The sequence below is a fragment of the Hypomesus transpacificus genome, chromosome 3 (genome assembly GCF_021917145.1).
Source record: "Hypomesus transpacificus isolate Combined female chromosome 3, fHypTra1, whole genome shotgun sequence".
In the NCBI taxonomy this organism is placed as follows: Eukaryota; Metazoa; Chordata; class Actinopteri; order Osmeriformes; family Osmeridae; genus Hypomesus; species Hypomesus transpacificus.
Window position 1 is genome coordinate 15462373 of NC_061062.1, and position 53477 is coordinate 15515849.

A 53477-nucleotide genomic window follows, 5' to 3' on the forward strand; every position below is an offset into this window, starting at 1 on the left:
TATAATAGTGTCTGGCCTTCTTCCACACCCTTTACTTTTTCAAAAATGTTTTTAAAAAAATGATAGAAAATCGCTAATCTCTGAAAATAGCATGAAATCCTTGCTAATCTCAATATCTTTTCCAGACTTGGGTCAAAAAATCTCAAATATACACCAGATTATTCTAATAGTATCTTGCCTACTTCCACACCCTTTACTTTTACGATAATGTTTTTAAAAAATTATAGTAAATCGCTAATCTCTGAAAATAGCATGAAATCCTTGCTAATCTCAATATCTTTTCCAGACTTGGGTCAAAAAATCTCGAATATACACCCAATTATTCTAATAGTTTCTGTCCTACTTCCACACCCTTTAGTTTTTTAATAAAACCTTTTAAAAAATGATAGAAAATCGCTAATCTCTGAAAATAGCATGAAATCCTTGCTAATCTCAATAACTTTTTCAAACTTGTTTCAAAAAATCTCAAATATACACCTGATTATTCTAATAGTGTCTGGCCTACTTCCACACCCTTTACTTTTTCAAAAATGTTTTAAAAAAATGATAGTAAATCGCAAATCTCTGAAAATAGCATGAAATCCTTGCTAATCTCAATATCTTTTCCAGACTTATTGAGAAAAATCTCAAATACACACCATATTATTCTAATAGTGTCTGGCCTACTTCCACACCCTTTACTTTTTCAATAATGTTTTTAAAAAAATGATAGTAAATCGCTTATCTCTAAAAATAGCATGAAATCCTTGCTAATCTCAATATCTTTTCCAGACTTATTGAGAAAAATCTCAAATACACACCATATTATTCTAATAGTGTCTGGCCTACTTCCACACCCTTTACTTTTTCAAAAATGTTTTAAGAAAAATGATAGTAAATCGCAAATCTCTGAAAATAGCATGAAATCCTTGCTAATCTCAATATCTTTTCCAGACTTATTGAGAAAAATCTCAAATACACACCATATTATTCTAATAGTGTCTGGCCTACTTCCACACCCTTTACTTTTTCAATAATGTTTTTAAAAAAATGATAGAAAATCGCTTATCTCTAAAAATAGCATGAAATCCTTGCTAATCTCAATATATTGTCCAGACTTGGGTCAAAAAATCTCAAATATACACCAGATTATTCTAATAGTGTCTGGCCTACTTCCACACCCTTTACTTTAAATAGCATGAAATCCTTGCTAATCTCAATATATTTTCCAGACTTGGGTCAAAAAATCTCAAATATACACCAGATTATTCTAATAGTGTCTGACCTACTTCCACACCCTTTACTTTTTCAATAATGTTTTAAAAAAAATGATAGTAAATCGCTAATCTCTGAAAATAGCATGAAATCATTGATAATCTCAATAACTTTTTCAAACTTGTTTCAAAAAATCTCAAATATACACCTGATTATTATAATAGTGTCTTGCCTACTTCCACACCCTTTACTTTTTCAATAATGTTTTAAAAAAAATGATAGTAAATCGCAAATCTCTGAAAATAGCATGAAATCCTTGCTAATCTCAATATCTTTTCCAAACTTGGGTCCAAAAATGTCTAATATACACCTGATTATTCTAATAGTGTCTGGCCTACTTCTACACCCTTTACTTTTTCAATAATGTTTTTAAAAAAATGATAGAAAATCGCTAATCTCTGAAAATAGCATGAAATCATTGATAATCTCAATAACTTTTTCAAACTTGTTTCAAGAAATCTCAAATATACACCTGATTATTATAATAGTGTCTTTCCTACTTCCACACCCTTTACTTTTTCAATAATGTTTTTAAAAAAATTATAGTAAATCGCAAATCTCTGAAAATAGCATGAAATCATTGCTAATCTCAATATCTTTTCCAGACTTGGGTCAAAAAATCTCTAATATACACATGATTATTATAATAGTGTCTGGCCTACTTCCACACTCTTTACTTTTTCAATCATATTTAAAAAAAAATGATAGAAAATCGCTTATCTCTGAAAATAGCATGAAATCCTTGCTAATCTCAATATCTTTTCCAGACTTGGGTCAAAAAATCTCAAATATACACCAGATTATTCTAATAGTGTCTGGCCTACTTCCACACCCTTTACTTTTTCAATGATGTTTTTAAAAAAATGATAGAAAATCGCTAATCTCTGAAAATAGCATGAAATCATTGATAATCTCATTAACGTTTTCAAACTTGTTTCAAAAAATCTCAAATATACACCTGATTATTATAATAGTGTCTGGCCTTCTTCCACACCCTTTACTTTTTCAAAAATGTTTTTAAAAAAATGATAGAAAATCGCTAATCTCTGAAAATAGCATGAAATCCTTGCTAATCTCAATATCTTTTCCAGACTTGGGTCAAAAAATCTCAAATATACACCAGATTATTCTAATAGTATCTTGCCTACTTCCACACCCTTTACTTTTACGATAATGTTTTTAAAAAATTATAGTAAATCGCTAATCTCTGAAAATAGCATGAAATCCTTGCTAATCTCAATATCTTTTCCAGACTTGGGTCAAAAAATCTCGAATATACACCCAATTATTCTAATAGTTTCTGTCCTACTTCCACACCCTTTAGTTTTTTAATAAAACCTTTTAAAAAATGATAGAAAATCGCTAATCTCTGAAAATAGCATGAAATCCTTGCTAATCTCAATAACTTTTTCAAACTTGTTTCAAAAAATCTCAAATATACACCTGATTATTCTAATAGTGTCTGGCCTACTTCCACACCCTTTACTTTTTCAAAAATGTTTAAAAAAAATGATAGTAAATCGCAAATCTCTGAAAATAGCATGAAATCCTTGCTAATCTCAATATCTTTTCCAGACTTATTGAGAAAAATCTCAAATACACACCATATTATTCTAATAGTGTCTGGCCTACTTCCACACCCTTTACTTTTTCAATAATGTTTTTAAAAAAATGATAGTAAATCGCTTATCTCTAAAAATAGCATGAAATCCTTGCTAATCTCAATATCTTTTCCAGACTTATTGAGAAAAATCTCAAATACACACCATATTATTCTAATAGTGTCTGGCCTACTTCCACACCCTTTACTTTTTCAAAAATGTTTTAAGAAAAATGATAGTAAATCGCAAATCTCTGAAAATAGCATGAAATCCTTGCTAATCTCAATATCTTTTCCAGACTTATTGAGAAAAATCTCAAATACACACCATATTATTCTAATAGTGTCTGGCCTACTTCCACACCCTTTACTTTTTCAATAATGTTTTTAAAAAAATGATAGAAAATCGCTTATCTCTAAAAATAGCATGAAATCCTTGCTAATCTCAATATATTGTCCAGACTTGGGTCAAAAAATCTCAAATATACACCAGATTATTCTAATAGTGTCTGGCCTACTTCCACACCCTTTACTTTAAATAGCATGAAATCCTTGCTAATCTCAATATATTTTCCAGACTTGGGTCAAAAAATCTCAAATATACACCAGATTATTCTAATAGTGTCTGACCTACTTCCACACCCTTTACTTTTTCAATAATGTTTTAAAAAAAATGATAGTAAATCGCTAATCTCTGAAAATAGCATGAAATCATTGATAATCTCAATAACTTTTTCAAACTTGTTTCAAAAAATCTCAAATATACACCTGATTATTATAATAGTGTCTTGCCTACTTCCACACCCTTTACTTTTTCAATAATGTTTTAAAAAAAATGATAGTAAATCGCAAATCTCTGAAAATAGCATGAAATCCTTGCTAATCTCAATATCTTTTCCAAACTTGGGTCCAAAAATGTCTAATATACACCTGATTATTCTAATAGTGTCTGGCCTACTTCTACACCCTTTACTTTTTCAATAATGTTTTTAAAAAAATGATAGAAAATCGCTAATCTCTGAAAATAGCATGAAATCATTGATAATCTCAATAACTTTTTCAAACTTGTTTCAAGAAATCTCAAATATACACCTGATTATTATAATAGTGTCTTTCCTACTTCCACACCCTTTACTTTTTCAATAATGTTTTTAAAAAAATTATAGTAAATCACAAATCTCTGAAAATAGCATGAAATCATTGCTAATCTCAATATCTTTTCCAGACTTGGGTCAAAAAATCTCTAATATACACATGATTATTATAATAGTGTCTGGCCTACTTCCACACTCTTTACTTTTTCAATCATATGTAAAAAAAAATGATAGAAAATCGCTTATCTCTGAAAATAGCATGAAATCCTTGCTAATCTCAATATCTTTTCCAGACTTGGGTCAAAAAATCTCAAATATACACCAGATTATTCTAATAGTGTCTGGCCTACTTCCACACCCTTTACCTTTTCAATGATGTTTTTAAAAAAATGATAGAAAATCGCTAATCTCTGAAAATAGCATGAAATCATTGATAATCTCATTAACGTTTTCAAACTTGTTTCAAAAAATCTCAAATATACACCTGATTATTATAATAGTGTCTGGCCTTCTTCCACACCCTTTACTTTTTCAAAAATGTTTTTAAAAAAATGATAGAAAATCGCTAATCTCTGAAAATAGCATGAAATCCTTGCTAATCTCAATATCTTTTCCAGACTTGGGTCAAAAAATCTCAAATATACACCAGATTATTCTAATAGTATCTTGCCTACTTCCACACCCTTTACTTTTACGATAATGTTTTTAAAAAATTATAGTAAATCGCTAATCTCTGAAAATAGCATGAAATCCTTGCTAATCTCAATATCTTTTCCAGACTTGGGTCAAAAAATCTCGAATATACACCCAATTATTCTAATAGTTTCTGTCCTACTTCCACACCCTTTAGTTTTTTAATAAAACCTTTTAAAAAATGATAGAAAATCGCTAATCTCTGAAAATAGCATGAAATCCTTGCTAATCTCAATAACTTTTTCAAACTTGTTTCAAAAAATCTCAAATATACACCTGATTTTTCTAATAGTGTCTGGCCTACTTCCACACCCTTTACTTTTTCAAAAATGTTTAAAAAAAAATGATAGTAAATCGCAAATCTCTGAAAATAGCATGAAATCCTTGCTAATCTCAATATCTTTTCCAGACTTATTGAGAAAAATCTCAAATACACACCATATTATTCTAATAGTGTCTGGCCTACTTCCACACCCTTTACTTTTTCAATAATGTTTTTAAAAAAATGATAGAAAATCGCTTATCTCTAAAAATAGCATGAAATCCTTGCTAATCTCAATATATTTTCCAGATTTGGGTCAAAAAATCTCAAATATACACCAGATTATTCTAATAGTGTCTGGCCTACTTCCACACCCTTTACTTTAAATAGCATGAAATCCTTGCTAATCTCAATATATTTTCCAGACTTGGGTCAAAAAATCTCAAATATACACCAGGTTATTCTAATAGTGTCTGACCTACTTCCACACCCTTTACTTTTTCAATAATGTTTTAAAAAAAATGATAGTAAATCGCTAATCTCTGAAAATAGCATGAAATCATTGATAATCTCAATAACTTTTTCAAACTTGTTTCAAAAAATCTCAAATATACACCTGATTATTATAATAGTGTCTTGCCTACTTCCACACTCTTTATTTTTTCAAAAATGTTTTTAAAAAAATGATAGAAAATCGCTAATCTCTGAAAATAGCATGAAATCATTAATAATCTCAATAACTTTTTCAAACTTGTTTCAAAAAATCTCAAATATACACCTGATTGTTCTAATAGTGTCTTGCCTACTTCCACACCCTTTACTTTTTCAATAATGTTTTTAAAAAAATGATAGAAAATCGCTAATCTCTGAAAATAGCATGAAATCGTTGATAATCTCAATATCTTTTCAAACTTGTTTAAAAAAATCTCAAATATACACCTGATTATTATAATAGTGTCTTGCCTACTTCCACACCCTTTACTTTTTCAATAATGTTTTAAAAAAAAATATAGTAAATCGCAAATCTCTGAAAATAGCATGAAATCCTTGCTAATCTCAATATCTTTTCCAAACTTGGGTCCAAAAATGTCTAATATACACCTGATTATTCTAATAGTGTCTGGCCTACTTCCACACCCTTTACTTTTTCAATAATGTTTTTAAAAAAATGATAGAAAATCGCTAATCTCTGAAAATAGCATGAAATCATTGATAATCTCAATAACTTTTTCAAACTTGTTTCAAGAAATCTCAAATATACACCTGATTATTATAATAGTGTCTTGCCTACTTCCACACCCTTTACTTTTTCAATAATGTTTTTAAAAAAATGATAGTAAATCGCAAATCTCTGAAAATAGCATGAAATCCTTGCTAATCTCAATATATTTTCCAGACTTGGGTCAAAAAATCTCAAATATACACCAGATTATTCTAATAGTGTCTGACCTACTTCCACACCCTTTACTTTTTCAATAATGTTTTTAAAAAAATGATAGTAAATCGCTAATCTCTGAAAATAGCATGAAATCATTGATAATCTCAATAACTTTTTCAAACTTGTTTCAAAAAATCTCAAATATACACCTGATTATTATATTAGTGTCTTGCCTACTTCCACACCCTTTATTTTTTCAAAAATGTTTTAAAAAAAATGATAGAAAATCGCTAATCTCTGAAAATAGCATGAAATCATTAATAATCTCAATAACGTTTTCAAACTTGTTTCAAAAAATCTCAAATATACACCTGATTGTTCTAATAGTGTCTTGCCTACTTCCACACCCTTTACTTTTTCAATAATGTTTTTAAAAAAATGATAGAAAATCGCTAATCTCTGAAAATAGCATGAAATCGTTGATAATCTCAATATCTTTTCAAACTTGTTTAAAAAAATCTCAAATATACACCTGATTATTATAATAGTGTCTTGCCTACTTCCACACCCTTTACTTTTTCAATAATGTTTTAAAAAAAATGATAGTAAATCGCAAATCTCTGAAAATACCATGAAATCCTTGCTAATCTCAATATCTTTTCCAAACTTGGGTCCAAAAATGTCTAATATACACCTGATTATTCTAATAGTGTCTGGCCTACTTCCACACCCTTTACTTTTTCAATAATGTTTTAAAAAAAATGATAGAAAATCGCTAATCTCTGAAAATAGCATGAAATCATTGCTAATCTCAATATATTTTCCAGACTTGGGTCAAAAAATCTCAAATATACACCAGATTATTCTAATAGTGTCTGACCTACTTCCACACCCTTTACTTTTTCAATAATGTTTTTAAAAAAATGATAGTAAATCGCTAATCTCTGAAAATAGCATGAAATCATTGATAATCTCAATAACTTTTTCAAACTTGTTTCAAAAAATCTCAAATATACACCTGATTATTATATTAGTGTCTTGCCTACTTCCACACCCTTTATTTTTTCAAAAATGTTTAAAAAAAAATGATAGAAAATCGCTAATCTCTGAAAATAGCATGAAATCATTAATAATCTCAATAACGTTTTCAAACTTGTTTCAAAAAATCTCAAATATACACCTGATTGTTCTAATAGTGTCTTGCCTACTTCCACACCCTTTACTTTTTCAATAATGTTTTTAAAAAAATGATAGAAAATCGCTAATCTCTGAAAATAGCATGAAATCGTTGATAATCTCAATATCTTTTCAAACTTGTTTAAAAAAATCTCAAATATACACCTGATTATTATAATAGTGTCTTGCCTACTTCCACACCCTTTACTTTTTCAATAATGTTTTAAAAAAAATGATAGTAAATCGCAAATCTCTGAAAATACCATGAAATCCTTGCTAATCTCAATATCTTTTCCAGACTTGGGTCAAAAAATCTCAAATATACACCAGATTATTCTAATAGTATCTTGCCTACTTCCACACCCTTTACTTTTACGATAATGTTTTTAAAAAATTATAGTAAATCGCTAATCTCTGAAAATAGCATGAAATCCTTGCTAATCTCAATATCTTTTCCAGACTTGGGTCAAAAAATCTCAAATATACACCCAATTATTCTAATAGTTTCTGTCCTACTTCCACACCCTTTAGTTTTTTAATAAAACCTTTTAAAAAATGATAGAAAATCGCTAATCTCTGAAAATAGCATGAAATCCTTGCTAATCTCAATAACTTTTTCAAACTTGTTTCAAAAAATCTCAAATATACACCTGATTATTCTAATAGTGTCTGGCCTACTTCCACACCCTTTACTTTTTCAAAAATGTTTTAAAAAAAATGATAGTAAATCGCAAATCTCTGAAAATAGCATGAAATCCTTGCTAATCTCAATATCTTTTCCAGACTTATTGAGAAAAATCTCAAATACACACCATATTATTCTAATAGTTTCTGGCCTACTTCCACACCCTTTACTTTTTCAATAATGTTTTTAAAAAAATGATAGAAAATCGCTTATCTCTAAAAATAGCATGAAATCCTTGCTAATCTCAATATATTTTCCAGACTTGGGTCAAAAAATCTCAAATATACACCAGATTATTCTAATAGTGTCTGGCCTACTTCCACACCCTTTACTTTAAATAGCATGAAATCCTTGCTAATCTCAATATATTTTCCAGACTTGGGTCAAAAAATCTCAAATATACACCAGATTATTCTAATAGTGTCTGACCTACTTCCACACCCTTTACTTTTTCAATAATGTTTTAAAAAAAATGATAGTAAATCGCTAATCTCTGAAAATAGCATGAAATCATTGATAATCTCAATAACTTTTTCAAACTTGTTTCAAAAAATCTCAAATATACACCTGATTATTATAATAGTGTCTTGCCTACTTCCACACCCTTTATTTTTTCAAAAATGTTTTTAAAAAAATTATAGAAAATCGCTAATCTCTGAAAATAGCATGAAATCATTAATAATCTCAATAACTTTTTCAAACTTGTTTCAAAAAATCTCAAATATACACCTGATTGTTCTAATAGTGTCTTTCCTACTTCCACACCCTTTACTTTTTCAATAATGTTTTTAAAAAAATGATAGAAAATCGCTAATCTCTGAAAATAGCATGAAATCGTTGATAATCTCAATATCTTTTCAAACTTGTTTAAAAAAATCTCAAATATACACCTGATTATTATAATAGTGTCTTGCCTACTTCCACACCCTTTACTTTTTCAATAATGTTTTAAAAAAAATGATAGTAAATCGCAAATCTCTGAAAATAGCATGAAATCCTTGCTAATCTCAATATCTTTTCCAAACTTGGGTCCAAAAATGTCTAATATACACCTGATTATTCTAATAGTGTCTGGCCTACTTCCACACCCTTTACTTTTTCAATAATGTTTTTAAAAAAATGATAGAAAATCGCTAATCTCTGAAAATAGCATGAAATCATTGATAATCTCAATAACTTTTTCAAACTTGTTTCAAGAAATCTCAAATATACACCTGATTATTATAATAGTGTCTTGCCTACTTCCACACCCTTTACTTTTTCAATAATGTTTTTAAAAAAATGATAGTAAATCGCAAATCTCTGAAAATAGCATGAAATCATTGCTAATCTCAATATCTTTTCCAGACTTGGGTCAAAAAATCTCTAATATACACCTGATTATTATAATAGTGTCTGGCCTACTTCCACACTCTTTACTTTTTCAATCATATTTTTAAAAAAATGATAGAAAATCGCTTATCTCTGAAAATAGCATGAAATCCTTGCTAATCTCAATATCTTTTCCAGACTTGGGTCAAAAAATCTCAAATATACACCAGATTATTCTAATAGTGTCTGGCCTACTTCCACACCCTTTACTTTTTCAATGATGTTTTTAAAAAAATGATAGAAAATCGCTAATCTCTGAAAATAGCATGAAATCATTGATAATCTCAATAACGTTTTCAAACTTGTTTCAAAAAATCTCAAATATACACCTGATTATTATAATAGTGTCTGGCCTTCTTCCACACCCTTTACTTTTTCAAAAATGTTTTTAAAAAAATGATAGAAAATCGCAAATCTCTGAAAATAGAATGAAATCCTTGCTAATCTCAATATCTTTTCCAGACTTGGGTCAAAAAATCTTAAATATACACCAGATTATTCTAATAGTATCTTGCCTACTTCCACACCCTTCACTTTTACGATAATGTTTTTAAAAAATTATAGTAAATCGCTAATCTCTGAAAATAGCATGAAATCCTTGCTAATCTCAATAACCTTTTCAAACTTGTTTCAAAAAATCTCAAATATACACCTGATTATTATAATAGTGTCTGGCCTACTTCCACACCTTTTATTTTTTCAATAATGTTTTTAAAACATTTTAAAACAACTTTCCCCCGCAACCTCCGCTCGCTATCCCCCTCCCACTTCTCCTCTATTGTAACATCCTCCCTCCCTCCCATTGACGAGTTCTCGTCCCACCCCACTAACACTGCCACTGACACCTTGCTAACCACTTTAACTGCATCACTTGACTCTCTCTGTCCCCTGTCTACCAGGCCTGCACGATCTTCTCCCCCCTGCCCGTGGCTTACGGATGTTATTCGTGAAGAACGGTCCACCCTTCGAGCAGCTGAGAGGAGATGGCGCAAGTCCAAAGACAGTCTGGACCTTGATAAGTATCACTCCCTCCTCAAATCCTTCTCTTCTCACATAACTGGTGCCAAAACCCTCTACTTCCTTAACAAAATTAACTCCGCTTCAAACCCCCACAAACTTTTCTCTACCTTCTCCACCCTTCTTAACCCACCTCCCCCACCCCCTCCCTCCACCCTGACAGCAGACGACTTCTCCTCCTTCTTTGAGAAAAAAGTCGCCGACATTAGCAGTCGGTTCCCTAAACCCACCCTTCCTACCCCCTCACCCTCCATTACTGACCTAACTAAATGTCTAAACTCCTTCTCTCCCCTGTCCGAGGCAGAGCTCTCTGACCTCATTCTCTCTCATCGCCCCACCTCCTGTCCCCTTGATCCTGTCCCCTCCCCTCTCTTTCAAACCATCTCCCCCTCTATCATAACTTTTCTGCTCCATGTTCTAAACTCCTCTCTTACCTCTGGCACCTTCCCCTCTGCCTTCAAACAGGCCAGAGTTACCCCTTTACTCAAAAAACCCTCCCTTAACCCTGCCGTCCTCCAGAACTACAGACCGGTATCATTGTTGCCTTTCTTTTCTAAAACAATTGAACGTGCTGTATCTAACCAACTGTCTAACTTCCTTTCTCAGAACAACCTGCTCGACCCCAACCAATCGGGCTTCAAGACCGGCCACTCCACAGAGACTGCCCTCCTTTCAGTCACCACTGCCCTCCAGTCTGCCAGAGCGGCTTCCAGGTCATCCGTCATCATTCTGCTGGACCTTTCTGCGGCGTTTGATACGGTTAACCACCAGATCCTGCTCTCCAGACTTTCTGAGATGGGCATTACTGGCACTGCACTCCAGTGGATCTCATCCTACCTGTCGGGAAGATCCTACCAGGTCTCCTGGGGAGGCAAACTGTCAGGCCCACGCCAGCTCTCCACTGGTGTCCCACAGGGCTCCGTCCTTGGTCCCCTCCTCTTCTCTCTGTACACCACCTCACTTGGACCAATCATCACCTCCCATGGCTTCTCCTACCACTGCTACGCTGACGACACGCAGCTGTACCTGTCATTCCCTCCGACCGATCCGGGGATCTCAGCTAGGATTGAGGCCTGCCTCGCAGACATCTCCGCCTGGATGACTGAGCACCACCTCCAGCTGAACCTTGCCAAAACGGAACTTCTCATCATCCCGGCCAAACCCTCCATCTCCCATGACTTCTCAATCACCCTGGGATCTGCGACGGTGACCCCCTCATCCTCTGCCAGGAACCTTGGGGTTACCATGGATGACGAGCTCTCCCTCACGGCCCACATTGCTGCGGTCTCCCGGTTGTGTAGATTCACCCTCTACAACATCCGGAAGATCAGGAGATACCTGTCTGAGCACTCCACCCAGCTGCTTGTCCAAGCACTTGTCCTCTCCAAGTTGGACTACTGCAACTCGCTGCTCGCCGGTCTCCCATCATGCGCAACCCGCCCTCTTCAGAGGATTCAGAACGCAGCGGCCCGTCTGGTCTACAATCTACCCAGACGCTCCCACGTTACCCCGCTCCTCATCTCCCTCCACTGGCTACCCATAACGGCCCGCATCAGATTCAAGACCCTGGTACTGACCTTCCGAGCAGTGAACGGGACTGCGCCCGACTACATCAAGTCTATCCTGCAGCCTTACACCCCCACCCGCCACCTACGGTCTTCTTCAGACAACCGCCTGGTGGTCCCACCTCTCAAGACCGCCCGGTCCCAGCACAAGCTCTTCTCCTGCCTGGCACCCCAGTGGTGGAATCAACTCCCCACCTCCATCAGAGACACGGACTGTCTCTCCACCTTCAAGAGAAGGCTCAAGACACACTTGTTCCGGGAGTACAATGGTACTTAGGAATGGTTTGCTGAACCCAACGCTAGTTTCCTCAAGGTTCACAATGACTCTTGCTTAGACTGTTGCTCTTGTTGGTTAGTGGTAGCTGATTTAAACTGTTGTATTCTTTTTCTAGTTAATCCTATTTTTATTGCTTTCCTACAGGTACACCTGCACTTAGAGATTAATGTTGTGTAATTTTTAACTTGTTTAACTACATGCTCTTATGGTTTCTTCCCTTTAGCACTATTTTTTGGTTGTTCACAATATGTACTTCTTGTTTTTGACTACCCGCAATGCTGTGGGGCTATCTTGTTGTTATTATCAGTGACCTATGCACTTTGTGAAGCTCTCTCTTGGAAGTCGCTTTGGATAAAAGCGTCTGCTAAATGAATAAATGTAAATGTAAATGTAACAAAATGATAGAAAATCGCTTATCTCTGAAAATAGCATGAAATCATTGATAATCTCAATAACTTTTTCAAACTTGTTTCAAAAAATCTCAAATATACACCTGATTATTCTAATAGTGTCTTGCCTACTTCCACACCCTTTACTTTTTCAATAATGTTTAAAAAAAAATGATAGTAAATCGCAAATCTCTGAAAATAGCATGAAATCCTTGCTAATCTCAATATCTTTTCCAGACTTGGGTCAAAAAATCTCTAATATACACCTGATTATTATAATAGTGTCTGGCCTACTTCCACACTCTTTACTTTTTCAATAATATTTTTTAAAAAATGATAGAAAATCGCTTATCTCTGAAAATAGCATGAAATCCTTGCTAATCTCAATATCTTTTCCAGACTTGGGTAAAAAAATCTCAAATATACACCCGATTATTCTAATAGTGTCTGTCCTACTTCCACACCCTTTACTTTTTTAATAAAACCTTTTAAAAAATGATAGAAAATCGCTAATCTCTGAAAATAGCATGAAATCATTGATAATCTCAATAACTTTTTCAAACTTGTTTAAAAAAATCTCGAATATACACCTGATTATTCTAATAGTGTCTGGCCTACTTCCACACCCTTTACTTTTTCAATAAAACATTTAAAAAAATTATAGAAAATAAATCGCTAATCTCTGAAAATAGCATGAAATCTTCACTAATCTCAATCAATAACTTTTATGGAACCCCATATATATTATGATTACAGCCTTCGCTTATTTTCATTGCCTGTTTCTTTTTTATCTTAATGCATTTAAACACAGTGGCACAAGTTGTGGCAATGAGTTTTGCCAAACAAAGAACCAGATCTCTGACAATAAATGACAACACAACACCAGGCTTAGGTCTCAATCATGTCTCTCTCAGCTCTGAAAGCCGGAGGACCATCTTTTATAGGGCACAAGAATGTAAACATAGATTGTGACAGTCAGACAGTATTGACGTTACGACAGTCTCAGAGAAAGAGATTCACTGCTCCCAACACCATGACAACTCTCAGACTAGAGAGTTCATATGGAGCTCTAATTGTAGTCATGACAAGGAACGTTTAGCCAGTACTTTCTCCTGACCCCGAACATCTATTAATCCTGACACATAGACACAATCTACTCTTATTAATAGCAAGTTTACATGAGAACTTACTAACTAGTATCCAATGACTAGTTCTATTGATAAGTGAATAATGTAAGCACATAGGAAATCCCAATTTCTTCATAACTCTTCTTTCATTGGCTCCCTTGCATAGACCTTGCGCGCGTGTGTGTGAGTGTTTGCGTCATCAACCCTAGTTGACCATATAGGTGTCAAGCAAATGGTCACCAGAGTTTGCGTCTCCATCTATTCCAGGTTTGGGAGTAGGCCTCTCTTTCCACACAAGGAATGCTGAACACAGTATCATTTTATACAGAATAAAAAAAGATACATCTTCAATTTTTCTGACAGGCAGACACTCAAAGTGATGGGGTGTGTCAAGGGGTTACATCAGAGTAATCTTACACATACCTCTCTCTCTAATTCGCGCTCTCTGTCTGTCTGTCTCTCTCTCTCTCTCTCTCTCTCTCTCTCTCTCAGTCAGGTCAGTATCGACTGGATTCAAAATATTCCTTATATACAGTGCCCTCCAAAAGTATTGGAACAGTGAGGCGAATTCCTTTATTTTTGCTGTAGACTGAAAACATTTGGGCTTGACATCAAATAATGAACGTGAGACCAGAGATCAACGTTTCAGCTTTTATTTCCAGGTATTTACATCAGGATCTGATGCACAACTAAGAAAATATCACATTTTGTTTGAATCCACCCATTTGTCATGTGATCAAAAGTATTGGAACAGATATTCTTAAAACATATTTAAGTGAATAAGACTTAATATTTAGTTGCAAATCCTTTGCTTTCAATAACTGCAGCAAGTCTGTGACCCATTGACGTCACCAAACTTTTGCATTCTTCCTTTTTGATGCTTTCCCAGGCTTTCACTGCAGCCTCTTTCAGTTGTTGTTTGTTTTGTGGGGTTCCTCCCTTCAGTCTCCTCTTAAGCAGGTAAAATGCATGCTCTATAGGGTTTAAGTCTGGAGATTGACTTGGCCAGTCTAATACCTTCCATTTCTTGCCCCTGATGAACTCCTTTGTTGTTTTGGCAGTGTGTTTTGGGTCGTTATCTTGCTGCATGATGAAGGCTCTGCCAATCAGTTTGGTTGCATCTTTCCTTAAATTGGCAGACAAAATGTTTCTGTAGACTTCCGAGTTCATTTTGCTGCTGCCATCATGTGTTACATCCTCAATGAAGATTAATGAGCCCGTCCCAGAAGAAGCCATGCAAGCCCAAGCCATGACATTACCTCCACCGTGTTTCACAGATGAGCTTGTGTGTTTGGGATCATGAGCAGTTCCTTTCTTTCTCCAAACTTTAGCCTTTCCATCACTTTGGTAAAAGTTAATCTTTGTCTCATCAGTCCATAAAACTTTGTCCCAGAATTTTTGAGGTTCATCTCTGTACTTTTTGGCAAATTCCAGCCTGGCCTTCCTATTCTTCTTGCTAATGAGTGGTTTGCATCTTCTGGTGTAGCCCTTGTACTTTTGTTCATGAAGTCTTCTGCGAACAGTAGATAGTGATACCTTCACTCCTGCCATCTGGAGGTTGTTGCTGATCTCACTAACAGTTGTTTTAGGGTCTTTCTTTACAGCTCTCACAATGTTTCTGTCATCAACTGCTGATGTTTTCCTTGGTCTACCTGTTCGACGTCTGTTACTTTATGCACCAGTAGTTTTCTTCTTCTTCAGGACATTCCAAATGGTTGTACTGGCTATGGCCAATGTTTCTGCAATGGCTCTGATTGATTTTCCATCTTCTCTAAGACTCACAATTGCTTGTTTTTCACCCAAAGACAGCGCTCTGGTTTTCATGTTGTTCTCACCTCTGAATACAGTCTGCATAGACAAAACCTATCTTACCCAATCTGAACCTGAGTGTAGACATTCAGTGGTATTTATTGATTGAATAATGTATGTAATAGGACACACCTGGGCAACAAAACACACCTGTCAGTCACATGTTCCAATACTTTTGCTCACGTGACAAATGGGTGGGTTCGAACAAAAAGGTGATATTTTCTAATTTGTGCATCAGATCCTGATGTAAATACCTGGAAATAAAAGATGAAACGTTGATCTCTGGTTTCACATTCATCGTTTGATGTCAAGCCCAAATGTTTTCAGTCTACAGCAAAAATAAAGGAATTGGCCTCACTGTTCCAATACTTTTGGAGGGCACTGTATAAAGTGTTTTACCTAAGACTTGACAGCTGAGTCAATTGATCCGTTGTGGTGGATTGTGATCCTGTCTTCCTGTATGACATGATTACTCGTCTTCTATAAAATTTCAGAGGGATTTCATGCTATTTTCAGAGTTAAGCGATTTTCTATCATTTTTAAAACACATTAATGAAAAAGTAAAGGGTGTGGAAGTTTGCCAGACACTATTAGAATAATCTGGTGTGTATTTGAGATTTTTCTCAACAAGTCTGGAAAATGTATTGAGATTTGCAAGGATATCATGCTATTTTCAGAGATTAGCGATTTTATATCATTTAAAAAATATATATTATTGAAAAAGTAAAGGGTGTGGAAGTAGGCCAGACACTATTATAATAATCAGGTGTATATTAGAGATTTTTTGAAACAGGTTTGAAAAAGTTATTGAGATTATCAATGATTTCATGCTATTTTCAGAGATTAGCGATTTTCTATCATTTTTTTAAAAACATTATTGAAAAAGTAAAGGGTTTAGAAGTAGGCCAGACACTATTAGAATAATCTGGTGTATATTTGAGATTTTTTGACCCAAGTCTGGAAATATTATTGAGATTAGCAAGGATTTCATGCTATTTTCAGAGATTAGCGATTTTCTATCATTTTTTAAAAGGTTTTATTAAAAAAGTAAAGGGTGTGGAAGTAGGACAGACACTATTAGAATAATCGGGTGTATATTCGAGATTTTTTGACCCTTGTCTGGAAATATTATTGAGATTAGCAAGGATTTCATGCTATTTTCAGAGATTTGCGATTTACAATCATTTTTTAAAAAACATTTTTGAAAAAGTAAAGGGTGTGGAAGTAGGCCAGACACTATTAGAATAATATGGTGTATATTTGAGATTTTTTGACCCAAGTCTGGAAATATTATTGAGATTAGCAAGGATTTCATGCTGTTTTCAGAGATTAGCAATTTTCTATCATTTTTTTAATGTTTCATTGAAAAAGTAAAGGGTGTGGAAGTAGGCCAGACACTATTAGAATAATCAGGTGTATATTCGAGATTTTTTGACCCAAGTCTGGAAAAGATATTGAGATTAGCAAGGATTTCATGCTATTTTCAGAGATTAGCAATTTTCTATCATTTTTTTAATGTTTCATTGAAAAAGTAAAGGGTGTGGAAGTAGGCCAGACACTATTAGAATAATCAGGTGTATATTTGAGATTTTTTGACCCAAGTCTGGAAAAGATATTGAGATTAGCAAGGATTTCATGCTATTTTCAGAGATTAGCAATTTTCTATCATTTTTTTAATGTTTCATTGAAAAAGTAAAGGGTGTGGAAGTAGGCCAGACACTATTAGAATAATCAGGTGTATATTCGAGATTTTTTGACCCAAGTCTGGAAAAGATATTGAGATTAGCAAGGATTTCATGCTATTTTCAGAGATTAGCGATTTTCTATCATTTTTTTAAAAACATTATTGAAAAAGTAAAGGGTGTGGAAGTAGGCCAGACACTATTAGAATAATATGGTGTGTATTTGAGATTTTTCTCAATAAGTCTGGAAAAGATATTGAGATTAGCAAGGATTTCATGCTATTTTCAGAGATTTGCGATTTACTATCATTTTTTAAAAAACATTTTTGAAAAAGTAAAGGGTGTGGAAGTAGGCCAGACACTATTAGAATAATATGGTGTATATTTGAGATTTTTTGACCCAAGTCTGGAAATATTATTGAGATTAGCAAGGATTTCATGCTATTTTCAGAGATTAGCAATTTTATATCATTTTTTTAATGTTTCATTGAAAAAGTAAAGGGTGTGGAAGTAGGCCAGACACTATTAGAATAATCAGGTGTATATTCGAGATTTTTTGACCCAAGTCTGGAAAAGATATTGAGATTAGCAAGGATTTCATGCTATTTTCAGAGATTAGCAATTTTCTATCATTTTTTTAATGTTTCATTGAAAAAGTAAAGGGTGTGGAAGTAGGCCAGACACTATTAGAATAATCAGGTGTATATTCGAGATTTTTTGACCCAAGTCTGGAAAAGATATTGAGATTAGCAAGGATTTCATGCTATTTTCAGAGATTAGCGATTTTCTATCATTTTTTTAAAAACATTATTGAAAAAGTAAAGGGTGTGGAAGTAGGCCAGACACTATTAGAATAATATGGTGTGTATTTGAGATTTTTCTCAATAAGTCTGGAAAAGATATTGAGATTGGCAAGGATTTCATGCTATTTTCAGAGATTTGCGATTTACTATCATTTTTTTAAAAACATTTTTGAAAAAGTAAAGGGTGTGGAAGTAGGCCAGACACTATTAAAATAATCTGGTGTATATTTGAGATTTCATTACCCAAATCTGGAAAAGATATTGAGATTAGCAAGGATTTCATGCTATTTTCAGATATTAGCGATTTTCTATCTTTTTTTTTAAAACATTTTTGAAAACGTAAAGGGTGTGAAAGTAGGCCAGACACTATTATAATAATCAGGTGTATATTTGAGATTTTTTTAAACAAGTTTGAAAAAGTTATTGAGATTATCAATGATTTCATGCTATTTTCAGAGATTAGCGATATTCTATCATTTATTTAAAAACATTATTGAAAAAGTAAAGGGTGTGGAAGTAGGCCAGACACTATTAGAATAATATGGTGTGTATTTGAGATTTTTTTCAATAAGTCTGGAAAAGATATTGAGATTAGCAAGGATTTCATGCTATTTTCAGAGATTAGCGATTTACTATCATTTAAAAAAAATTTTTTTTTGAAAAAGTAAAGGGTGTGGAAGTAGGCCAGACACTATTAAAATAATCTGGTGTATATTTGAGATTTCATTACCCAAATCTGGAAAAGATATTGAGATTAGCAAGGATTTCATGCTATTTTCAGATATTAGCGATTTTCTATCTTTTTTTTTAAAACATTTTTGAAAACGTAAAGGGTGTGAAAGTAGGCCAGACACTATTATAATAATCAGGTGTATATTTGAGATTTTTTTAAACAAGTTTGAAAAAGTTATTGAGATTATCAATGATTTCATGCTATTTTCAGAGATTAGCGATATTCTATCATTTTTTTAAAAACATTATAGAAAATGTAAAGGGTGTGGAAGTAGGCCAGACACTATTAGAATAATCTGGTGTATATTTGAGATTTTTGGACCCAAGTCTAGAAAAGATATTGAGATTAGCAAGGATTTCATGCTATTTTCAGAGATTTGCGATTTACTATCATTTTTTTTAAAACATTATTGAAAAAGTAAAGGGTGTGGAAGTAGGACAGACACTATTAGAATAATCAGGTGTATATTCGAGATTTTTTGACCCAAGTCTGGAAAAGGTATTGAGATTAGCAAGGATTTCATGCTATTTTTAGAGATTTGCGATTTACTATCATTTTTTAAAATGTTTTATTGAAAAAGTAAAGGGTGTGGAAGTAGGCCAGAAACTATTAGAATAATCAGGTGTATATTCAAGATTTCTTGACCCAGGTCTGGAAAAGATATTGAGATTAGCAAGGATTTCATGCTATTTTCAGAGATTAGCGATTTACTATCATTTAAAAAAAAAACATTATTGAAAAAGTAAAGGGTGTGGAAGTAGGCCAGACACTATTAGAATAATCTGGTGTATATTCGAGATTTTTTGAAAAAAGTCTGGAAATATTATTGAGATTAGCAAGGATTTCATGCTATTTTCAGAGATTAGCGATTTTCTATCATTTTTTAAAAGGTTTTATTAAAAAAGTAAAGGGTGTGGAAGTAGGACAGACACTATTAGAATAATCGGGTGTATATTTGAGATTTTTTGACCCAAGTCTGGAAAAGATATTGAGATTAGCAAGGATTTCATGCTATTTTCAGAGATTTGCGATTTACTATCATTTTTTTTTAAACATTTTTGAAAAAGTAAAGGGTGTGGAAGTAGGCCAGACACTATTAGAATAATCAGGTGTATATTCGAGATTTTTTGACCCAAGTCTGGAAAAGATATTGAGATTAGCAAGGATTTCATGCTATTTTCAGAGATTAGCAATTTTCTATCATTTTTTTAAAAACATTATTGAAAAAGTAAAGGGTGTGGAAGTAGGCCAGACACTATTAGAATAATATGGTGTGTATTTGAGATTTTTCTCAATAAGTCTGGAAAAGATATTGAGATTAGCAAGGATTTCATGCTATTTTCAGAGATTAGCGATTTACTATCATTTAAAAAAAAAAAATATTGAAAAAGTAAAGGGTGTGGAAGTAGGCCAGACACTATTAAAATAATCTGGTGTATATTTGAGATTTCATTACCCAAATCTGGAAAAGATATTGAGATTAGCAAGGATTTCATGCTATTTTCAGATATTAGCGATTTTCTATCATTTTTTTTTTTACATTTTTGAAAACGTAAAGGGTGTGAAAGTAGGCCAGACACTATTATAATAATCAGGTGTATATTTGAGATTTTTTGAAACAAGTTTGAAAAAGTTATTGAGATTATCAATGATTTCATGCTATTTTCAGAGATTAGCGATTTTCTATCATTTTTTTAAAAACATTATTGAAAATGTAAAGGGTGTGGAAGTAGGCCAGACACTATTAGAATAATCTGGTGTATATTTGAGATTTTTTGACCCAAGTCTAGAAAAGATATTGAGATTAGCAAGGATTTCATGCTATTTTCAGAGATTTGCGATTTACTATCATTTTTTTAAAAACATTATTGAAAAAGTAAAGGGTGTGGAAGTAGGACAGACACTATTAGAATAATAAGGTGTATATTCGAGATTTTTTGACCCAAGTCTGGAAACGATATTGAGATTAGCAAGGATTTCATGCTATTTTTAGAGATTTGCGATTTACTATCATTTTTTAAAATGTTTTATTGAAAAAGTAAAGGGTGTGGAAGTAGGCCAGAAAATATTAGAATAATCAGGTGTATATTCAAGATTTCTTGACCCAGGTCTGGAAAAGATATTGAGATTAGCAAGGATTTCATGCTATTTTCAGAGATTAGCGATTTACTATCATTTAAAAAAAAAACATTATTGAAAAAGTAAAGGGTGTGGAAGTAGGCCAGACACTATTAGAATAATCTGGTGTATATTCAAGATTTTTTGAAAAAAGTCTGGAAATATTATTGAGATTAGCAAGGATTTCATGCTATTTTCAGAGATTAGCGATTTTCTATCATTTTTTAAAAGGTTTTATTAAAAAAGTAAAGGGTGTGGAAGTAGGACAGACACTATTAGAATAATCGGGTGTATATTCGAGATTTTTTGACCCAAGTCTGGAAAAGATATTGAGATTAGCAAGGATTTCATGCTATTTTCAGTGATTTGCGATTTACTATCATTTTTTTTTAAACATTTTTGAAAAAGTAAAGGGTGTGGAAGTAGGCCAGACACTATTAGAATAATCAGGTGTATATTCGAGATTTTTTGACCCAAGTCTGGAAAAGATATTGAGATTAGCAAGGATTTCATGCTATTTTTAGAGATTAGCAATTTTCTATCATTTTTTTAATGTTTCATTGAAAAAGTAAAGTGTGTGGAAGTAGGCCAGACACTATTAGAATAATCAGGTGTATATTCGAGATTTTTTGACCCAAGTCTGGAAAAGATATTGAGATTAGCAAGGATTTCATATTATTTTCAGAGATTAGCGATTTTCTATCATTTTTTTAAAAACATTATTGAAAAAGTAAAGGGTGTGGAAGTAGGCCAGACACTATTAGAATAATATGGTGTATATTTGAGATTTTTTGACCCAAGTCTAGAAAAGAGATTTTCTAGAAAGTCTAGAAAAGAGAAAAGAGATTAGCAAGGATTTCATGCTATTTTCAGAGATTTGCGATTTACTATCATTTTTTTAAAAACATTATTGAAAAAGTAAAGGGTGTGGAAGTAGGACAGACACTATTAGAATAATCAGGTGTATATTCGAGATTTTTTGACCCAAATCTGGAAAAAATATTGAGATTAGCAAGGATTTCATGCTATTTTTAGAGATTAGCGATTTACTATAATTTTTTTTAAAACATTATTGTAAAAGTAAAGGGTGTGGAAGTAGGCAAGACACTATTAGAATAATCTGGTGTATATTCGAGATTTTTTGAAAAAAGTCTGGAAATATTATTGAGATTAGCAAGGATTTCATGCTATTTTCAGATATTAGCGATTTTCTATCATTTTTTAAAAGGTTTTATTAAAAAAGTAAAGGGTGTGGAAGTAGGACAGACACTATTAGAATAATCGGGTGTATATTCGAGATTTTTTGACCCAAGTCTGGAAAAGATATTGAGATTAGCAAGGATTTCATGCTATTTTCAGAGATTTGCGATTTACTATCATTTTTTTTTAAACATTTTTGAAAAAGTAAAGGGTGTGGAAGTAGGCCAGACACTATTAGAATAATCAGGTGTATATTCGAGATTTTTTGACCCAAGTCTGGAAAAGATATTGAGATTAGCAAGGATTTCATGCTATTTTTAGAGATTAGCAATTTTCTATCATTTTTTTAATGTTTCATTGAAAAAGTAAAGGGTGTGGAAGTAGGCCAGACACTATTAGAATAATCAGGTGTATATTCGAGATTTTTTGACCCAAGTCTGGAAAAGATATTGAGATTAGCAAGGATTTCATATTATTTTCAGAGATTAGCGATTTTCTATCATTTTTTTAAAAACATTATTGAAAAAGTAAAGGGTGTGGAAGTAGGCCAGACACTATTAGAATAATATGGTGTATATTTGAGATTTTTTGACCCAAATCTGGAAAAAATATTGAGATTAGCAAGGATTTCATGCTATTTTTAGAGATTAGCGATTTACTATCATTTAAAAAAAAAATATTATTGAAAAAGTAAAGGGTGTGGAAGTAGGCCAGACACTATTAAAATAATCTGGTGTATATTTGAGATTTCATTACCCAAATCTGGAAAAGATATTGAGATTAGCAAGGATTTCATGCTATTTTCAGATATTAGCGATTTACTATAATTTTTTAAAAAACATTATTGTAAAAGTAAAGGGTGTGGAAGTAGGCAAGACACTATTAGAATAATCTGGTGTATATTTGAGATTTTTTGACCCAAGTCTGGAAAAGATATTGAGATTAGCAAGGATTTCATGCTATTTTCAGAGATTTGCGATTTACTATCATTTTTTAAAATGTTTTATTGAAAAAGTAAAGGGTGTGGAAGTAGGCCAGACACTATTAGAATAATCAGGTGTATATTCAAGATTTCTTGACCCAGGTCTGGAAAAGATATTGAGATTAGCAAGGATTTCATGCTATTTTCAGAGATTAGCGATTTACTATCATTTAAAAAAAAAACATTATTGAAAAAGTAAAGGGTGTTGAAGTAGGCCAGACACTATTAGAATAATCTGGTGTATATTCGAGATTTTTTGAAAAAAGTCTGGAAATATTATTGAGATTAGCAAGGATTTCATGCTATTTTCAGAGATTAGCGATTTTCTATCATTTTTTAAAAGGTTTTATTAAAAAAGTAAAGGGTGTGGAAGTAGGACAGACACTATTAGAATAATCGGGTGTATATTCGAGATTTTTTGACCCAAGTCTGGAAAAGATATTGAGATTAGCAAGGATTTCATGCTATTTTCAGAGATTTGCGATTTACTATCATTTGTTTTAAAACATTTTTGAAAAAGTAAAGGGTGTGGAAGTAGGACAGACACGATTAGAATAATCAGGTGTATATTCGAGATTTTTTGACCCAAGTCTGGAAAAGATATTGAGATTAGCAAGGATTTCATGCTATTTTCAGAGATTAGCGATTTACTATAATTTTTTAAAAAACATTATTGTAAAAGTAAAGGGTGTGGAAGTAGGCAAGACACTATTAGAATAATCTGGTGTATATTTGAGATTTTTTGACCCAAGTCTGGAAAAGATATTGAGATTAGCAAGGATTTCATGCTATTTTCAGAGATTTGCGATTTACTATCATTTTTTAAAATGTTTTATTGAAAAAGTAAAGGGTGTGGAAGTAGGCCAGACACTATTAGAATAATCAGGTGTATATTCAAGATTTCTTGACCCAGGTCTGGAAAAGATATTGAGATTAGCAAGGATTTCATGCTATTTTCAGAGATTAGCGATTTACTATCATTTTAAAAAAAAACATTATGGAAAAGTAAAGGGTGTTGAAGTAGGCCAGACACTATTAGAATAATCTGGTGTATATTCGAGATTTTTTTAAAAATGTCTGGAAATATAATTGAGATTAGAAAGGATTTCATGCTATTTTCAGAGATTAGCGATTTTCTATCATTTTTTAAAAGGTTTTATTAAAAAAGTAAAGGGTGTGGAAGTAGGACAGACACTATTAGAATAATCAGGTGTATATTCGAGATTTTTTGACCCAAGTCTGGAAAAGATATTGAGATTAGCAAGGATTTCATGCTATTTTCAGAGATTTGCGATTTACTATCATTTGTTTTAAAACATTTTTGAAAAAGTAAAGGGTGTGGAAGTAGGCCAGACACTATTAGAATAATCAGGTGTATATTCGAGATTTTTTGACCCAAGTCTGGAAAAGATATTGAGATTAGCAAGGATTCCATGCTATTTTTAGAGATTAGCGATTTACTATAATTTTTAAGAAAACATTATTGTAAAAGTAAAGGGTGTGGAAGTAGGCAAGACACTATTAGAATAATCTGGTGTATATTCGAGATTTTTTGAAAAAAGTCTGGAAATGTTATTGAGATTAGCAAGGATTTCATGCTATTTTCAGAGATTAGCGATTTTCTATCATTTTTTAAAATGTTTTATTGAAAAAGTAAAGGGTGTGGAAGTACGCCAGACACTATTAGAATAATCAGGTGTATATTCAAGATTTCTTGACCCAGGTCTGGAAAAGATATTGAGATTAGCAAGGATTTAATGCTATTTTCAGAGATTTGCGATTTACTATCATTTGTTTTAAAACATTTTTGAAAAAGTAAAGGGTGTGGAAGTAGGACAGACACGATTAGAATAATCAGGTGTATATTCGAGATTTTTTGACCCAAGTCTGGAAAAGATATTGAGATTAGCAAGGATTTCATGCTATTTTCAGAGATTAGCGATTTACTATAATTTTTCAAAAAACATTATTGTAAAAGTAAAGGGTGTTGAATTAGGCAAGACACTATTAGAATAATCTGGTGTATATTTGAGATTTTTTGACCCAAGTCTGGAAAAGATATTGAGATTAGCAAGGATTTCATGCTATTTTCAGAGATTTGCGATTTACTATCATTTTTTTAAATGTTTTATTGAAAAAGTAAAGGGTGTGGAAGTAGGCCAGACACTATTAGAATAATCAGGTGTATATTCAAGATTTCTTGACCCAGGTCTGGAAAAGATATTGAGATTAGCAAGGATTTCATGCTATTTTCAGAGATTAGCAATTTACTATCATTTAAAAAAAAAACATTATGGAAAAGTAAAGGGTGTTGAAGTAGGCCAGACACTATTAGAATAATCTGGTGTATATTCGAGATTTTTTGAAAAAAGTCTGGAAATATAATTGAGATTAGAAAGGATTTCATGCTATTTTCAGAGATTAGCGATTTTCTATCATTTTTTAAAAGGTTTTATTAAAAAAGTAAAGGGTGTGGAAGTAGGACAGACACTATTAGAATAATCGGGTGTATATTCGAGATTTTTTGACCCAAGTCTGGAAAAGATATTGAGATTAGCAAGGATTTCATGCTATTTTCAGAGATTTGCGATTTACTATCATTTGTTTTAAAACATTTTTGAAAAAGTAAAGGGTGTGGAAGTAGGCCAGACACTATTAGAATAATCTGGTGTATATTCGAGATTTTTTGAAAAAAGTCTGGAAATATTATTGAGATTAGCAAGGATTTCATGCTATTTTCAGAGATTAGCGATTTTCTATCATTTTTTAAAATGTTTTATTGAAAAAGTAAAGGGTGTGGAAGTAGGCCAGACACTATTAGAATAATCAGGTGTATATTCAAGATTTCTTGACCCAGGTCTGGAAAAGATATTGAGATTAGCAAGGATTTCATGCTATTTTCAGAGATTTGCGATTTACTATCATTTGTTTTAAAACATTTTTGAAAAAGTAAAGGGTGTGGAAGTAGGACAGACACGATTAGAATAATCAGGTGTATATTCGAGATTTTTTGACCCAAGTCTGGAAAAGATATTGAGATTAGCAAGGATTTCATGCTATTTTCAGAGATTAGCGATTTACTATAATTTTTCAAAAAACATTATTGTAAAAGTAAAGGGTGTGGAAGTAGGCAAGACACTATTAGAATAATCTGGTGTATATTTGAGATTTTTTAACCCAAGTCTGGAAAAGATATTGAGATTAGCAAGGATTTCATGCTATTTTCAGAGATTTGCGATTTACTATCATTTTTTAAAATGTTTTATTGAAAAAGTAAAGGGTGTGGAAGTAGGCCAGACACTATTAGAATAATCAGGTGTATATTCAAGATTTCTTGACCCAGGTCTGGAAAAGATATTGAGATTAGCAAGGATTTCATGCTATTTTCAGAGATTAGCGATTTACTATCATTTTAAAAAAAAACATTATGGAAAAGTAAAGGGTGTTGAAGTAGGCCAGACACTATTAGAATAATCTGGTGTATATTCGAGATTTTTTGAAAAAAATCTGGAAATATAATTGAGATTAGAAAGGATTTCATGCTATTTTCAGAGATTAGCGATTTTCTATCATTTTTTAAAAGGTTTTATTAAAAAAGTAAAGGGTGTGGAAGTAGGACAGACACTATTAGAATAATCGGGTGTATATTCGAGATTTTTTGACCCAAGTCTGGAAAAGATATTGAGATTAGCAAGGATTTCATGCTATTTTCAGAGATTAGCGATTTACTATAATTTTTCAAAAAACATTATTGTAAAAGTAAAGGGTGTGGAAGTAGGCAAGACACTATTAGAATAATCTGGTGTATATTTGAGATTTTTTGACCCAAGTCTGGAAAAGATATTGAGATTAGCAAGGATTTCATGCTATTTTCAGAGATTTGCGATTTACTATCATTTTTTAAAATGTTTTATTGAAAAAGTAAAGGGTGTGGAAGTAGGCCAGACACTATTAGAATAATCAGGTGTATATTCAAGATTTCTTGACCCAGGTCTTGAAAAGATATTGAGATTAGCAAGGATTTCATGCTATTTTCAGAGATTAGCGATTTACTATCATTTAAAAAAAAAACATTATGGAAAAGTAAAGGGTATTGAAGTAGGCCAGACACTATTAGAATAATCTGGTGTATATTCGAGATTTTTTGAAAAAAGTCTGGAAATATAATTGAGATTAGAAAGGATTTCATGCTATTTTCAGAGATTAGCGATTTTCTATCATTTTTTAAAAGGTTTTATTAAAAAAGTAAAGGGTGTTGAAGTAGGCCAGACACTATTAGAATAATCGGGTGTATATTCGAGATTTTTTGACCCAAGTCTGGAAAAGATATTGAGATTAGCAAGGATTTCATGCTATTTTCAGAGATTTGCGATTTACTATCATTTGTTTTAAAACATTTTTGAAAAAGTAAAGGGTGTGGAAGTAGGACAGACACTATTAGAATAATCAGGTGTATATTCGAGATTTTTTGACCCAAGTCTGGAAAAGATATTGAGATTAGAAAGGATTCCATGCTATTTTTAGAGATTAGCGATTTACTATAATTTTTTAAAAAACATTATTGTAAAAGTAAAGGGTGTGGAAGTAGGCAAGACACTATTAGAATAATCTGGTGTATATTCGAGATTTTTTGAAAAAAGTCTGGAAATATTATTGAGATTAGCTATTCCTATGTCCTTTTCCTCACATACAAAGCTCTACACGGACAAGGACCTAGCTACATTACTAACTCCCTTATAAACTACACACCAGCTAGAACACTGCGATCATTAAATGCAGGCCTATTAGAGGTCACCAGAAGCAGTCATAAGAAGATTGGTGATTCGGCCTTTGCTAATTATGCCCCAAAACTATGGAACAAATTACCCATAAATATTAGGGAAACAAACACGCTAGACATTTTTAAAAGACAGCTTAAAACCTACCTTTTTACCGAAGCATTTAAGTAATTTTATCTCAGAAGGGTTTTACTACTTTTATTAGTTATATTATTGTTACTATTTTAATTATTACTTTTATCACTTGTATTATTGTTTTTATTTATTTTAGGTAAAGCACCTTGAGCTACAATAGGGGTTATGCGCAACATTCTTCCGGGTTCTACAAAACAGATGTAACTACTTCCGGCCGGCCGCTTTTGAGGTAAACACAGCGTAGTAAAGGCCACCTACTATAGCCGGTGTTTAAAGGAGCTACCCTTAATACAATTCCCATGTAGACAGGATTGCCAAACGGACTTCCAGAGCCCCGAGTACCCTGGCGAGTAGCCTTTTTTTTTTGACGATTAAAACAGTCAAACGAAGACTGTACCTGTACAAGTCCAAGTGGACTCAAATAATGCAGTGTTTGGCAATCAACTGCAACAACTACCAGTGTGACAGTATTTATTTACAGGTCCATTTTGTCGTAGCGTAATCTTATACACCTTTCCACCTTTAACGTTTTTTTTGGCCTAGTGGTAGGCTAGTAAACGTAATTCCTTCTAGGAACGATAGGTCCTAGCTATAGAAACCAGAATAATGATATATATGACACTAAATTAAAATTAGCTTCTTAAATTAATTTGCTGAATTCATATATTTCATTGATAACTTAGCACTAGTTGTGTAGCTATGTAGCCTACTGTAACGTTTAATGTGTAGAGCTAGTGTTAGTGCTACCTCCTGGGAAACAGTCTAACGTTAGGCTATTATAACGTTATATGAACTCATCACTTTATTCCTGTCACACTTAGCCTAATGTAGAGAGTAATACAACGTATAAAATCCTTGAACTTCCCTGTCAATATAAGTTATTTGGATCACCTAGCGCTGCAGATGTGTACAGAAGTTAGAAGCGGAAACGATTACATCTGTTTTCCGGTTCGAACGCTGAGCGCTCCGCATAACCCCTATTCTTGTATGAAATGTGCTATATAAATAAAGTCTTACTTACTTACTATTTCCTTTTGCAGTTTCACTGGCCCATTTTACCTGAACGGCTGGTCCATTTTACCTGAAACTGCTCTGCAAAAAAAGTTGGCACAGCTGATGTTTCAAGAACTCTAGGGCCTAAATAATTATATTTTATTACATCATTTCAACAAAAATGATCAAAAACAGTCATTAGTAATCATAAAAACACATGGAAAAGGCATATATGGTATTGTATTATTGTCCCAAACGATTTACCAAAAAGTGGACCATTTGACCTGATATCGCCCTAGCCTACATGATACAAGCGCTTTCAGTAGGCCTACGTATATCCTCATAAGTGTCAATGAATTCGTATCAATTTGATACTTTTTGGCCTTGTTTTTATACTTATTCTGAAATAATTTATATCATCTTCGCTAGCAAGATCTCATTCGATTATTAATTTCCATTAACCCTACTGCCAGCAGGCACATTTAAAGAAATGCGATCTGATTGATTGGGGTAACAAGGCACCTTTTACCAAAATACGCATTTAATTTATCGGCAATTTTTGTTGCCAAGCTGCCTGTCTTGCTCTGGCAGCGGTGGGGGTGTTTGACTTATACTGAAATATACTGAAAATATGCTTATTGTCTTCGTAGAGACTCATTGGCTATAATAGTTTGCTCAGATGACGAGAATATCACCGCTCTCTCTTTCGTCTTTTCCGCCATCTTACGGTTTTGGTGATCGACCTTTCCTTCCTATTGAAGTAGGACGTGCTCGTGCACTTAACCTGATAAATTTAGCCTGATTGAAATAAACCACATGATTTGGATGCGGATCAGCCATCCACGAACCGATATTGGCCGGGTTTCCCAGATTCGTTAAGAATCTTAGACTTAGCTTCAACCCTTACGACGAACGGGCCCCAGATGTCACTGTTGAGTAAATGTTTTGAGCGTTTCAAAGGCCCCGACTCAAATGTTTCAACTGTCTCGGTGTTTCGGAAAGCCTCGGTTTGCCCATCCCTAGTAATACCTACTTTCACTTTTACTTCGACGTTTGGTTGACCAACTTTCGTTTCTGACACCTATGCTGTGAATTGGCTGTATTCTAGGCAACAAAATATAATTAATTATTTGGTAAATTTTTACAGCATCTTCACTTCAGAACGGTAGGACAACTCACCTTGTTTTCAATAGTTCATGTGAAAGATAGACTGTGTTGTGACCTAAATGTATCAAATCAAAATAGGCCGCCGTCGAAATAGAGGTAGGCCTATATACAATTTGAAGCTGCAACCTTTTGTTCTTTCAAGTTTTCAAACTATTGAGCTATCCAATTCCTACATTCCGTTCATTCATGTATGATGCAAAGCGGCGCCCCTGGTCCCGTAAGGGACAGCTCCAGTCCCGTAGGCTATTCCAATCACAGCCTCACCGGACAATAGGCTAATAGGCTACCGTAAATGTTACACCACTCCAAGACACTTGGGTGTAGAAAAGTTGAGCTCTTTATTACCTCCAACAGGTTACGTAGCCTACAACAAGATTCAGAGCACAGTAGCAGAGAATGGCTGTTTATCAATCCACTTTTTTCTGTTCTTGTGTTCTTGCGAACTCGTTTGACGTCATGTTTATTGCCCAAGTATGGTTCCAATCCAAAGAACACAAGTCACCAAGAACGCCAAAAATACCCGGAAATGTTCCTGATCTGCCCATTTTATCGAGGATGCAGCGAGAACGCTTCTGATTTCCCAGAAGTCATTGCAAGATGTCAAGCGAGGCGGACAAACCTCACAACTGTAATTTTTTACTTTTCATATTTCAGCTAAACGGTACGTGTAAATCAGCATCTGAATTAAAATGTGACGAGAAATAGGCAGTTCAGTCGCTGAAAATGCTCTTATTTTATTGATGAAACGGCTAATTTGTAAATTTGCTCCGACTTGTCGATAACCTAGCTAGAAGCATCTCAGTGCAGTGCAGACACTAGTTAACAGGTACTGTAAATTAGCAAGGGCCACAGAAAACGTAAAATTACAGGTAGACGGACCATTTTTTAGCTTTGTTATCTAGTTTTTGTAGTTAGTCAGAGTTATCATAATGCTGCGAGTCCAGGAAAACCCTAACCATCTCTATTCATTCTCCGTCCTTGCGTCCTTGCAAGACCATTCTCGCAAGAAGGCTTGCCAGAACGTTCTTCAAAAGAATGTACTTGCGTTCTCAGCGTTCTTTGGGTTGATAAATAGCCAATGTCTAATAAAGGGAAAACTGCCACTCTCGTGAAACTTCCGGGTGCTGAACTGGTTGCAGTTCCACTCTAGTTCCATACGGGGGCGCTAACGGTCTAGTGCAGAATGAATGGAGGTCTATGGAGCCCATCAAAATCCACTTTTCTCAAGATATAATTTTTGTCTCGTAATTTGAATTCTGAATTTGAAAGGGGAGGCAAAAAATACACACTGCTGGGTGTAACACATTGTAACAAATGTAACATTCCACAAATGTAACATTTGTTACAGAACAGAAAGTCGCCTTTCTGTTCTAAAAAGCCTTTTAAAATGTCATTGACGTCATAGATATTGTACGGCCAGAGATGCTGCTTGACGGCAAGCTCTGGTTACTTCCACTTTTCTCTCGAGGCATCGACAACACAGCTGACAGGTTAGGCTCCCCCTGTCAATACACATGCTAGAAAGAATTTTGGCTTGCTAATGTTGATGCTAATGTTGTTAATGGGCAATTCCATGCAAAGGTCACCCTTACCATAGAAAAAAGTTGTGCCCACACCAATATAACTGTTGTTAAAATGTTCACTTTTTTGTTGCATGTAATCACTCTGATCTAAATTTATAGACAATTTTACTATTTTACATTATATACAAGTTGTGCACTCATGCAAAAAAAACATTTGTCAAATGGCCGTTTTGTACCATTTCAAGAACGGGGTAAATGGACCCCAGTTTTCAATAAAATGTTACCATTTAGCATTTTCCTGATAGACAAGGGAATGATAGAGCATTGTGTATGCTCAGTTTGAGTTAAAAGCACAACTCCTTAAATGCATTAAGCCTCTTGTTTATGAGTCAGTGAGTTCCACGGCCAAGTCACGTCCGTAACGTTTTGTAGAATAAGTTTATGCCTATCAAACAGTGCCGAAGCTACAACATCCAAAGTTTCTGTGCAAAGCTTATTTATACCAATGGTTAGTTTAATTAACAAATCTTGCCCCTTTGTTACTTTTAAAAACTTGAATGATGTGTTATGGACGTGACGTTACGGACGCTACACAATGTAAATCTTCACAATACACTTTTCACAACACAATGGAAATGTTCTCAAATGAAACGGCAAAGCTGACAATCGTGTTTTCGGCTGTTATAACCCCTTTCACTGACGTGTTTCAGTGAAACAGACATTCCAGTCATGATTATGACTGAGACACAGACTGTCTCTCCACCTTCAAGAGAAGGCTCAAGACGCACTTGTTCAGGGAGTACAACGGTACTTAGGAATGGTTTGCTGAACCCAATGCTAGTTTCCTCATGGATCACAATGACTTACTTAGAGACTTGTTGCTCCTGTTGGTTAGTGGTAGCTGATTTAAACTGTTGTATTCTATTTTTTATTATCTTGTTATCTTATATTTTTATTTTACTGTTGCTTGTTTTTTCTACAGGTACACTTGCACTTACAGATTCATGTTGTTTAAATTGTAACTTGCTAACTACATGCTCTTATGGTTTTTCCCTTTGGCACTTATTTTTTGGTTGTTCACAATGTGTGCTTGTTTTGGCTACCCGCAATGCTTTGGGGCTATCTTGTTGTTATTATCAGTGACCTATGCACTTTGTAAAGCTCTCTCTTGGAAGTGGCTTTGGATAAAAGCGTCTGCTAAATGAATAAATGTAAATGATTATAGTCGGAATCATGGGTAACATGATTTAGCCTAAACATATCTTCAACGGTCGACATATTCTCCAGTGATACTGAAATTTCGAGTAGCCTAATTGTCTTGCCGTAACAGTGGTTCACACTGCAGCGACGCGATGCAAGCGACAACGGGTTTTCCATTCATTTTCTATGGAGCCAGGCACAAAAAAATGGAAAAATTTAAGAGACAGCTACAAGAGAGAAAAGAACAAGGAGAAAGAGTGGAGCAGGCCTGACTATTCACAAACCCTAGGGGTCTGTATCTTTGTCACGCCCCTATTTTGGGGCGTGACAAAGATACAGACCAGAGCCAAAAAGGGCTGTCCCCCATCCTATGTCACACCGGTGGCTTCGTTGAAAAGCTAGCATTTTACAGCCAAATTTTTTTTTTTGAGATTTGCATAAGAAAGAGGACAATGGACTTTGATATTCACTGTCTGTTCATTTTACCCACCGAACTGTTGTTATTCAACTATGACAAGGTAAAATAGGTTTTGCAATCAATCGCCCCTTTAAACAGGCTCTGACAGTAGCCTATTCCATTCAACTGCCAAAAAGGAATTTTTCAAACAACTCAAACTGTGCTGTGCTCTATCTTTTGTATCTCATCCGCGCCAGCGCCACCCTTAGGCGGAGATGTAGGCTACAGATAGTCAAATCCAATGCGATCAAACCAACCAACCAAACATGTATTAGAACAATTCTACTAATGTTTTAGACAGTTCAGCCAACACTTCAAGTGCTACAATCCTGTGCTACATAAGGGCAGTGTCGGTTCTGGCACATTGTGCGCCCAGGGCAAGTTTTTCACTTGCAACCCCCACCCCCAGCAGGGGTGTCTGCGGCTGCCTGAAGGGGGCGCCAATATGCCAATTCCCCACTAACTGAAATGATCGATAAGAGAAAACCGCGCAGATTTCTTTTTTTTAAATGCTCGTGCGCCCCCCACGTGACATGAAAAAATGCCGCCCCGGTCTGCCCGTGCCTAAAACCGCCCCTGCATTAAGACGCAAAAACTCACGCAAGCGTTTCTATGGGACACGGTGGTTGCTTGTTGGTGACAGTGTGTGTGAACTGGCCACTGGTGAAGTGAGCGTTATTGTGTGTCAAAAGGAGAAACTTGTAGTAATTGTCTTGACTATTACTATGAACAATACATCCAAGCGAGTAGCTATAAGTGGTTTGCCAAAATTACACTGAAATTATAGCCTGGCTGCCAGCCCAACTTGTCCTCAAAAAAATTTGGTCGGGAAGTTGGGTCTGGAGTAGCTCGTTTGCGGAAAAACTATATCCGAACAGGAGCTGCTTGGACAAATCAAATTATCAGGGCGGGCTTTATACGATGATGGACAGATGATCAACAGTAACGTAATCAACCACATCACCAAAGAGCTTGGGTTGAATTTGTTTTCAACAAACAACATATTACGTTGCTTCGATTGGTTGTAGGTCTATCCAATCGAGCGAAGAGGCATTTTTTCCCCGGGTTCGGTTAAAACATGCCCCATACTCACTGCCCAACAGAGCGGTTTCAGACTCATATTCTGACTAGAATTATGAGTATGACAACATCAGGCTAACAGCTTGCGGTTGTGATGAACATAAGGCTGGAACAGCACCTCTTTTCAGCAAACAGCTTCATAGCAAATCCTGCTTTACATTGTCCCAGGTTTTCAAAACTGTCCACGGTGAAATGGTTGGAGCAAATGTGTAATTGAGGGTCAAACTGCACAGGGATTTTCTCATAGACAAACATCACAGCCCGTCGAGTGTTTGGTTCCTTGGGAAGACTGAAAAGTGTCAGCATTCCCTGTACAGCCTGGAACACTGCATTTACGACCGAAGTCCATTTTCAATATCCTTGAAAAACGTTCTTCTTTGTAATTCTGTGGAAGTACACAGAGCAGCGCGCAGCAAATTTTGTTGCACTTCCCTTACAAAAAAGAAGTATATTAAAGTATACTATAAGTATACTCAAATATGGATAGTACACTTTTAGTTCAATTTTGATATACTTTTAAGAAGTATGCTTACAAAATAGTTCACTTTTAATATACTTTTAAGAAGTATGCTTAGAAAATAGTTCACTTTTAATATACTTTTAAGAAGTATACTTAGAAAATAGTTCACTTTTAATATACTTTAAAGTATGCTTTGAAAATGGTTCACTTTTGATGTACTTTTAAGGAGTATACTTAGAAAATAGTTCACTTTTGATATACTTTTAAGTATGCTTTGAAAATAATTTACTTTTGATATACTTTTAAGAAGTATGCTTGGAAACAGAAAATGGTATACATTTCTTCTGGAGTAAGATGTACATTTTCTATTATTATACAGCAAAAGCAGTCAAAATAATTTAAAAGTACATTACAGGTTACATTTTTTAGATCCATCTCATTCTAATTATTCATGTCTATGAAAATCTATTATGCATTGCACATTGAATCCTTTTTTGTTACTGAAGCTGTAACCTTAATTACTGCCAAAACATTCTGAAGCCCTATTCTCTTATATATATTATCAATTGGAGTATTAATGGGAAAAAAACGAAAAAGCTACTTGAGAATTTGAAGGTTATACTGTCAAACTGACTGAAGAACGAAATAACAACATGAAATAATGAAGATAGTGTGGCTCATTGGCTAGTCAATTCCCATGATGCAAGGCGGTAAATAGTGTAAAAATTTGGTGATAAGTTTGCCGTTTGTTCGAAATACAAATGTAACTTCATGAATTTCGTTTTTTAAATGTGTCTGCTTAGAATGTAGTGTTTTGTTGCGTGGTAATTGTCGTTGTTGTGCTGGTTTACCATTGTAACCATGAGTTAAATGACGGTTACGTTTCATAAGAAGAGCTGGATTTGTAGGAAGCCAATGCTTATGCAGTAAGTAGGTTCTCTCAGAATCTGCAGAGTGACTTTGTGAGGGCCCCCGTTCTCGCCATGTGACGCAAATCTGAGGTGTCCGAGGGGCCCCTAAACATTTTTATTTATTAGCAAGTCATTGTAAAATTAAATGTTTTAAGTTTACTTCTTGAGGTACTTACATTAATTGAAAGTGCACTTGAAAGTATTGCAAAGTACTTTGAGGCTCTTAAGGAAGTATAATTCATTAACTGAAAGTGCACTACACAGGTTACTTTAGAGTATTCCAAGGTATACTTTTAAGTACTTAAGGAAGTATACTTTATGAACTTTAAGTGCACTACACAGATTACTTTAGAGTATTCCAAGTAGGGCTGTCCCCGACTAAGATTTTCTTTGGTCAACCAAAACTCTACTGTTACGGACCTATCTAGGGGGGAAGGCCGTAACACTACCCAATGAGCCTACACACACAACGACCGAGGACACACTGGGGTGCGGGTAAACAAGCGTTTAATCGTAACACAAAAACACAAAAAGGGAAAACACAGCCGACAGGGTACAGTGGAACTACGAGCGGTGCCGAAGGAAAGTAATCAACAAAAGGGTCCTATTCTACCTAACCAAAGACATCCCTATGCTAACAAAACCGACATGGGTGGCACCCGCTCCTTACCTAGGGTGTTTAACAAGGGTTAGCTACGTGATGGGATGTATGCCCATGGGCAGCTTACCTGTTCCAAAGCCCCTGTACGACTGAAATAATAATAAAACAACGAAAAGCACGGTACCGAGTACCGGCGATAACTCGACAAACAAACAGGTGGTAAAACAACAGATAACACCGAACATGAGCGAATGCACATACACATACAAACGCCGACAAGAAAACACACAGGGCTAGAAGCTGCTGAACAGTACACAGGACCGGGTTTAAATGTGGACGGACGGACAGACAGGTGATTGGTGGAGTGGAGTGCGTTGGCGTGGTCACGGCAGCCAATCCTGGACAGAGATGGATGGGCGGAGGTGCACGGGTGACGGGGAGATGGAAGCGGCAGCCAATCACAGACGGCAACGAAAACGAGGAGGAAACTGAAGGGAAAAACAAGCACACAACAATACAGAACACACATACCAGTGGCGAGGGACGTAACATCGACTAAAACGTCTGAAAATCGACTAATCGAACTGTGAAACGCTTAAAAGAAACACACAAAAAACATACAAACATTTTCGCGATCTGACTCAATGGCTGCTGGACATTGGCCGGGTTTCCCAGATTTGTTAAGAAGATCTTAACGCTCAGAGCTTCTTACGCTCTTAGAACGTTCTTAAGAAGCTCTAGCGTTAAGAGCTTCTTAACGAATCTGTGAAACCCGGCCATTGCAGATTCAGCCGCTAATAGCCTACTAATAATAAGACTCGTATCACCAGTCCTTTTGTAACCGAATGCCGATGGTATTTAGTATAAATAATAGAAAAAAAGTAGAAGCTGAGTGGGGAACGTTGCAACAGAGAAAGATTTTGTCTTGGCCGGAGAAATTGGCCAGGTTTCCCAGATTCGTTAAGAAGCTCTTAATGCTAAGATCTTCTTAAGAACGTTTTAAGAGCGTTCGTTCTTAAGACGCTCTTGGCGTTAAGAGCTTCTTAACAAATCTGGGAAACCCGGCCAAATGTCATTTGATTTGGATGTGATTCTTATAATAGGAATATTCCCTTTTCAACCCAGTGCGTTAGCATGAGTGAAGTAGGCCTAGACCAACTTACTTTTTTCAGGTGGTAGGCTACATCATTTTCGACATCGAACTATGAAAAATAAACCGTTGTTGGCAGAGTTTGCATTCAATGTTTTTCGAGTCACCCGGTAGACTACTTTGTAAACGTAAATGTACTTTAATGAAATGACGCCATACAGATGTTTTACACATGCACAGATGTCTTTGCCCTTTTGACTAATAACACCGACAAAGTAGGCTATGGCAGAGTTTGTAGTTCTTCAGCCACTTGTGCTCGTGCCGTGCACAAAAAAACAAAACAAAGCGCAGATCAACGAAAGGGAAAACAGTAACACCTTTTCTTTTAAATTATCTATTTTTTTTGTTGGTTTATTTGTCTTAAATAATATAATCTACAATTTCTGCTGAACATTTCGTTAATTCAGCAATGATGACACAAGCGGGACTCAGATCTCACACTGCCATATGGCAGCTCGACTAAAACAATCTAAGTCGACCAAGAGCATATCGACCAGAAAACTGACTAGTCGACCAAGTGGGGACAGCCCTAATTCCAAGGTATTCTTTTAAGTACTTTAGGAAGTATATTTTATGAACTGAAAGTGCACTACACAGGCTACTTTACAGTATTCAAAGGTAAACCTTGAAATACACTATAAGTGTACTTTAAAGTGTACTAAATTACCTAAAAAGTGGGCCAATTCAGTTTACTTAGTACAAAAATAGTATATAAACAAGTACACTGCTAGTATACTTTAAGTAACATGATAATAGTACACTTTTTATACTAAGTATACTTACACTTAAACTTAAAGTATACTTCTTTTTTGTAAGGGTTAAAACGCTAGCATTCTGCTAATGAATGCTAATTGGTTAGTGAAGGACTGACTACGACCAGAGATCCCGCTTGATGGCATCCAAAGCAGAACCAGAATGTCAGAGCATAAGCAACATTAGCAACAACATTAGCAAACCAAAACTCTTTCTAGCCTGTGTATTGACAGGGAGAACCTCAGGAAGGCTCAGAACTTGCCGTAAAGCAGTATCTCTGGCTGTACAATGTGTATGACGTAATTGACATTTTAAAGTGACTATTTTTGTGCCTCCCCTTTCAAATTCAACATTCAAATTACTAGACAAAAAATTTTATCCTGAGAAAAGTGGATTTTGCGGGGTATAGCTCCATAGACCTCCATTCATTCTTCACTCGCCCATTAGCGGACATCAAATGTGGAACTAGAGTGGAACCTGTAGAAGAACAATTAACAGTAAAATATTTCACAGCAAGTACAAGACTTAACTTTGTTATAACTAACATACAAGAGCAACAAGTCACTCAATAAGAGTCATTGTGATCCTGGAGGAAACTAACATCAGGTCCAGCCAAGGATTCCTAAGTGCCGTTGTACTCCCGGAACAAGTGTGTCTTGAGCCTTTTCTTGAAGTAGGGGAGAGACAGTCAGTGTCTTCCCACCTAAGAATATTTATGTAGGCTATATAGACCTATATAATAGTTTAACATGTTATTTAGGTAGAGACAGTAAATATATGGTGAACAAATATTGATAATTTTGTTTGCACATTGATATGTCTATTTGTTGGAGTGACATTTTACTGGATTCACAGTCCAAAATATGACGTATGCATGGGACCACTGCTGGACGCAGATGTTGCAATGGAACGTTGTATTGAGCTTTGCCTCTTGTGCTTCTATACTCTTTGGCTTGGTCTAATTATATAGGTCTATGTGTCGAACACACCTATTCTTAGGTGTACTGTACCCTTCTTTTCAAAATAAAGGTTTGAGCTCTTTGCCATAGAGTTTTTTGGACCACTGGTTACTACCACTGGGGGCACTGCATAACCATTTTGTGTTGGTGGAGCCAAATAAATGATTAAACAATCAGACAAATCATGTTTGATGATAAATGGCTGCCTCATACATACAATTGAATCACAGCAGTGCTGATATTCAGCAATATCACAGTCCATCTTGTGGTATTGCTTAATTTGGCTGATAATGGAAATTCAATACAGTACAATTGTCTTTTGGTTTTATTGCGATAAAATACATCTACCCATCCCACTACTAAGTGCTGCTTCGGTGCTCTTGGGCCAAGAAAATATAAAATGCAGGTTTGTTGTTGTTCAGTTTGTCAAATATCTCAAATTTCAATGTCCATCAAATGACCATCAACCCCTGTCTCTCAGTCTCGTACCTGCAGGATTCCATATTCCATTCCGAACGTTTCTGTGTTTCATCATGAGTGCAGTCACCTCCAGACTATCCGAGGACCAGGAGAAGCAGCTGTTGTCTCTGTTTGGCCAGGCCAGGATCTGTCTGCTCTACAAAGCCAGTGTCCATGACTACACTGCTGTTGACTTCCACGCTCGTTGTGATCGCCAGGGACCCACCATAACTGTGGCCTACAACCAATCTGGGTTCATATTTGGGGCATATGTCTCCAAGGATTACACTAAAACTACCCAAGACATCAACGATGATAAAGCATTTCTCTTCAGCATCCACAATGAGAGAGAGAAGCCAGTGAGGGTGTCAAGCACCAACGGCCTGTATGGTTTTACCAACGGAGACACAGGTCCTAATTATGGTGCCTTGGTGTTTCTGTATGATAATGCAGCTAAAGCCCAATCTCAACCAGGAACCCAATACAACTTTGATCCTGCACTGATGCATGGGAATGACCTTGAGCTGGCCGAGTTTGAGGTATACAGAGTAGAAGGTAAGGGACTCTTGTATGGATAAGAAATGGGCCAGTAAAAAATGTACAAAAATGTATCTATTTTTCCATTAAGAATCTATGCCTTTGTTCTCTTGTCTTTGATAGACTGTGGAGGCTTCCTGGAGAAACCTTGGAGAGAAATACACTGGAACAGTGAGGGGTATGTGTGATGTACACTCCCACAAAATGTCCTTTGCGAAGGGAATACTATCGATTTTTATTACTAATACCGTATTGAAACTACTGTTACCCCTTTAGTACTATTGATACTACTGGCGGTACCTTTGCTTCAGTTTAAAAACCTTTGATGAAGTACTCCTTCATTCTGTGATTATATTGCTGAGCAGGTTTACTGTTCAAACCACATCTTAATCGCAGCATGCCCCACATGGTTGTGTACTCCACCCTGCTCTCATCTTGTTTTGTTTGTCTACCTTTCAGCTCTGTATCTAAACTTCCATCTATCCATCCACCACTGATTTGACAGGAAATATAAGGAGCTAAAGGAGTATGTGCAGAGTTCCAGACCTCTCATCAACTCTGTGGAGAAGGCCAGGATTCTGCTGGTGGGGCAGGTCGGATCTGGCAAGTCCAGCTTCTTCAACTCCATCAACTCCGTCTTCAGAGGAAATGTGACTGGCCAAGCAATCACTGGCATTGCAGGCACCAGTCTGTCCACCCAGGTACTTTATGATGTGTATTTGTGTATGTTGGTTGGTTTATTTCTCCAAAATACTAACTTTCAAACACAGCATGGTATAGTATTAGATCACTTTAATGTGGAGTATGTTACTGAACTATGCTCTAGTATTACTGTTGTGTAAGTACTGTTTGTAGAGTGTTACTGAACTATGCTCTTCTGTTGTCTGTAGTTCCGTACATACAACATCAAGGCTGGCAGAGGGGGAAAGCCTCTCCCTGTGGTGCTGTGTGACAGCATGGGATTGGAGGAGGGGGTGAATGCTGGCCTGGATGTAGATGACATTCCCACCATTCTGAATGGCAATGTCCCGGACAGGTACCAGGTGAGTGGAATGGTCAAGTGGCCAACCTTGTTTACATTTACATTTAGTCATTTAGCAGACGCTCTTATCCAGAGCGACTTACAGTAAGTACAGGGACATTCCCCCCGAGGCAAGTAGGGTGAAGTGCCTTGCCCAAGGACACAACGTCATATTGACGGGGCAGGGAATCGATCCGGCAACCTTATGATTACTAGCCCGACTCCCTCACCGCTCAGCCATCTGACTCCTGACTTGTTATAAGGTGCTGGTGTCTAAGATAACTGTTAGCAAACATCAATATAATGTACACCTTGTTTTGTTCCTACCTGCCTTTCTCTTATCCTACCTCCTCTTCACTTCATTTTTCTGCCTGTTTATGTTTTTCTATTTTTTCTTATTTCTAACTAGTTATTGTGGTACATGGCTGATGTCCTAGCTCTTTGTGTCTTCCTCAGTTCAACCCCATGGTCCCTCTGCAGTCAGACGACTCTGCATTCTATAAGTCCCCGGAACTGAAGGACCGGATCCATTGTGTGGTTTACATCATGGACGCCTGCAAAGTGAAACTGCTCTCCCCCAAGTTGTTGGAGAAATTAACTGCAATCCGCAAGAAAGTTAATCATATTGGTAAGAACATGTTCACTTCTTCTATTGGTCAGTTATATGAGCTTAACAGGCCGCTACTAAGGTTTCTTATTACTGGGGTCAACACTGCAGTCATCTCTAGGGTCATCATCTTTATTGAACTCATATCCACTTTCTTGAGAAGATTCAAACACTCATCTGCCTTTTCCTATTCCTATATATGGTGGCAGTGGTGGAGGAGTAGGGTCTCTTATGCCTTGTCTGTGTGTGTTTTCCCATAACTAAACATCAGTTGTGTTTTGCAGGTGTGCCACAGCTGGTGCTCCTAACCAAGGTGGATGAGGCTTGCCCCTTGGTGAACAATGACCTGACCAAAGTCTATTACAGCCATTACATAAGAAAAATAGTGAGTTCCAAAATAGATGGCAAACAATCACAAACGTCCATTGGGTACTGTACCATTTATAGATTCCAATATAACAAGTGTGTATGTGTGTGTGCCTTCAGATGTCTGAGGTCAGTGTATGTCTGGGTGTGCCCGAAGCCTCTGTTCTCCCAGTGAAGAACTACAGTCGGGAAGTGGATCTGGACCTGAACATGAACATCCTGCTGCTGAGTGCTTTGGTCCACATGATGCGCTTCACAGACAACTACTTTGATGATGTGTCTGAGGAGGGTCTGGAGAAGGGGGACTAGGAAGCCATATAGCCATAATAACCAGCCAGTTGAGACCGTAGCCAACAGCACAATGATCAATTTACTTGCACACATAGAGCAACTCTAGTTAGCAGTGCAACTCACTCTTGTTTTGTTTTTTTTTATCTCAAATGTATGTTTAGTTCATGCACTGTAACTGTTTATATTAATTGTCATGAGGGACAATTGAGTGAGCTAATCCTATATTTTTGGTAGAAAATATTTTAGTTGGTTATGGTAAAACAACCATATCATTCCGCTCATCTGTCTGTCTGTTTCATTGCCTTTGTTTACATAATGCTCTTTGGTGGATTGTTTGAATAAATTAATATTCATGTTTAAAAATAATACGCATTTTGCAAGTCATCATCTGAAATATGTAATGTTAAATTTAATTTTGTGTTTTTGTCCACACAAGACATTTCCCAATATAAAATATGCTCACAAACATTACTGCTAATTTCTTAACAATTATTGAAAGAAACCATGATGAACTTGTTTATATCAAATCAAAATGTATTTGTATAGCCCTTTTTACACTCCAGCATGTCAGGGGCTTCACATACGCCCATAGAACTGCCCGTCAACCAGGGCCAGCGAGAGTACCTTTGATGCGGGACGGTTAATTAATGGACGCACTTCGGTATTTGGCCCCCCCCATTCTTCATGGTGCCCTAGGCGGCTGCCTAGTTTGCCTATAGCAAACACCGGCCCTGCCCTCAACCAACCTAAACCCTCAAGGAAGACAAGGAAAAACTCCCAACAGGAGAAAAAATTGAAGAAACCTTGGGAGGAGCAATTCAAAGAGCGATACCCTCCTCCAGAGATGGTTGGTGAGAGAGAGGGGCAGAACACAGGCTAAACATAGTCATACAGTCTCAATGGGTTTTGAAACACCAAAATCCATTGTTCAACTTTATAGATGTAGGACAGGACCGGGAGACTCGCTGTTGGCCGTCATGGAGACTGGTTTCCGGTTGACGACCAGGTCCAGCGTTGGCCGACCGACGACCAGGCAGGTGCTGACAGCTCAAACCCCCCACACCACAAGGGATGTGTGTGTGGGGGGGAGAGCAGGGATTAGAGAATGCCAGGAGAAGCTAACAGTTACAGTCATAATAGAATAGATCTAGATGGGGCAAAGTGAACATATAGGCTATAATTACAATTTTAAAGTTACATGTGATACACACATAGGCAAACACACACCCCATATTTACATAGAATGTAAATACACACATGCTTACTTTTAACAATTGTAGAATTGACTAAACAAGAAAGTATTTAACCTCATTTTAAATGTCGAAACAGTATCAGCCACCTTGATTGAGACAGGTAATTTGTTCTAGAGAAGAGGTGCTCTATATGAGAACGCCTTACCTCCAGCCGTTTTTAATTTTGGGAACCACCAGATAGATCTCAAGATGCCAGCTAAGTGTCCTTGCAGGGCAATAGGGTGCAAGAAGACCGGAGAAGTACAGTGGAATAACTATGTATTCACCCTAACAACCCCGTCCCTTCCTGTGAACTCGCAGACCAGATTTCCTTAACTGGACAATAAAACATTTATTTTATCCAGACACAAAAAGTATTTTCCCAGGCATTATAATAATACTAATAACAACCACATTAATTTGGAGTGGGTCTTCAGTTACAAACAGCTATTTTCACAGTAAACCTTTCTTTTAAACACAGGGAATCACCTTTCACATTCCATTCAGATAAAGGAACATATATTAACACCGTAAACGTTTTTCTTCAACACAATTCAATTCAATACAAATGGAAAATTTACCATTCAAATAAGGGAACGTATATGGTCACAGTTCCCCCTGTGCTGCTGCCTTGTCGTGGTGGGGCGCGTCTCTGTGACCCGGATAGCTATACCGACGGGGGCTAGTCCCCAGCAGGTTCAACCATGTCGGGCAGGTATTCCAGGTAGAGTCCAGACAAAAAACAGCACCTGGTCCTCCAGGTTGGGGGTTGGGCGTGGGGTCAACAACCCCACCCTGCAAAAATACATAATGTTACGGAAACTTCTACGAATACTACTACCACGGACCGGTTCTGGACGCCAGGCGATGAGCGATGGCACTACAATCAACACATGCGCGGCGTGGCCCTCAGTCTCAAAGGAGAAGGTCAACACCTTGCTGGACTGGGAACCCCTCGGCGACAGGCTGATCAGAGCCCGCTTAAAGTCCATGTACTGCAAGCCTTTATTGAGGACTTGGCAGAGAAAGCTGAACGTGCAGCTGCGCAGGACCAGTTGAGTACAATTTATAAGATCAAAACAACTCACAGGCAAGTACACTAGCCAGCCGGCCCCTGTCAAAGACAAGCAAGGCAACATCCTCACCACTGAGAGTGACCAAATCACGAGATGGGTTGAGCATTTCAGTAAGGTACTCAACTGCCCAGAGCCAGACGACCCTGCCAACCCTCCACCAGCAGAAACTGTCCTTGACATCAATACCAGCCCCCCAAGTAAGGAAGAGGTCAAACTCGCCATCAAAGCCTTGAAGAATGGGAAAGCCACCGGCATAGACTCTGTCCATGCAGAGATGCTGAAAGCTGACCTTAACACCTCGGTAAAGGTGCTTACTGATCTCTTTAAAGACATATGGGAGAGGGAAGTAATACCCCAAGACTGGGACATAGGCCTGATTGTCAAACTCACCAAGAAAGGAAACCTCCAAAACTGCGACAACTGGAGGGGCATCACCCTGCTGTCAGTACCATCTAAGGCCTTCTGCAGGATTCTACTGGACAGAATTGACGCCGCTATTGGCCGGACGCTACAGCAAGAACATGCAGGGTTCAGGAGAGGAAGGGGCTGCATAGACCAGATCTTTGCTCTGAGGAACATTATTGAGCAGTGCGTAGAATGGAACACCCCCCTGCACATCAACTTCATCGGCTTTCGCAAAGCCTTTGACAGCCTACATTGAGACACCCTATGGAAGATTGTTAGGGCCTATGGAGTCCCCCCAAAACTGGTCACTCTCATAGGGCTGTTCTATCGTCACTTTGAATGGAGCGTCATTGTGGTGAGCCATCCACATGGTTCACTGTGGAGTCTGGTGTGCGGCAAGGGTGTACTATTTCCCCCATTCTCTTCCTGATTGCCATAGACTGGGTCATGCGGAATACAATTGACAGACCATGGGGTATCCAGTGGACTTTGTTCTCCCAACTTGAAGACCTAGAATTGGCCGATGATCTTGCTGTCCTTGCACCAAAGCACATTCACCTGCAGGAGAAAACTGACAGATTGAACAAATTTGCCCAACAGGTAGGGATGAACATAAATGCACCCAAAACCCAAGTGATGTGCATCAATGCCACCCCATGTGCACCAATCACAGTGAATGGTCACACTCTTGACTATGCTGAGGAATTTACATACTTGGGAAGCCTCGTCAGCAAAGACAACTCTGCACAAAAAGATATTAGACCAAGACTCGGAAAGGCACAGGGTGCTTTTGCTAGGCTACACTCCATTTGGAAGTCTAAGCAATACAGCTTAAGAACAAAGGTCCGACTCTACAACAGTAACGTAAAATCTGTGTTGTTGTACGGCTCAGAGTGCTGGCGAGTAGCATCTTACCACATGAAAAAAGTCGAAGCCTTCCATGATCGATGCCTCAGGAAACTCTGTCAAATCTTCTGGCCTGAGAAAATAACCAATGCACATCTATACAAGAAGACTAAGTGCAACAGTGTGGTGCTAGAGATCAAACGCCGCCAACTCAAATGGCTCGGGCACATTCTCAGGATGGACCAGGACCGCATCCCCAAGATCGCCTTACGATGGACTCCACCTGGGAAAAGGAAGCAAGGCCGGCCCAAGAACACCTGGTGGCGAACGGTGACAGCGGAGCTGAAGGAGATGAACCTAACCTAGGGCGAGGCACAGCATGCGGCACAAGACAGGTCCAGATGGAGGCAGATCGTCGAAGCCTTATGTCCCACTAAGGACGAAGAGGATTAGTAGTAGTAGTATTTGGTCACAGTCGGCCTTTCCTTCCACATCACTCAATGCAAACAACAAAATAAAATATTTGTAGCAGTAAACTTCAACACAGGTAATTTAAGTGCACTGCACCACGGTAGGCATTAAGTCTATTCCGCAATGGAACAGTCCATAAAGTTTGTGCCGCTCACTTCACACGTCAGTCAATAGTGTCCATTTCACTTGCGTAAAAGTCAGTCAACCGTGTCCATTTCACGTATCGTACACTTGGTTTCGTTGTAGCTGCAGCTGTAGTCTTAGCTGTAGCCGTAGCGATAGCTGTAGCCGTAGCGATAGCAGTAGCCGCAGCGATAGCAGTAGCAGTTAGCTAACTCCAAGCCCAGTGCTACTGTGGAGAATGTTGAGTGGCAGAATACTCACGGGAGAAGACACGAGGGGAGGGGGTGAGATAGCATGGGGAGGGCAATACACGTGAACCTGCCGTTTACCGTGGACTCCGACGCTGTCTTCTCAGTTAGACTCGCCAGCCGTCCCCCGGTTCTTCCTGACTTTCAGTTTATCAGTTTGTTTGAAAAACACCTCACAGGCTACCACACTGCGCTGCCATCTTCTCTGAAGAAAACTTTTCTCTCACGGAAGTTCCGCCCCCCTCACGCTCTCCATACGAGTTGTCTCTTCCCATTGGTCCAAGTCGGTCAGTCATGGGCTCGTCAAATTCCCCCTTTTCAAACTCTGCCACTACCAAGACTTCTCCACAGCACTGGGGGCAGTGACAATTACCAGTTACCTTTGTCCCAGCTGGTTGAACTGGTAGGAATTAAGGTGGAACATTAACAATCAACATAAAGCATACATTGGTACATTAGCACACAAATATTAAAACAAAAACAAAACACAATCACCAGGTCTATTTAAGAACATGGTCGTTTAACCTCCCGGGAAGTTGACCCCTTGTGCTTCTCTGAGGCCAAGTAGGCCTTGGCAAATCTTCACTGTCTGTGCTAGACTCATCTGCGTCCCCAGACGGTGACCCACCCTCTAACTCACCACCCAAGGGTCCCTGGTCTCCACCCACTTCTGACTGTGCACTAGATCTCCCTGCCCTCTCTGTGTCAGGTGATGTACTGCGGGGGGGGGGGGGGGGGGGGGGGGGGTTATGGTAGTTCTGAGTGGTGTGGGGAATACTGCAGGGCAAAAAGATTGCATAACAGGTGTCAGACATCGACTGATACTGGGCCCTATCTTGAATGTAGGGTTTATGGGTTTTGGGATTGGTTCCCAACATGGGGACTTCGAAAACGAAGGGTTTCAGCTGGTCACGGTGTACAACTCTAGTAGGGCCGCCAACCTCAGGCCTAATGGTGAAAACGGGCATATCAGGGTGGTTTTGTGCTACAACGAGGTAGGGCTCTGACTCCCATCGATCCTGGATTTTTTTTCTACCTCTCGGTCGATAGTTGCGCAAAAGGACCCTGTCCCCAGGCCTAATGAGGGCTTCTCGTGCCTTGCGGTCATATATCCTCATGCCTGGGATTTTGGGAATACATCTGTAGGTAGGGCACAGCGCTTGCATTGCTGTACCCAGCACTTCACATCTTTAGTCATAGCAGGCCAATAATAGCTCCGCTGCAAGGCCTCCATCGTGCCCCGCTCACGGCAGTGTCCACCATGGTCATGTTGTGCCTCGTACACATGCCGTTGCAAGGACACTGGCACGATCAGTTGGCGTACCTCTTCACCATCTCGAGGGTCTTGTACACACCGGAACAGGGCGCCATGCTGCACTTTGAGCCGCTCCCACTGACCCATAAGTTTCCGTTGCGGCCAATTCATTGTGCGCACCACTTGTTTTGTGGGTCTTTCATGCGCTTTCAGAGCAGTCAGCACTGGGCTTATGTCAGTGTCCTGTACCTGTAATTCCTGTAGCTCCTCCCAGCTGTGCCCGCAGATTTGGGTTCGCACCCTGGACTGAGTTGCTGAATGTGCCACTGACTCTGAGGCCTAACTTCACCAGAGGGCCACAAGCAGGCACGCACTTCCTCTTTTATAACTAGGAAATCCTTCTCTACGTCCTCAACTTCAGGTTCTGCAGCCACTGGGATGCGAGACAACACGTCAGCGTTTTGGTTCATCCTGCCCGGCTTATAGTGCACCTCAAAATTGAACTCAACCAACTGGGCCACCCATCTTTCTTCTACTGCACTGAGGTTTGCGGTCTCTAAATCCCTCAGGGGGTTGTGATCTGTAATGACAGTAAACTTAGCATACAGCAACAAGTCACAGAATTTTTCAGTGACTGCCCACTTTAGGGCAAGGAACTCGAGTTTAAATGCACTATAATTTATGTCATTTCTTTCGGACCCCCGCAAACCCCTGCTGGCGAAGGCTATCACCCGCTCCACCCCTTCTTGTTGGCGCCGTCAGACACTTTCTCAGACTATCAAACGCTGCCTGGCACTCTTCACTCCAGAAAAATTGTGCTAATGTAGTCTTAGCAGCACCCTTTTTTTCCTTGCCCACCAGTGCATGTAACGGCTTCGCCAATTGTGCGAAACCAGAGACAAATCGCCTGTAATAAGACATGAAGGCCACCACCTGTCTGACTTATTTTACAGAGCGGGGGGCAGGCCAATCCTCCAGGGCCCTCACTTTCTCTATATCTACCCGCACCCCCTCAGCTGACACAACATGCCCGAGAAATTTGACTTCACTCCTGAGTAGGAAGCACTTTTGGGGCTTGAGTTTCAACCCATGTTCACGCAAGCGCCCGAGAACAAGGTCTAACTTCTCTAAATGACTTTCAAAGTCCCTTGAAAATACTAGGACATCGTCTAGGTATACCAACAGCACCTTGAACGCCAAGTCACCCGGGACTGCCCCCATTAGACACTGAAATGTCGCTGGCGCATTGCAGAGTCCGAAAGGCATGCGTGTCCATTGGTACAGGCCGAAGGGCGTGGTTACAGCGGTTTTCTCCTGGTCTTGTTCAGTTACAGCCACTTGGAAGTACCCCGCGGTCAAATCCAAGGAGGAGAAGACTTGTGCATGACCTAGGGCATCCAGCGACTCTTCAACCCTAGGGAGTGGGTAGGCATCTCGGTGCTTTACATTGTTCAGCTTCCTGAAGTCACAACAAAAACACACAGACCCATCTTTTTTCATTACAACAACTGCAGGTGAAGCCCACGGACTGCAGCTCTTCTTCAGCACACCCTGTGCGACCAGGTCTTGTACGTGTTGCTTGACTTCTTCAAAGATATGAGGAGGAATCCTGCGATGCCTTTGCTTGACTGGGTATGCCTCACCTGTTGGAATACAGTGTGTGACCGTGGTAGTATGTCCATAGTCCCTGTCATTTTGTGAAAATGCAGCACGATGATTCTCCAACAGCTGGTTAAAGCTGGTGTACTTGGTCTGAAGTAAGCCCCTGGAGATTGGCTTGTACAAGAACAGAGAACGGCCCAGGTTCTTCCTGCTTAGACACAGCTCCCTTCTCGCCTGCCAGTGCTCTGACCCTAAGTTCACCCGCCACCTCTTCAAAAGCCACCACTTCTTTCTGCAGCACTTTCTGAGGTTTAGACAACTCAGCAACTCTCGCTCTTGGTGGCAAAATGACTGGCTTCCGACTTGGGTTCATCAAGCGCACTGGGACCTTACCACCTACCGAGTGCGCTAGAACATTGGCTACAAGCAGTCCAGAGGGTGTGTTGGCACTAGGGGAGGCCTCCACTAAGACCTGGCCCTTCATTTTCGGAGGGATGCGGCAACGACCTTCAATGACTATTTCACTTCAGGGAGGGATGACAACAGCCCGTTTTCCAGCTTCTTTAACAAAGTCTATCTTCCCATCACTGCCACCAATTTGCTCCTCTTTACCAATTTTTACAAGAATGTTCTCAACCCAAATTTTTACAAGAATGCTCTCAACCCGCTGCCTGTGCCTGTCCATTCTCTGGACCCCCTCTAAGCCACAAAAGAGGTTGCGTAGTTCCCCGAGCACATTCATTCCCAATATCCCAGCTGGCCCACTTTTACCCTCAGCCATATCATCTCGCAGCACAAACACGCATTTACCTTGAAGCTTTTTACCAAAACATTCAATGTCAGCATATAAACACCCGATTATGGGGATATCCAGTCCATTTGCGGCTGTTAACTTAACCCACTTTGCAGGCGACAGTGCTTTGCCCTTGAACAGCTTGTTGAAGTGAGTCTCAGACATTGTAGTCACTTCAGGGCCCGTATCCAAAAGGCAGCGGGTATTCACTCCATCGATGAGCACGTCTATAGTAAAAGCAGTTGCCGAAGACACTTGGTGGGTTCACCACCTGCTCCATTTCCAGCTGGCCAAGGGGCAGTGTAGCAGGTCTGACAGACGCCGTCCTAATGTTTGCCTGGGTCGGCCCGCTGGCTTGCTCTGGCCCCGCCGTGGTCTTAGCTTGCCATGGTCTTCCTTATATGGTCACAGTAGGCCTTTCCTTCCACATCACTCAATGCAAACAACAAAATAAAACACTTGTAGCAGTAAACTTCAACACAGGTAATTTAAGTGCAATGCACCACGGTAGGCATTGAGTCCATATTCCGCAATGGAACAGTCCATAAAGTTTGTGCCGCTCACTTCACACGTCAGTCAATAGTGTCCATTTCACTCGCGTAAAAGTCAGTCAACCGTGTCCATTTCACGTATCGTACACTTGGTTTCGTTGTAGCTGCAGCTGTAGTCTTAGCTGTAGTTTTAGCGATAGCTGTAGCCGTAGCGATAGCGGTAGCAGTTAGCTAACTCCAAACCCAGTGCTACTGTGGAGAATGTCGAGTGGCAGAATACTCACGGGAGGAGACACGAGGGGAGGGGGAGAAATAGCGTGGGGAGGGCAATACACGTGAACCTGCCGTTTATCGTGGACTCCGACGCCGTCTTCTCAGTTAGACTCGCCAGCCGTCCCCCGGTTCTTCCCGACTTTCAGTTTATCAGTTTGTTTGAAACACACCTCACAGGCTACCATACCAGAGCCTGTTTAAGGCTTTCTTTATTAGACATTCTCTGACCACACTGCGCTGCCATCTTCTCTGAAGAAAACTTTCCTCTGACGGAAGTTCCGCCCCCCTCACGCTCTCCATACGAGTTGTCTCTTCCTATTGGTCCAAATCGGTCAGTCATGGGCTCGTCACACACCCGCTGTAAATTATTTAGGTAGGTAATTGGGAGGCCAGAGAACAACACATTGCAGTAGTTCAATCGGGACGTAACAATTGCATGTATTAGTTTTTCAGCATCATCCTTTCAGAGGAATTTTTGTATTTTGGCAATATTACGTAGATGGAAAAATGCAGTTCTGGTAACTTGCTTAATATGGTACTCAAACGAAAGGTCTGGGTCCATTGTGACTCCTAGATTTTTTACCAGCTGGCTTTGAAGGACTTTGACGCCGTCTAAGTCTAAGGTCAGATTGGATGAATTATTTCTGTATTCTTTAGGACCGAAAATGTTAAACCTCAGTTTTATCCAAATTAAGAAGGAAATTTGCAGTCATCCAAGTTCTCAACCTGGAAACACATTTTTCCATTGCATGTGGAAATTCTCCAGACTTAATAGACATATATGGCTGAGTATCATCTGCATAACAGTGACAATTTACCCCAGAGCTTCTAATTATGTTTCCTAAATATAATTATATATACATATAGAGTGAAAATAACAGAGGGCCTAGAACTGAACCTTGTGGTAATCCATATTTTACAGTGGAGCTCCTGGATGAGCAGCCATCATAGTGGACATATTGTGATCTATCAGAGAGAGAATCTCATGATCCACAGTGTCAAAAGCTGCACTTAGGTCTAGAAGAACCAGGACAGAGATAGAGCCCGCTTCAGAGGCTAATAATAGATCATTGACTACCTTGGCTAATGCAGTTTCAGTGCTGTGGTGAAGACGAGATCCAGACTGGAGAGGTTCATAAAGCTGATTTGGGGAGAAGTGCTCAGTGAGCTGTTGTGCTAAAGCCTTTTAAAAAATGAGAGAAATGGCAAATTTCAAATTGGCCTGTAGTTGCTAAGACAACCTGGTTTGTTTTTTTTAAGAAGGGGCTTAATAATAGCTGTTTTGAGATCGTCGGGGACTTGGCCAGTTACAATATATTCATTAATAATACTAAACATGGGTGGTCCAATAATAGGGAGAAGTTCCCTACAGAGTTTGGCAGGGAGGGGATCGAGAAGGCAGCTAGTGGGTTTCGAGGAGTCTATCAGCTTGATGAACGCTTTCATAGAAATAGGGTTAAAGTGAGTGAGAGCCTCAACAAGTAGCATGCTGGGTATCGAGGTAAGTTCAGTGTTGATGGCCACTCCTCCAGGACTAGTCTGTAGTTTGTCCCTTATTGCATAGATTTTTTGGTCAAAGAAATCTAAGAATTCATTGGGAGATCTGAACTAACACAGAGTGTACTTTTCTTAGTGAGTTTTGCAACAGTATCAAATAGGAACTTAGTGTTGTGTTTGTTCTTACTAATCAACTTAGAGAAATATTCTGATCTGGACCTGATGAGGACTTGCTTGTACTCCATTTTGGTGTCCTTCCAGGCCAGGTGGAAAACCTCCAATTTAGTGGTACGCCACTTATGTTCTAGTTTTCTAGTGGACCTCTTAAGAGTGCGGGTTTCCTCTGAATATCATGGAGCCAATTTCTTATTTTAACCTTTAATCACTCCGACAATGTAACAGTACATACTTGAAGACAATGCAGACATCAACTTACGCGTGAACAGTTGTTTTCCTGTATTCCTCCAAAAAGTGCTCTCAGTTCTAAGGTTAGACTTTCCCC

General features: G+C 37.6%; 1 protein-coding gene across 2 annotated transcripts; it reads left to right on the forward strand.

The window, feature by feature from the left end:
* The first annotated feature begins 30120 nt into the window (after positions 1 to 30120).
* Positions 30121 to 43131, forward strand: LOC124488658 (interferon-induced protein 44-like). Of its 2 annotated transcripts, none has more exons than XM_047051390.1 (8): positions 30121 to 30286; positions 39864 to 40396; positions 40502 to 40556; positions 40884 to 41079; positions 41269 to 41421; positions 41856 to 42027; positions 42291 to 42391; positions 42493 to 43131. In XM_047051390.1, the coding sequence occupies exons 2-8, from the start codon at positions 39916 to 39918 to the stop codon at positions 42679 to 42681; spliced, it is 1347 nt and encodes a 448-aa protein (XP_046907346.1). In that variant the 5' UTR covers positions 30121 to 30286; positions 39864 to 39915; the 3' UTR covers positions 42682 to 43131. The 2 variants fall into 2 exon arrangements, with proteins under 2 accessions (XP_046907346.1, XP_046907351.1); XM_047051395.1 differs by lacking the exon at positions 30121 to 30286 and adding an exon at positions 30926 to 30949.
* The last annotated feature ends 10346 nt before the right edge of the window (positions 43132 to 53477 follow it).

Coding starts and splice junctions, on each gene's coding strand:
- LOC124488658 (XM_047051390.1), top strand. CDS start 39,916: ATGAGTGCAGTCACCTCCAGACTATCCGAGGACCAGGAGAAGCAGCTG. Junction 42,028..42,290: donor CAAGAAAGTTAATCATATTG/GTAAGAACATGT, acceptor TGTGTTTTGCAG/GTGTGCCACAGCTGGTGCTC. Junction 42,392..42,492: donor GCCATTACATAAGAAAAATA/GTGAGTTCCAAA, acceptor GTGTGCCTTCAG/ATGTCTGAGGTCAGTGTATG.